General features: G+C 61.6%; 3 protein-coding genes across 4 annotated transcripts; all 3 read right to left on the bottom strand.

Annotated features, from left to right (window-relative positions):
* Nucleotides 1–7,031: 7,031 nt before the first annotated feature.
* On the bottom strand, nt 7,032–22,024 carry LOC116523232 (actin cytoskeleton-regulatory complex protein pan-1-like). 2 transcript variants are annotated; one of them, XM_032238321.1, is made up of 12 exons: nt 18,613–20,941; nt 17,593–17,674; nt 17,232–17,381; nt 16,259–16,376; nt 14,907–15,051; nt 11,402–11,455; nt 10,740–10,864; nt 10,096–10,287; nt 9,489–9,692; nt 8,936–8,984; nt 8,361–8,516; nt 7,032–8,228 (listed from the first exon to the last, which is right to left on the bottom strand). In XM_032238321.1, the coding sequence occupies exons 1-12, from the start codon at nt 20,885–20,887 to the stop codon at nt 8,125–8,127; spliced, it is 3,654 nt and encodes a 1,217-aa protein (XP_032094212.1). In that variant the 5' UTR covers nt 20,888–20,941; the 3' UTR covers nt 7,032–8,124. The 2 variants fall into 2 exon arrangements, 1 of the variants encoding a protein (XP_032094212.1); XR_004257057.1 differs by lacking the exons at nt 7,032–8,228; nt 8,361–8,516; nt 8,936–8,984; ... (4 more) ...; nt 14,907–15,051; nt 16,259–16,376 and having other exon boundaries at nt 17,290–17,381; nt 17,593–17,677; nt 18,613–22,024.
* Nucleotides 22,025–25,015: 2,991 nt separating this feature from the next.
* On the bottom strand, nt 25,016–26,825 carry ZBTB9 (zinc finger and BTB domain containing 9). Its single transcript, XM_032238322.1, has one exon. It carries the CDS (start codon nt 26,670–26,672, stop codon nt 25,170–25,172), a length of 1,503 nt encoding a protein of 500 aa, XP_032094213.1. The 5' UTR covers nt 26,673–26,825; the 3' UTR covers nt 25,016–25,169.
* Nucleotides 26,826–28,499: 1,674 nt separating this feature from the next.
* Nucleotides 28,500–57,617, bottom strand: SYNGAP1 (synaptic Ras GTPase activating protein 1). The gene is made up of 18 exons (XM_032238320.1): nt 57,478–57,617; nt 56,876–56,981; nt 51,322–51,419; nt 50,437–50,561; nt 49,593–49,746; nt 49,412–49,510; nt 40,553–41,107; nt 40,296–40,440; nt 39,574–39,718; nt 39,173–39,409; nt 38,124–38,325; nt 37,821–38,002; nt 37,548–37,589; nt 36,426–37,317; nt 31,452–31,625; nt 31,124–31,335; nt 30,735–30,822; nt 28,500–29,097 (listed from the first exon to the last, which is right to left on the bottom strand). Exons 1-18 carry the CDS (start codon nt 57,493–57,495, stop codon nt 28,942–28,944), a joined length of 3,630 nt encoding a protein of 1,209 aa, XP_032094211.1. The 5' UTR covers nt 57,496–57,617; the 3' UTR covers nt 28,500–28,941.
* Between the last annotated feature and the right edge of the window lie 9,664 nt (nt 57,618–67,281).

Genomic DNA, 67,281 nt, shown 5'->3' with positions numbered 1-67,281 from the left:
GCCACACCCCCACCCCTTCCCTGGGCTCTCGGCTGATGTAGCACCTGAAATCCTTCTGGGCACAGTTCTACAAGGGGGACTCCTCCCTCTGGGCCCAGCCAGGTCTCAGTAATACATGCCAGGTCTGCCCTCTCGTCTAAAATTAAGTCCCGGACGAGAGGAGCTTTATGTACAACAGACCTGGCATTTAGCGACAACAGCCTGAGACCAGGGTCCTGACTGCTTACGCCATCTGGTCTCGGAGTGGGACTCCTAGGGCCGGAAGGAGGGATCTCTGTAATGTAGCGAGCCCTCCTTCCCCGGTAATGGCCTGCCCTAAAGTCCCCGCCATATCTGCCTCTCCCTGTTACGACCGTAATACCCCGACCCTCTCCCGTGTCTCTAGTCCCCTCAACCACCCCCGTGGCCCCCGCATCTCCCGGCAGGTCCTCCGAATCATGCGTACTCATATACTCTTCCAAGCAGTCCCCACATGAAAGTTAAAAAACACAAAATTTTACAACAATATGGTTATAAAAGTGGGCCATTCATTCATCTCACACATATCTCATACATATCCCATACAAAGAAAGAAGAGAAAGATGAAAGAAAAGGGAGAAATTAAAAATTGCGCAATTGATTGTAGATGTAAAAAATGTGCAAGTTCAGGTAAAGTCTGTGGATGGGTTCGTATAAAGTCCAGTCCGGTGGATTCGCAGAGATATAAAGAGGGGGAAAGATTTTGTCTTCCCTCTTCTTGCGTAATAGATGGTAAAAGTGGTGTAAGTAGTCTTGGGATAGGAGCACCAAAGGGGCTAAGACGGAGTCTCTTAACAGCAACGGGCGGCAATGATCGTACCAACCAGGACTAGATCGTAGGTCCGGTGTCCAGTGTCCAGTAGCCGTAAGTAAGGAATCATATGGTGAAGTCCCGTATAAGTGAGAGCAAACCGAGGGCCAGGGAGAAAAAGAGAGGCCGTGCTGTAGAAAAGGCCTAGGGGGTAGGTTAAGGGGTTGTGGTAGTGGCTGTAAGGCCGACTGCCAGGTCTTATACCGCCCCATATTAGGCCAACTACCCCACTATAAGTCAGTCAACAGAGTCTAAGGAGATACCAGGAAACAGGGCCAAAGATGTCAAAAACGCCAAAGCATCCAGTAATAAATCCACCAGAGTAGAGAGGGAGGGGGGGGGCGCCTAGGGAGACTACAGCAGCCGGGAGAAAACCAGCTGCCTTGCCTCACCCAGCCTCGTTCGAATCACCCACCTCCTTTGATAACAGTAATCCTCCGGAGACAATAAACACCAGGGTCCTCTCAATCAGCAGAGGAAATAGGGCCAGAGCTGGGACCATAAAAGATCGTAAAAACGCTGGTCCGAAGCTGTTTGTAGATGCTGTTCAGAAGATTCTGCTCTGGATTCTACGGGTCAAAAGTTTGTTTCTCCATGCATTTTTTTTCTAATAAATATAATAAAATAAAATAAATACATCTTTTAAAATACATATTTATTCTAAAAGTTAAAAAGAATATATCATAATACCTTAAAATCCTGGCCATGTGAAGAGTGGAGGAATAGGTGTTCATAGAGCCCTGAGGAGGAATCCAGGTGATTCTCACTTAATGCTTAAATCTTTTCCCAATTCCGTCTCTCTAGACTTCATTAGGGAGAAATGTCTCTTGTTGAGATGTGATGGGCCAGAAGCAAAAGGGAGTAAATGAGGAATCCACGACTGCTTTTCTCTCACACAACCTTTTGGAACTAGCTGGAGGTTTCATCTGTGTCCAAGGGAAGTCCAGAGACTACCTGCCTAATGGTTATGCTGACTTCCATTTTCATAGAACGTTAATCCTTACGTATTCTCTTTGGCATTCCTTGTTTTTCCACTTAGTCCCTACCTGAGTCCAAATGTGTGGAAAGTTGTCGTCCTGGATTTGTCAAGAGGGCTCGGGAAGGAGAGCCAGTTTGCTGCTACGACTGTGTTCCTTGTCCGGAGGGAACCATCTCCACTCAGGAAGGTGGGTAACACCGGGGGGAAAGGTGCTGGTTTCATCCAGAGCATTTTGACCAATGCGCCTATTAAAAGAGACATCTGGGTTGCCGTTCTTGTTCTTTATTTTCAATTGCTTCCATTGTGGGAAGAATGAGAAAAAGATCTTGAAGAACGAGGTAGGAAGAGATGGGGGGACATGATGGATTGGGAAAGGTTTCTTCCGTCAGATGAAATCTCTCTTCTACTTATCGGTTGGGGAGCATCTTTCCATGTTTACCTTTCTTAGGAACATCTGAATTCTTTGAAACTTGAGGGGTGGTTCCAGGTCAATGGATTTTGCTCAGCCTAAGCAATGTTACATTACAGGCCAAAGGACACATCAGCCAATCAGTTAATCTTTATTGCGATCACAGAGCCACAAAACGAGAAAAATCTAACACGGAGGGAGAGCAGTCGGGTTCAAGAGACCGGACGAAGCCGAATGGAAGGCTCCCCATAAAATCCACCGAGAGTTTATCCGCGTGAGAGGAGGGGGTGAAAGCTAAGTTTTCCATTTTATGGGTAAAATCTCCCTCTTTCCTCACCATGAATGCTCTAAGTCTCGATGCTATGAATTAGGAGGTAAAGCACAAAGATTGTTTACAGGCCAGCTCAACAGGCTTAGCACAACCACCATCACGGATTACTTGGTAGGATTCCTGCTGGTTCTTCCTACTTCTTGTTTCCTCTCCTGTTTCCCTCTCAGTGTCAGTTGTCATCCAAAGAAAGTTTTTCTTGAAATGTGAAAGGGGAGACTATAAAACAAACAGTACTAAAAAAAAATATTACTTTCTTTTTTTTCTCAGATACTGAAAAATGCACCAGGTGCCCAGATGATCAATATCCGACTGAGAACAAAGTCCAATGTATCCCCAAAAGGATAACCTTCCTGTCCTATGAAGAACATCTGGGCATCATCCTGGTCTCCTTTGCCCTACTCTTGTTCCTGACCACAGGCCTTGTTTTAATCATATTCATTAAATACCTAGAAACTCCCCTTGTCAAAGCCAACAACCGGGACCTCTCCTACATCCTCCTGGTCTCCCTCCTGCTTTGCTTCTTGTCCCCTTTTCTCTTCCTTGGACGACCAAGGAAAACCACCTGCCTTCTCCGACAAACGGTCTTCAGCATCGTCTTCTCAGTAGCAGTGTGTTCTGTGTTGGCCAAAACGATCACAGTGGTGCTGGCATTCCTGGCCACAAAACCGGGGAACAGGGTTAGAAGATGGTTGGGGAAGAGCTTGGCCAACTCCATCATCCTTTCTGGTTCTGCTAGCCAAGTTTTCATCTGTGCATTGTGGTTGGGAATTTCTCCCCCATTCCCTGACTCTGACCTCCACTCCCAGCCTGGAGAGATCATCCTGCAATGCAACGAAGGCTTAGTTGTTATGTTCTACGTCACCCTCAGCTACATGTGTTTCCTAGCTGCCATCTGCTTCACGGTGGCTTTCCTGGCCAGGAACCTGCCTGGGGCCTTCAATGAAGCCAAGATGATCACCTTCAGCATGCTGGTCTTCTGCAGCATCTGGGTCTCCTTCCTGCCCACCTACCTGAGCACCAAAGGGAAATACATGGTGGCCGTGCAGGTCTTCTCCATCTTGGCCTCCAGTGCTGCTCTGCTGGTCTGCATCTTCTTCCCCAAGTGCTACATTATCCTTCTAAGGCCAGACCTGAACACCAAGGAACAGCTAATGATCAAAGTAGAGAACTGATAGAGAATTGTTTCTTAGGCTCATAATGTTTCGTTTTTCATTGCAGCTACTATTCAACTTGTATGCTTCCTTTGCATCATTGACAATTGAGATGATTTGAAACCAAAGGAAATAAACATACGAACAGTGTAAGACTCATGAAATTAAATTTCAACACAATAATCAAGCACTAAAATAAGTAAATTAATATGTCTAAAGGTTGAATCATGGCAACTGGACCAAACTTTGTCAATCTCAGAGCTTCTGTTGCTCATCCAAGGAACTTCATCAGTCAGAGCAAAAAGTGATCAATGAAAATTATGGAGTTCTAGATGCTCTCTGAGCTTGGTTGATTTCTTGCAGATATTTCATTTCCAAGCTATGTAACATCAACAACCTTGAGCTACAAATTCTCTCTTCTATTGATAACTAGAGCCGAGGTGGCGCAGTGGTTAGGGTGCAGGCCACTTCAGCTGACTGTTATCTGCAGTTCAGCGGTTCAAATCTCACCGGCTCAAGGTTGACCCAGCCTTCCATCCTTCCGAGGTGGGTGAAATGAGAACCCAGACTGTGGGGGCGATATGCTGACTCTGTAAACCCCTTAGAGAGGGCTGAAAGCCCTATGAAGCGGTATATGTCTAACTGCTATTGCTATTGCTATAAATAAGATTGTCATACAGTCAGTGAAGGACAAGATAAGAAATACTATAGTTATCTAAATATATATATATATAAACAAAATACCACTCATGCATCATCACAAAATCTCCAGAATTGTAAAGCCTACAAACTTGAAATTTGGCACGTATGTTCTTCTTGGTGTCTAGATGCTCGCTAAGAAATGATTTTTCCAATTGACCATCAGATCTTTAGTATTTCTTATATTATTATTATTATTATTAACATGCTCTGATGCTAAGGAGCTAGACATTCTACTCCCCCTCCCCACCTGAAAAACGCTCTGATGCTGAGGAGTTAGGCTGAGGGAGAGAAGGGGGAGAGGAGAGGCCTCTGTGGGGCAAGCCTGAGGGGGAGGAGAGGAGCCCATTCACATAATTTTGCAGTTGAGCATGGCAGGGGTGAAATGTCATTGGTTCGTGCCGGTTTGCCCGAACTGGTAGTAAAAAATGCTATTGGTTTGCAGAACCAGTAGAAAAAAATACTTTAAAAAGTTTTTTAAAAAAAGATCCAACAATTGTACATCGCACAGCCAAAAACGGGGGGTCCATTTTTGCTCCCAGGAGGCTTCCCTGAGGCCTGCTAGGGAGTGGGGGTGCTGAGAAAGAAAGAAGGAAAGAGAGAGAAACAGAGACAGAGAGAGAAAGAAGGAAAGAAAGAGAGAGAGAAGGGAGAAAGAAAGAAAGAAAGAAAAAGAAAGGGAGGGAAGGAAGGAGTGAAAAGGGAGAGGAAGGAAGGATTACAAACCTGGCAGTTTCAGAGGATAATCCTGGCCTGGAAGGGATCTGGAGGTCATCTAGTCCAACCCTGCTCCAGCAGGACATGGTTAAAGTGAGTTTCTGTCTTTTGATCCCCCCAGTCACAAGACTACATAAGACCCCCACCAAGCCACACCCACTAAGCCACGCCCACAAAACCGGTAGTAAAAAAATTAGATTTCACCCCTTGAGCCATGGGTGTCCAGCTAGTATTGACTAGTATTATGGCAGGAGGGCACCCCCACCACACCCCCCCCCGAGGCTTCCCTATCCAGAGTGACCCTCTGCAGGGAGGGTCCTTCTTCTCCAAAAGATTCCCCAGAGGAGAGGGGAGGCTGGGGGTGGGGAACGAATCTCTGGCCCTATCAGTTGTTCCTGGTTTCTTTTAAAGGGGAAAAAAATACGACCTGTGTCTCTGGAGGTCTCCTGTCTGAGCATGGGGTTGGACTAGATGACCTCCAAGGTCCCTTCCAACTCTGTTACTGGTTGTCCCAAAGGGGCTTTTTCCAAAAGGCAACTGGACTTTCTGCTTCTTCCTTGAAAACGTTTCACTTCTCACCCAAGAAGCTTCTTCACTCTGACTGGAGGGTGGAGATTAGAAGAATTTATGGTTGAAGTCTGATCTCTGCTGGTTGATAGAGGAGTGTGTGTGTGTGTGTGTGTGTGTGTGTAGTGTCACAACCCCTGGTATGCCCAAATATGGGAGGAGTCCTACTGCTTCCTTTCTCTGTCTATCAGCTCGTCACAAGAGACCATCACGACAGAAACCCAATATTTTTACTGTTGCCTTTGTTACATTTGTGTTGTATTTGTACTGATAAATAAATTTATTAATATATATATGTATGTATGTATGTATGTATGTATATATGTATGTACAGGGCGGGGCATAACCTTTTCCTAGGGGGGTCACAGCAACACTTGTAATAACAACACAAATAATTCATACACCATTCGAAAGCCCATCAAAAACTGAGTTTATTGACACGATTTAATAGTCAGTATGACCACCATTAGCCCTTCGAACAGCATTCAAACGAGGTGGATAAGAACACAACAAATCTTCAAACAGTTCCGTTCGATTTTCCAGATTTTTCAACACAGTTTCCAAATTCATTCTCAAAGTTTCAACCGAATATCGATTTTGACCTTGCTCCTGAATCATCAGAGCTTCCACTTCATCCTTAATTATGGCCCCAATGTTCTCTGCCGGATTGAGATCTGGCGAATTGAGATCTGGCTCCAGCATCGCGAGCCTCTCGAAAGGCAATGCATTTTATTCTGTCAATGATCCTTTGTTCTTCCGAATCGAATTTTCCAGCCATTCTTAAAGCAAATTTAACATTTAATAGCTCATTCAATTCAGTTTTTTATGGGCTTTAAAATGAGGTGTCGCGGAAGTTGTAAACTGCTGTCGATCTTGCTGTGACCCCCTAGGAAAAGGTTATGCCCCGCCCTGTATGTATGTATACATACATACATATATAAATTTATATATATATAAATTTCCTTGATTCTCTGAGATCTGATGTCACGTGATAGGGGGGGGAAGTGCCCTCGGGGTCCCATTTTTCCCCTTTCAGTTCTGAGCCCCCTCCCCCTGCCTGTGGGAGAGCAGTTACTGGCCAATTGCTGCCCCTCCAGTCCCTCTCTTCTCTACCCCCCGGGGGCAAGGAAAGAAGCAAATGGATGGAAACTAATGGAGAGAAGCAACCGGGAACTGAATTTCCTGACAGTGAGATCAACCAACCATCTCGCCCCGGGGAACGGTTGTCTGGGGCCAGTGGTTTCTACGGTTCTGTGCCTTTTTGTGAGTTTTAGATTGTAGATTCAGCCAATCTCCCCCCCCCCCTACTTCCTCTCCCCCCTCCTAGAAGAAACCAGGAGCCCAGAGCATCTCTTCCAGCTAACAGTTTTTATTTTATTTTATTAAATTGTTTTATTAAAAGGCAGAAGTCTTCTTGAGCGACCAAGCAACCCCCTGTTCTCGGGCCCCCTGAGGCCAACCCGGATCTTCCCCTGCAACAGCGTCGTCCTTGGAAACGTCCGGCAGAGCCTGGCAGAGTTGAAGCCCCCTAGAGGAGGTCATTTCCCACCCGTAGAGGTGACTTCATGAGGGACAGGCAGATTGTGCCGCCTTCACAGTCCTTCGTCTTCGCGGCCGGCATGCAGAGCGGGTCCCTTCCCAAACCTTTCCCTTCCCAAACAAACCGCCTGGCATCAAAAACCACAAACCGGATGGAGCGAATTCCCCACCTGCCCTTCCGCGCTCAGGTGGGCCTACCGCCAGCGTCCAGGTGGCCCTCGCTCCCGGCCGTCCACACAGCCTTCCCTCCCACTCAGAGCTGGCACAGACACCCTCGCTCGGCAGGCAAGACGACCCTGGGCCGAAGAGGAGGAGGAGGCCACTTGCAGGGTTGAAACTGCTGTCCACGTCCGTCTCTTCCAAGACAGCGACATTCATGGAGGAGGAGGAGGAGGTGAAGTCCCAGGACGCTCCCAGTCAGGCGTGAGCGGACGCAGTTCAGAGCTGACCTTCCAGGCAAGGAGGCTGCCAACCCACCACCCAGACTGGCCAGAGCAGCCCAGTTCCCACTGGGGCTTCCCACGGCCTGTCACTGGCCTCGGCCCCTGTGCCCTCCCCGGAGATCCTCTCCCACAAACACACACTTTCTCTCTCCGGGACCCAGTGACGGCTGGGCACTTTCTGGAGCAGCCTCGGCTTCCACAGCCTTCCCCCTCGGCTTCAGAGGCTGTCCCATCCCTGGGCACCACGGCCGTCCGGCAGCGGATGGAGTACGGTGGGGGGGAGGGATGTGCTGGGGAGGCCCGTCTCCACCGACCAGGCACTGCCGTCCAAGGAACAGAGCGGAAATTGTCTTCCGTTTGACACGTTGAGGAATAAAAAGTGAAGCGGAGGAGGAGCTGTCCTGAGAACGGGGCCTTCTGTACACGGAAAGGAGGAGCGGGAGGGGAGCCCGGCTGGTGGCTACGGCTGCGGCAGCTGCTGGCGCCCCTCCGTCTCTGCCCGCCAGCGCTCCAGCGTCTGGATCCTCTTCTCCAGGGCCTCCACCTGCCTGTGCACGGCTCCCACTGCGGAAGGAGGCAACGGGGGAGAGTCAGGCGGGGCTGTGGGGAGTAGAGGGGGAGGGGCCCGGGGAAAGGGGCTGGCCAAACAGACCCACCGGTTGGAGGGGGGGTCACAGAAGGGGCCGCCCCACTTACAGTTGCCTAGGATGGATATCCGCAGGTCCTCCAGCGAGCGCTGCAGGGACTCGAGCGTCACCGGAGACGGCTGCGCTGGGGCATCGGGCAGGGCTGAGGGAGAGGTGCCGGCAGGGGGTGCCCTCCAGCCCCCTTCGGCCAGCCTCCGACGTTTACCTGCAAAGAACGGACACCTCCTAAAGCCTCCGGGGGCACCTGCAGGCCAGGCAGGAGGAGCTGTTGCTCCTTTGGGGCAGAGAGGGCCACCTTGGGGGGAGGACGGAACATTTGCCCCGGGGGCTCCAGGATGGTGCTCATTCCCCCACACAGGGGAAAATGGAGGGGTCACCAGTGGTCCCCACCCTCCCAGGAAGGAGCAGCAGGGGCCTCTGGCTGGCCTGGGGGTGGGGGGGGAAGGCCTTGAGCTGCTGCACCCCGAAGCTGCAGCTGGCCTGGGCACCCTGCCCCCCCGGCACTGACCAGGCCAGCAGGTAGGGGGTGCTCTTCCACGCGAGGGGTTGGGAGGACGGAGAGGCACAGGTAGGGAGTGGAGATTCCTGTGTCCTCCAGAGGGGCCCAGGCATGGAAGAACTTACCAAGCAGTCCGTGGGAGGAGGCCTCTCTGGTCCCAAAATAGGGCTCCCCCTGGTGGGAACAGAAGGCAGAAATGGTTGCCAAGAAGAGAGGGCACCTCAGAAGCCATCAGCTCTCAACCCCCACCCCCCACCCCCTACCTTTCCCTGTCCCCTGCAGGGGAACCGGCAGCCCCACTCCAGCGCCCGGCTTCAGCCTCTCTCCGGCCTGTGAGTTTCTGCAGGCCAGCCGGGCACGCGAGCCCCCGCCCTGCAGCCTCCAGGCCCCCCTCCCCCGATGGCTTCCCTCCAGAGGCTAGAGGCATCCAGGAGGAGCCCCAAGTGGGTTTCCCAAGAGGGCTTTTTGCACCACAGCCCAAGTGGGAAAGGTGTTTTCTGGGTCTGGAAATGGCCACAGAGGCAGGAGGGGAGGAGAAGAGGGGCAGGGGCCCCCCTCCCGGTGGAAGAAGCAGCCCCAAAACCTTCCTGGCACCGTTTTGCGGTGCTCTTGCTCAGAAAGGTCCCAGCAGGAGGCCGACTTGGCCCCCTAAGCCCCCCCCCCCCCACACGCACTCACCAGGGTGCCAGGGCCCGGGGCTGACTTTGGGCAGGGCGGTGGGGGCTGCTGCTGACGTGGAGGGGGCTCTGGGCTCAGGCCTGGTGCTGCTGCCACCATCGGCCCCGAGGATGCACTGTGGCTCTGGGCCCCTGGCAAGGCGTGAGGGGGAAGAGGGGCCACGGTGGGCGCGGAGTAAGAGAGGGGGGAGCCCGGATCCAGACCCTGCCAGGAGGGAGAACAGACCATTCAGACCCCACCACAAACCCCACCAAGGGCCCCTTTCTGCAAGGGGCCCCGGCCCCAACCGAAGGAGGGGGGCACATCCCAAATCTTCAGGGCCAGCCACGGGGAATGCATGGACAGCAGCAACTGGCAGACTGGCACCCAATGAGGTATCTCGGGCATCGCTGTGGGGGGCCGTGGGGTCATCAGATGGAGACCGGCCAAGGCCAGCGATCCTGCTGCCCACAGGGGCCAAGGGGGGGGGCAGCAGAAAAGTGGAACAGAAACACCCTGGATATGTAGAGCTTTGCCAACTGAAATCCTCAAACTCCCCATCCCCCCCCCAGGTGGGCAAGGGGAACGAAGCACAGCGCCCCCCCACCCCCCCACCCGAAAGGCCTACCTGGACTCCTCCTCCTCCCTGCAGAGGCGATTCCCCCAGGAGGCCCCCGCTGGTCTCCAGAGTTCCCAGGGGGGCAGGGAAGAGGTGCGGGGGCAGGAAGTGGCCGGGGGCCAGAGGGGGACTCGGGAAGGTGCCCGAAGAGGCCCTCGGGGCGCTTTGGGGCTGAGGCATCCAAGGGGGAGAGGCGGCCATCTAGAAAACAAGAGGGGCCATCAGGCTACACGACACGGGTGCGAAGGGCGCCCACTCGTGGCGGAAGGGGCGGCACACCCAAGAAAACGGCTGGGGGCTTCTCCGGACCAGAACCCACCGCACGCAGCCCCTCCCCCCAGCTCAGGGCTTTTCCCACCCAGAAACGAGAGGGGTTTCCTTCGTGCCGGTGGGAGAGAAAAAATGGAGTCCTCCCACTCAGGATCGGCACGGCTGCCAAGGTATTCTGCAGGAGGGGCTCCTCCCACCCCCACCCCGTGTATTTGCTATGCCCGCCTTGCAGAGTCACAGAGTGAACTTCTAAGCACGGTGAGATCCACACCCTGAGTCACCCACCGGGGCTGATGTGGTAAGAGCGGCGGTGGTGGTGCAGTGGTTAGAGTGAAGGGTCTGGCTGTGGAGAAGGGCAAGGGGGACAGGGGGGGGGAACCAACCGTCAGAGCCGCTTCCTCGTCGTGAGTCTGAGCAGGCGGGTCCATCGGAGAGGCCGCCGGGGGGTCCAGCGAAGTGGGGGAGCTCTGGATGGTCCAAATGGACATGGGGTTCAGCTGACCGACAACTGCAAAAGGCAGAACCCAGGAAAAGCTCAACCGGCTGCCGGCTGCACCTCAACGCCACTTGCCCCCCCACCCCAAGCCCCCACTCGGTAATGGTGAAATTCCCCTTGGCAGTGAAACGAACGGGTTCACACAACACCCTAAATCCTGCGTTAAGCAAGGAGAGAAAAACTGGGGCCCTGCACAAAAAGGAAGGCTGGCTTGGGCCCCCACCCCCCCGTGCAGAGAAAATGGGCACCCCCAAATTGCCCATCCAAAGAGGGAAGGCAGGCAGGGGTTGTGCCCACGCAGGAAGAGACCCCGGGCACCGCCACAGAGCCAGTTGGCCGACTAAGGCTGCTTCCCCCCCCCCTCCCCCTTTGGCCAGGCCGACCAGTAGAAGCCAAATCCTTTGCTGCAGCGGTTGTGGGGATAACGTCTCCCTCGCTTCAGCGTTTCCCCGCCTGAGTGGGCTGAAGTATTGAGGTCCTTGAGGGTCAGGGAAAGGCCGAGATGGGAAGGCTGCCTTGGGTTAAACGAAAGTGAAAGGAAGGATATACCTGGGGGGTCCTGCGTGGGGCTCAGAGGCACTTCTGGGGCGGCCAGCTGACTGCCTGTCAATGAAAACACACAACCCAGTTCAATCCCTTCCGTGATTCTGCCAAAGGGCGAAAGGCGCCTGAATGAAAAACGGGCCACGTGAAGAGCCTTCCGCCGTCTTTGCAAAAGAAAAGAGTCCGGTTTGCTCAACAACCTGGCTGAAAGGGGCTTTGTAGTCCCTGCAACTCACCCTCGAGGGGCAGGTATTCGAGCCGGGAGGGAGGAGGAGGGGGGGGGTAACCTCCGTGCAGAGCCCTTAATGATAAGCAAAGCCAAATTAAACAGTAACACAGTAACAGAGTTGGAAGGGAGCTTGGAGGTCATCTAGTCCAACCCCCCTGTTCAAGGAAGAGACCCTACACCCATTTCTGTCCAGCCTCCCCTTGAGAGCGTCAAGAAGCTCCCACAAACTCCAGAGGCAACTTCTGTTCCGCTTTCTTTCTTTCTGTCAGGAAATTCCTCCTTATTTCCGGGTTGAATCTCTCCTTGGTCAGTTTCCATCCGTTATTCCCTCTCTGGCCTTCGGGGGCTTTGGGAAACAGCTTGACCCCCCCCCTCCATTCCTCCTCTCTAGGGCAACCCCTCAAATATTGGAAGATTCGAACCTGCCTCCCCTGATCCAGGAGATCTGCCAGCCCGGAGAAAGAAGCCCATTCCGAGAGTGGACAAAGGGGGTTGGGGGGGGGGGAATCTCCCCCTCGGGCGCCGATTGTCCCTGCGAGGAGGACACAGGGGGAGTCCCGGTCGGTCACTTCACCAGCCAGACGTCCACAGACCAGGAGAGCTCGCTCCCAAAGCTGTAATCTGGCAGCCGAGTTGGCAGCCCTGCGGCGGCTTTTGTCAGGGAAGGGCCGCCACGTTGAGTCGGGAGGGGGAAATTAAAGAGCGGGAACACAGAAAAAGACTCTCCTCCAAACTCACTCACACCACAACCACAAGAAGGAAAAAATGGCAGAAATCCTTCCTTGGAGAAGTTGGTGTTGTAATATAGTTGCAGAGCCACGCTGAATCACACAGGAGAAAACAAACTCCTAAAACTCCATAACATCCTGATAGTGCATAACATAACATTCTGATATGTGCCCTACCAATGACGTCCAGGATTTGACCATATATAGGCTGAGCAGTGGATTAGAAATTGTACTTTTACAGGCTGTTTTTAAGCACATGCTATTGCTCCTCCTGCCTTTGTCCTGTCTCAATAAAAGGGGCTCTCAGACCCCCAATCTGGGTCGCTGCATCCCGAGAAGGATTGTGTCCTGTCTTTTCTCCACATTGGCCTCATGGACGAACCACGGGAACGTTACAAGTTGGGGAAGGAGGCGAAAAAGCCCCCAGTGATGAAGTGGCCCCCACCCTGACCAAAAGACACACACGCACGAACACACACACGAACACAACCCAGACTTTTCCAACCCCAGTGGGACAAAGTGAAGACAGTTTGAAACGGATCTGCAGAACAGATCAGGAAACCAGGTGCGAAAGAGGAGTTAAGGCTCCTTCTTCTTCCCGATTCCCTGCTGGACCCCACAGAGCAGCCGTTCTCGGCCTCCCCAACGACCCTTCAATGCAGAGCCCCTCGTCTTCTGGTGACCCCCAACCATAAAATTGGTGCCTCAGTTCCTAAGACCATCGAAAACACGTGTTTCCCGATGGTCTTAGGCGGCCCCTGTGAAAGGGTCTAGTCAACTCCCCCCCCAAAGGGCTCCCGACCCACAGGTTGAGAACCGCTTCCACGGGGCGGATGGACGCCATCCGAAATGGGCTGGTTTTCTTTAAAACGCCCCTGTGAGTCACGGAGCAGAGTCTGCGGCCGGCTGGAGGGGAGAAGGACAACTCACAGCTGGCAGAACCGCAACTGCCCGAGAAACGCAGATGGAGCCAGGAGGAGCCTGGGGGAGGCAGCGTCCCAGAGGCCCCCAGCAGCCATTCAAAGGGGAAACCGCCCATCTATGGCCCTGAACCGGCCCAACCTGTCAATCAACCATCCTTGAAGGGGCAAAATCTCTGAAGGCCTTTGAAAGGCAGCTGCTGCCGGGAGGATCAAACCGCAAAGGACAACCGACGAGTCCTCCAGAGAAAAGTTTCGTTAGGTAAGGCAAGCGGTGAATATAAAGCACCCGAAAGCAGCCGGGCTAAGGGACGGACGCACCTCCCGCACCAGGACAAGAAAACTCCCCTCAAAGGCGGCCTCCTCTTCCCACCAACTTTCAGGGAGCGGTCAGCGAAACAGCCGAGCAGCTGCATGCAAGAGACCCTGCCCGACCTTGGTGGGAGGAAGCCCACCTCTCACAAAACCCGTCCCTGAACATCCTTTCGACAGGAGACATTTTTTTAGACATTTTTTTTTTAGACATTTTATTAGGATTTATAGGCCGTCCTTTTCCCTGAGGGGACCCAGGGCGGCTTACAATCACAGGGAAGGGGGGTGCAATACCAGAGACGAACAATATGTGACAAAATAAAATAATAAAACACAACTTGCATTCAACAGTCAACACTCGGGTGGGGCAAATTAGAGACTTATCCCCAGGCCTGTTGGGAGAGCCAGGTCTTGAGGGCTGTGCGGAAGGCCTGGATGGTGGTGAGGGTGCGTATTTCGACGGGGAGGTCGTTCCACAGGGTCGGAGCTGCAACAGAAAAGGCTCTCCTCCGTGTAGTCACCAGTCGACATTGACTGGCGGATGGGATTCGGAGGAGGCCCAGTCTGTGCGATCTGATCGGTCGGAGGGAGGTAATCGGCAGAAGGCGGTCTCTCAAGTACTCAGATCCACTACCATGGAGTGCTTTAAAGGTGGTCATCAGTACCCTGAAGCGCACCCGGAGATCGACAGGTAGCCAGTGCAGCTCGCGGAGGATGGGTGTAACGTGGGCGAACCGCGGTGCGCCCACTATCACTCGCGCGGCTGCATTCTGGACTAACTGCAGTCGCCGGATGCACTTTAAGGACAACCCCATGTAGAGAGAAATCCTGCTCAAGCAGTGCCCAGAGTTGATGTCATGCCTGCCCCAACTTGGGCTCTTAGGAAAGGGAGACCCTCGACTCCCATTTGTGCGAGATACACTTTTAAGCTAAAAGGCTAGAACTAAAAAGCTGCACCTGAAGGTTCCCCAGTTAACTTTCCCTCACTTACTCCCTTCCTCTTCCCTGTTATCTCCCTACCGTCCAGTTGCATGCAAAGGAATTGTTGCATCGGGGGGGGGGGGGGACCGTTGCATTCCGGCCTCTTGGGTCCCAGGAAGGCACAATGGGCAGTTTCAGTTCCCGCTTCCCCAGCAGCTCCCTACCCCACCCCCCACCCCAAAAGTCTATGTCAGGCTGGCGTCTGGCGCAGAGGGGCTGGAGCTCAGGAGGACAGTTCCGACACTCGATTTGGGGCGCAGCAGCGGGTTCCCCCAGTTCACAAGAGAGGCCCAGGCGCAGGGGTATCCCCGTCTCCTGTGGCTCCTTGGCAGAGTACTTACTGAGAGGCAACCCCGGCTGGGCCGGTGCCCCAGGCGAGGCCTGGCCGTCTGCGGTGGCTTGTTTGTGGGCCCGGGTGGTCCTCTTCTCCCTCAGCGCCTTCTCTATCTTGAAGAGCTTCACCATAATTAGGCAGCAATAGACGTCCTGGGGAAGCAGCAAAGGCCGCGCTTTAGAGCAGGGCGTGAATCTCTCCCGCAACGGCCCCCAAAGTTATTGCCACGGAATCAGCTGAGGAGCAACGGGGGGGGGGATGGGGGGGGAGGGAGGGCCTCTGCCCTCCCCTTCTGTGTCCGAGAGGCCGGGAGGGGGGGCCAGCAGAGGCGGGGGCTGCGTCCGCTGGGTCAGATGGAAGACAGCAAGGGAAGGAACCGGCCAGCGGGCCCCCTCAGAGGACCCCTGAAGGACTGTGCGACAGCGAAGCGAACTTTGCCTCACTTTGCAACCTTTCCTGGCACAGTTGTTAAGTGAATCATTGTAGTTAGGCTAGCAACACGGTCATTAAGTGAATCTGGATTCCTCACTGACTTTGCTTGTCAGAATGTCGCAAAAGGGGATCAGATGACCCCGTCATAACTATGAGTCAGTTGCCAAGCGTCTGAATTCTAATCAAGGGACCGAGGGGATGCGGCAACGGTCGTAACTCTGGGAAATGGTCATGTCGCTTTTTTTCAGTGCTGTTGTAACTTCGAACAGTTACTAAATGAACGGTTGTAAGTCTGGAGCTGTGCCGATGTGGGAGGCGCGGTGACCAGATGGACGCAAGGTTGGGTGGGCAGCTCGTAAAGGGTAAGACCCTCCCCCCTCCCCCCCCAAAAAAGATCTAATTTTGATTTGATGACGTTTCGGAGAAACGTGAAGCCCAGACATCTGACTCGGCAAAGTATACTTACCCTATTTTTTCAGACTATGAGATGCACCCTGATTTTGAAGAGGTAAAGTTTTTTTTTAAAGGTTTGCACCCTGCAGGCCTCCAAAACCTTCTGCACACCTTGTTTTTTGCACACACAAAAAGGAGGGGGGGGGCATGAAGAGCTTTGGGAGGCTCATAGAGTATTCCTGGGGGCTGAGGGGTGGGGGCAAAAACAGCCCCCTTTTTGCTCTTTTTTGCCCTCTCCATCCCCCAGAAGCAATTTGCAGGCCTCCCAATCCCTCTGCATATCCGTTTTTGCAAAGGGGGCGTGTGCTGTATTTACTGTATAAGATGCACCCAGATTTTCACCCTCTTTTTTAAGGGAAAAAGGCGTGTTATAGTCTGAAAAATACGGTACTCCCCAGGTGGGGAGACCTGGCTGGCCTCCAGCCCTGGGAAAAGGGGCACCTGGGCGAGGAGGAGGAGGGCAAGACCACCTACCCAGTGGTTGGTCGACTGGTAGACGTCCCCTTCCACCTTCTTGGCGTAGGAGACCACCTTCTCCACCTGGCGACCCTCCAGGAGGGCCAAGTCAGAAGCAGGGAAGATGGCATGGACCCTGCAGGGGGAAAGGCGGACGGCCGTCAGCAGGACTGGCAAAACGTTGGCCCAAGAGCCTGGGGGGATTCCCAGCCACCCAGGCCATGGTCGTCGCCCCACCCCCCACCCCCACCCTCCCCAAAGGTGCTTTTCCAGGAGGCAGCTGGACTTTCCTTTTTGAAGGCGTTTCTCTTCTCATTCGAGAAGCTTCTTCAGCTCTGACCGGAGGGTGGAGAACGGAAGGATTTATACCCCTTGCAGGCAGCCGGTCACTGGCATCCTTTCAGGGAGTCCTTGAGGCTACTTGGGGGTGACTCTGAGGACACAAACCTCCCAGTGGCCTCAAGGACTCCCTGAAAGGATGCAAATGACCGGCTGTCTGCAAGGGGTATAAATCCTTCCGTTCTCCACCGTTCGGTCAGAGTTGAAGAAGCTTCTCGAATGAGAAGAGAAACGCCTTCAAAAAGAAGAAAAAACAAGGAAAGTCCAGTTGCCTCCTGAAAAAGCACCTCTGGGATGGGCAGCTAATGCAGTCAAATAAGTACACTATTTTTTCTTTTTAAAAAAGACGGTTTTTATCGCTCCCTAGATGAGGATGCAAACGGGGTTTGAGAAGCTTTGGCTTTAGGAGAGCCAGGAGAAAGGAGACTTTATTCACAGCCCCAAAACTCCAAGAGAGGAAGAGGCGGGAGCAGAATAAAACACAGATTACATTTCTCCCCACAAAACATCCGAAAACAAGGAACATCAAAGCCATTTTTTCCCTCCTTTCTTTCCCATTTCCTCGCTGCCTCGTCCAAGCCCGGCACAGGGCAGCCCCCCCCCTCCAACACCCCCCCCCAAGAAGCCCCCCCCCCCCCCGAGGGTCACTCACAGCCTCTGCACCACGTAATCGCGCAGGTCCTGGTCGGTGTTCTCGTACCAGTCCTTCCTCTGCTGGAAGTGGGAGTGTGGGATGGCTTTGAGCGCAGAGTACTGGAAACTCCCAGCCCGAACCGTGGGGGCGGCTTCTCCGGTGGGGGGGCTGGAAAAAGGACCACAAAGGCACCCTGCGGCCTCTCATTTGCCCCCCAGAGCCGGAAGCTAAACCACAAGCGGCTGCAGTGGTGACTTCGGAGTTGGGCGTGGAAGGGGGGGGGGGATGAAGTAGGGGGAGGGGTTGAGGGAAACGGAGGTGAAGGGGTCCCCCCAGGAGTCCTCATTCAGCCCCTCCCCCTCTCGCAGGGGTCTCTTACTTTGGCACCTCAGGTGTTGCTGCTGGAGGGGAAGCGGTCGGCTGCCTGGATCCTCCAATCTCAGCGTCCCCTGGATCGGCGGCTGCTTAGAGAGAAGGTCCCCCCCCTCCGTTAGCTGAGAGAGAAGGCCATCGGGGCGGCATATAAAGACAAGGGCTGCCCCCAAGCTGGGGTCTGGAGCTGGCCAGCCCACCCTTTGGCCCCCATTGGCTGCTGGACTTCAAAGAAGAGAGGGCTCCTGCCTGGAGCAGAGGGTTGGACTGGAAGACCTCCAAGGGCCCTCCCAGCCCTGCGATGCTCTGCGCTCTTCACCTCCCTTCATGGACGAACGGGAGGAAGGCTACTCAAATGCCCATTAGAGCAAGGAGGGAGGGTGCTTTGCCTCCTCTACACCCCCCCACCCCCCGCCATCTTTCTCATTGGTCTGGACACCCCCCCCCCACACACACATTTTAGGGCTGCCCTCCCCCCTTTCCACCTGCTGCCCCTCAACTGCATCTCACTCAGGCAGCGACTGAGGGCAGGGCCGCGAAGCAGCAGGGGGGGCAGAGGAGCTCCCATAAGCAATGGAGGGGGGACCACAGGGGCCCCTGGATGGGGAGAGCCCCCCCAGAAGGCCCCGCTTTCTATGAAGACCAGCAGCCAGTGGAGGGAAGCGAAGGAAGCTGTGGGGTGCCCCATCCTTCCCGAAGAGGAGGGGGTCCCACTGGAGCCAGAACAGGGGGAATCCATGTGGCCTGATCCTGGCGGGGAAGCCCCAAAGGGGGCCCCGTGGATCCAACTGCAGATGGGGCTGGTTCTCCGCAAAGGCTGGCCTCGCCCGGGATGGAGGCAGCCGCACCGGGCTGTCTCCGTCTCTTCTCTCTCTCTGCCCGAGACGTTCCCATCTCTTTGGCCAAGGCTCACTAAGAGGCCAGGCAGGGGCACCCCACCCCCCCCTCCCCACTGGCAGAGGCTCCCCATGGCATCTCTCAGAGGATGCCCTCCCCCCCTCCCCCCGGGGCCCCTGCCCTGCCCTACCTGTCTCGCAGGCGGAGCTCCTGGTCCAGCCGGCCTCCCGTCTCTCCATCCTGGGGGCCGCCTTGGCCGGGGCCGCCTCGGGGCTGCGCGCCCACCAGGCCTCCACCTTCCTCTGCAGGGCCAGGCAGTAGGCCTTGAGGTCCTCCTGCATGAGGTGGGCCTCCTTGAAGGGGATCTTCCAGAGCGCCTCCTGCATGGCCACCACCTTCCCCTGCAGCGCCACGGCCATCTCGGGCGGCGTCTCCTGCAGGCTCTCGCGCACGGCGTGCACCTTCTTCTGCAGGGCCGTCACGATGCCCGGCAGCGCGTAGAGGATGCGGGGCAGGCCGCTGAGGTTGTCCTCCAGGATCTCGTCCAGCGCGTGCTCCAGGTCGGCCAGCTTCTCCTGCACGGCGCCCTCCTCCTTGCGCGGCGTCTTCCAGAGGGCGCGCTGCATGTCGCCCACCTTCTTCCAGAGGGGGCTCCAGAGCACGTTCCACAGGTAGTAGGAGAGCACGCTGATCTTCTTCTTGGCGATCTCGCGCAGCGCCCCGCGCAGCTCCTCCGCCTTGGCGCCCAGCGCCTCCCGCAGCGCCGACCCGGCCAGCGCCTCCCGCAGCGCCTCCGCCTCGCCCAGCAGCGCGTCGGGCTCGGCCAGCGGCTCCAGCCAGAAGTCGGTGGCCGCCTTGCGCAGCGCCTTGGCCCGGGCGCGCAGCAGCAGCACCTCCCGCACGGGCAGAGCGTGCAGGGCCGCCCGCAGCGCCGCCAGCGCCTCCCGCAGCGCCTCCCGGTCGGCCAGCGGGGCGGCGGCGGCGGCTTCGCGCAGCTCCCGCAGCTCCTCGGCCAGCGCCGCCACCTTCTCCTCGCGGTCCAGGTCGGCGGCCATCAGGAAGGCCTCCGTCTTCAGCGCCCAGACCTTCTCCAGCAGCGCCGCCGCCGCCTCCTCCCAGCCGCCGCTCCGCAGGCCGCTCAGCTGCTCCCGCCAGGCGCCCGGCCGCGCCCGCCAGAAGGCCTCCTGCAGCGGCCCCAGCACGCCCGCCAGCTCCACCGGCTCCTCCGCCCCGGGGCTCTCCGGCAGCGCCTGGCGCAGCGCCCGCGGCTGCTTCAGCAGGGCGAAGACCTCGTCGAAGGGCGCGCTCTGCAGGGCGTCGCGCATCTCCTCCAGCGAGCCCCACCGCGGGGAGGGCGGCGGCGGCGACCCCTCCGAGCCCTCGGGCTGCAGGGCGCGCAGCAGCAGCAGCCCCGCCGCCTCCGCCTCCTCCTCCTCCTCCTCCTGGTCGTCCCCCGGCGGCTGCTCCTGCAGGGCGGCGCTCAGGGCCTGCGCCTCCCGCCGGGCCGCCTCGGCCTCCTCCAGCGGGGCTGCCCAGAGCGCCTTCTCCAGCCAGGCCACCCACCAGCTGTCCGTCTTCTCCAGCAGCGCCAGCGCCTTCTCCAGCGCCGGCCGCAGCTCCTCCAGCGGCGCCTCGGCCAGGCAGTCGCGCAGCGCCGCCGCCTTCTCCCGCAGCGCCCGCGGCCGCCCGGCCCCGCGCAGCAGCCCCCGCGCCTCCCCGCGCAGCGCCCCGGCGCGCTCGGCCCAGCCGCCCTCCTGCTCCAGCAGCGCGTCCCGCAGGCCCAGCAGCTGCCGCACCCGCGCCCGGCCCTCCCCGCGCACCGCCTGCTCCAGCCCGCGCAGCGCCTCGCCCAGCCGCTCGCCCACCAGCTGCTCCAGCGCCAGCTGCAGGTCCCCGCTCCGCGCGATCATCGCCCCGACGCCGCCCGGCTCCCACAGCGCCTCCGCCAGCGCCTCCCGCTGCGCCGCCGCCTTGGCCTGCGAGGCCGCCTCGGCCGCCGACACCACCCGCGCGCCGCCTCCCTCCTCCGGCCGGCCCAGGCCCGCCGTCTGCGTCGGGGCCGCCGCCGCCGGTTGCTGCTGCTGGTGCTGCTGCGCCGGGGGCGGCTCCCCCTTCTTGGCGATGGCGAAGGCGGAGGCCAGGGCCCTCTCGCGCAGCGCCCGCATCTCCCGCAGCAGCGCCATCTCCAGCCGCAGGAAGGTCTGCAGCCGCTCCTGCTGCGGCTCCGAGAGCGGCCCGACCCGCGCCAGCAGCGCCTCCCGGCCGCGCCGCGCCTCGCTCAGCTGCTCCAGGCAGCCCTCCAGGCTCATCCGCGGCAGCTTCACCTCCCGCCGCCAGCGCGCCCGCACCGGCCCCGAGACCCGCTCGGCCAGCAGCGCCTCGGCCTCCGCCAGCAGGCAGGCCATCCACTCCGGGGAGAAGGCCGGCGCGCCCACCGCCACCGGCCCCGCCGAGCCCGGCTCCATCGCCGCCGCCCCGCCGCGCGCGTCCTCCCGCTCCGACGGCGCTTCCGGCCCCGGGAAAGAGGAGGAGGGGAGGGAGGGGCGGGACAGGCGCCCCCTCCCTTCGCCCCTCCCGCCGCTGCTCGGGGGCTTCCGCGGCCGCTCTGCCGGCGGGGGCTTCGGGTGCAGCTGCGGGAGGCCAGGAGGCGCGCAGGGCAGCCCAGGGGACGGGGGGGAGCGGGAGGAAGGCTCCGCCGCTTGCCTTCCCTGCGCTGCTGCTGCTGCTGCCGGCGGAGGAGGAGGAGGGGCGCGGCCGACGAAAGGCGCCCTGGAGGCCCCCGGGACGGCGCGCACGCCGAGCCGGATGCAACGCGCGGCCGGAGGGCGCCGAGCGTTGTCCGCCTTGCAAACGCCACCGATGGGCGGGAGCCGCCGGCAGAAGGCGGGAGAGGCCCGGCCGCTGCTCGGGAAACGCGGCTCCCGGGTGGCCGGAAGTGACTCTTCCGCTCGCCCTGCGCCGCCCCCGCCCCGCCTCCTGCGTCCGCGGCGGCCCCCGATGCTCCGGCCCGCCGCTCAGCCATGGAAGCGGGACCGCAAAGGGAGGGGGGGGACGCTGGGAGGAAAACACGGACGCCCCGCATTGTCTCCCCGGGGCCGAGTCTGGAACTGCCCCTCCCCCGCAAGGGGCTCCCCAATAGAAGGGAAGCGAGCAGGGGGGGCCGCCTTGCGTCTCTGCAGAGGAGGGAGGGGGCGCAGCCAGAAAACCGCCTCCCGGACGCCGAGGCTTCTTCCTCCCCCCCCCCCCCAGGACCAACGAAGGGGGCGCCGGTCCCTGCCATCGCTTGGGGGGGGGGTGTCCATGCCAGGGATCCAGGATGGGAGAGCTCCCCCCGCCCCTCCCAGATTCCTCCCCAGGAGGGTCCTCTGCAAGGGGGAGGGGGCGCAGCTCTGCCCTCCTCCCAGGGGGGGTTGCTGAGTATGGAGACCGTTTCGGTCCCATTTGGGTCTGGGGGATTATAAAATCATTTCATTGGAGTTAAAACTTAGGGGTGTTGCTGCCTCTGTGTGGGGATTCTGTCTTTCACTGCATAAATGTTTTTAAGAGCTGATCTCGGGTGCCTGAAAGCACTTTAGGAAACGTTTATTCCGCTGCCATGAAGGTTTTTCTTCCTATGTGTCCCCCCTCCCCCCCCCTTTGCCATCTTCTTCGAGACCCTCCCCACCAATCCCTCCCCCTCAGTCCCTGTCACAAAGACTGGTGTGCATTGGTTTATTGTGGAATTAAACTGGTTCCCTTTTGGAAGGTCTCCAGTGAATGGGGGAGGGGGAGCCCAGCAGGGAGAGGGACCCCATGGGGGGGGCGTTTCTTTGCTGCTTCTGAACTGCACAACCCACAAAGCCTCACAAGAGGGAGGCCGACGTCCTCCTAGAAGCTTTTGGGGCAAAAGTTGAAAATGAGAAGGCAGAGCCTCTGTCGCCCATCTGCATTCCAGCCCCGGATGGGGGAGGAGGGCAGGGGGGAAGGAAGGGGGGAGGGGGATTAACAGAGTTGGAAGGGCCCTTGTAGGTCATCTAGTCCAGTGGTCCCCAACCTTTTTATCGCCGCGGACCAGTCAGCCTTTGATAATTTTACCGTGGCCCGCTGAGCGCGCGCAGGGGCACACAGGGCTCTCTTCCCTGGAGCCTTTGCGCACGGCCCAGGAGCCTTTGCGCTGCAGCCTCGTCCTTCGCCTCCCCCCCCCCCCGGAGAAAGCCGGTCCGGAGAAAGCCAGTCCCCGCGCCTCTCACTCCCACACGCGCCACCTCCGAGCGTCACAGCCCCACCAGCCCCGCATAGAGCGAGCGAGCAGCTCAAGGTCACCTCCGGACAGCGGCAGTGGCCCCTTCCAGAAAAACCTGCAGCAAAGGCGCCAGTTAACCACCACCTGCTTACCAGGGTTGGCTGCCTCGGGCGCTTGGGCAAAAGTGGCCCCGAGGAGGCGGACGCGCACAGCTGACGCGCGTCTTTCCGAGCTCCACAAAAAACCCCAACGGCCCCCTTTCGGTGCGGGCTGGAAGCCAGGCGGGAAGTTCCCGTTCTCTTACCTGGGCTGTGACGACTATTGGGGAAGTGTGCAGTGCCTCAGAAGTAAAGCTGCCGCCGCTGACGCCATTCCTTGGAAGCGACGGAGCGGCTGAGGCAGGAAGGCGCACGGCGGTGGCAGCTGTTCAGCCAGCCGCCTCGCAGGAGAAGAGCCGCTCTTGGGTTTCGCAGGGGGCGGCAGTGGCGGCGGTACCAGCAGCGCCCGGGGATTCCACCAGCGCGCGCGTGGACCTTTTGGCAGCTGTTCATGTCCCCCGGCTGCTGCGCGGCCCGGTGCCAGGTACTCCACGGCCCGGCACCGGTCCGCGGACCGGGGGTTGGGGACCACTGATTCTAGTCCATCTTCCCAAGCAGCAGACCCCCACAAGCATCTGCTTCTGCCTAGGATCGAACTCACAACCTCCTGATTGTGAGCAGAGGGTGCCCAGTCAAGGGCTGACCCGGCTGCAGAAACCACCCTCCCTCCCAGTCTGTGGCAGGGGACACGGGGGGGGGGGGAGGCAGCCGGTGCTGTGGGGGCCCCAGGGGGCCCAGAGGTGAGTCCACATTGTGCGGCAGCCGGACACAATCGTCCACTTCCTCATCAAATAATAAAAAGGACGATGAAATTTGTGGATTCACAAGAACCGCCCAGATTATGAAACTGGTCCCTGCTGAGAAAAGCAGCAGCTCTACGGTGCCCCCCAAATCTGCCCCCCCCCCCCAAGAGAGTCACGGTCACTGCAGTTCAGCAGCCCCCTCCCCCCCCCCCTGGCACACACGCGCACCCACGCACGGACAGAGTTTCATTTAATGCCTGCTGGATTCACAGATCAGGAAAGCCCGTAGGGGGCTCAGCTCCCTCTGGACGCAGCCCTCGAGTGGTTCCCCCACTGAGCACCCAGTGACACCCCAGCCCCCCCTCCCCTCCTGGGCACAGCTGAGAGTCCCCCCCCCCACCGCAGACCCCCCTTTGCCAGGCCCTGAAAAGCCCCGATGCGCTAAGCAGCCTCCTGGCTCCTCCCAAGGGAAACCCCCCCCCCGTCCCCCGAATGAAACCGCTCACCCATGGTGGTTTCAGCATTTGTCCTTCATTGGGGAGGGTGGTGGGTCGGGGGGGGGGGGGGGAGACATAACAGGGTCTGAATTAAAGCCAAAATCCCTTCAGTGCCGCAGAAGATTTCCCTCCACATCTCTGGAAGACGAAGGGGGTGCAACGAAAGCCCAAATTGTGGGGCTCCCCACCGTCTTCTGAGCCAGCCCAGGCCCTTCCCCCACCCCCTCAGGGAAGAAGGCCCCACCGGAGCCCCTCGGCCAGGGCATCCTCCGTGGGCATCTCTCCCAGCCCAGGCCCCACCGCAGGGCCTCCAAGGGGAGCCTCTTCTGGGGGTGGCCCAGGAGCAGCGAGGGGGGGGGGCAGCAGAGGCTCCCGGGAGACTTCCTGTGGGGGGGGGGGGCTTCCCCTCCCTGAGAATTCGCTGTGTCCTTTGGGCTCCTCTGAGGGGAGCATTTGGGGGAGGGCTCGCTCATCTCCCTGCAGAGCGGAGCAGAAGAGGCACCTCCAGCCCAGCTCCCACGTGGCTCACAAAACCCCAGTGCCGGAAGGGCCCCTTGAGGCCAGCCAGTCCACTCCAGGAAGTCCAAGCCAAAGATTTCCAGCTCTTCTTCAACCGTCCTCATATTTGTCTCCGTCGTTTCTGGCCTCCAGGCTGAGGTCTCCCACCCAGCCCTCCTCCCCCCACCCCCTTCATCCCATGCCTTCGTGGAAAGACCGGAGGGCCCCTTCCAGGCACCCGTTCGCTCCCTGCTTTCCCAGTGGGTGGGGGGGGGAGGAAGGGCTTTTTGCTCACTGCGCAGCAGCCCCTCCAGGGGGCCCCCCACCCTCCTTCCAACCCCCACCAAGAGGGCCTGCCCTGCAGAGGAGGCTGCTCAGGACCCTCGGCCCCTTGACCGCTGCTGCAGAAGCCCAGAGCGGTCAGCGCCTGGAATGGCAACAGCAGCCTTCCCATCCAAGCAATTCCCGGCCCACAATCCCCACGTCTCTGCGGGTGGCCTTGGCAGAGGAGACCTGCTTCTGGCATCCGTATCTCTTCAGGAGGGGAGGGGGCCACGTATTTCCGTGCTCCGATGATGAGCAGCTCGCCCTGCTCTGAGCCCCCCCACCCCCCCTTGGGTGGAGTTCGGGGGGGAGGCGCAGGCCCAGCCCCACTTCCGCTTCCGGCAGCCCCCCCCTCCCTCCCTGCCCTACTTGTAGGTCCAGCAGGCGGTGGCCCAGCCCTGCCCCTTGCAGAGCTCCTTGTGCTTCAGGAAGCAGCTCTGGACGCGGAACTTGCGGCCGCAGTCCTGGCAGGCGTGCAGGTTCCCGTCGTGGGTCTTCATGTGCTCCGTCAGGTGGTGCTTCAGCTTGAACTTCTTGGTGCAGACGGAGCAGCCGAAGGGACGCAGGCTGAAGGTCAGCATGATGTGCCGGTCGCGCTTGGGCTTCACGGCGAAGCGCTTCCCGCACAGGCAGCCAAACTTCTTCCCGTCGGGCGCGGACATCAGCTTGACGGGGGCGTGCACCGCCTGGCCGTGCGCGGCGTGGGCCAGGATCTCATTGCCGTGCAGGTCCAGGGGCTTCCACGAGCTCTCGGGGAAAGCCGCCACGGAGTCTGCGGAAAGGGCCTGGGGTTTCCCGGCCGAGCAGCCGGGAGCTGCGGACGCCCCGCCGGGCAGGGGGAGGTAGCCGAGCTGCCCGCCAGCCTGGATCTCCGTCTGGCCGAGGCCCGGCACCTCGGAGGCAGCGGCCGGGGGCCGGCCCAGGGGTTTCAGGAAGTTGGTCTCGGAGAGGCAGGAGGCCGGGCTGCTCCCCAGCCCGGAGGAAGCAGCCTCCTCCGGGTCGAAGTGCTCCTGCTTGATGTAGAAGACTTTGGGGGCCTCGTGGGGCGAAGCAAAGGCCGGGCCCGGCTCACTGGAGGACCCTTTGCCAGGACAGCCCCTGCCACGGCGGCGGCCCCCCCTCTCCTCCTCCTCCTCCTCCTCGTTCAAGACCACCTTCACCGGACGGTCAGCCGAGCCGCTGCAGATCTGGGCCTGCCGGTCCTCCTCCTCCTCCTCCTCTTCCTCCTCCTCCTCTTCCTCCTGGGATACCCGGATCTTCACCACCTCTTCCTCCTCCTCCTCCTCCTCCTCCTCGTCCAGGGAGAGCGGGTGGTGGGGGCGGCTGGACCCTCCTCCTCCTCCGTCCTCACGGGGGCCCGGGCGCTGCTGCTGGTGGTGGTGGCGGCCTCCTGCTCCTCCTCCGCTGCTGCTGCTGGGGCTCTCGGTGGCGGAGGGGCGGGCAGCCCAGCCGGGGCGGGCGTAGGCGAGGGGCCCCCCGGCGGCCTCCAGCTCCTTGAGGATGCCCGAGCACTGGTCCACCACCTGCCACATCTGGAGGCCGCTGGCGGCCAGCAGGTGCCCCGGGAGGGCGTCGAGCAGGAGGCGCAGGCGGCCCGAGTAGATGAGCTGCAGGAGGTTCTCGAAGGCCTCGGGCTCGATGGCCCCCGGCAGCACCAGCCGGCCGGCGTCGCGCAGCAGGAGCTTGTCGTGGAAGTAGGGCGAGGCGGCGGCCAGGACGCCCTTGTGGGCGCGGAAGACGCGGCCCTGCACCTGCACCGACAGGTCGCAGAACTTCCCCTCCAGCCGGTGCCGGTTCAGCGACTCCAGCAGCCCCGCCGCGTAGTGCGGGAACTCGATCTGCACGCTGCGCGCCCCCTCCGCCTCCATGGCCGACCCCGCAGAGGACTCGCGGGCGGCGCTCTGCACATGCTCAGGCGGGCACCCACCCGCTGGAGCGCCCTCTGCGCATGCGCGCGGCAGGAAGACCCGCCAGCCCCTGCCCCGGGCACGCTGGGGATCCCCCTGGGAGGGACCGGCAGCGGCCCCGCCCCCAAGCCCCGCCTCGCCCAATTAGGAGGCGGAAAGAGGCTTCTGGCCGACCTCCCGCTCCTTTCCAGGCCAATCGGAGAGCCTCCGGGGAAAGGGGCGGAGGTTCGGATGGTTTTGTTGCCCGCCCCGTGGCGTCATCGGGGAACAGGAGCGGGAGGCGGGATGATTAGTTGACCCGGATGTAGATATGCTTGCCGATTGGCCCCCTAGGCGGCGTTGTTTTTTTTCCTCCAGTCGGTCGCTGAGGCGGGCCTTCCCCTGATTGGCTGAGCGCGGCGGAGTGGGCGTGGCGCTCAGGGCTCCCAGCCACGTGGTCGTGCCGCGGCTTCGTCCGGCGGTGACCCGGCTCCGCTCCCGGCTGCGTCTCCCCCGATGGCGCCCCTCTCGGTGCGGCGGCAGGAGGGCGGCAGCGGGAGAAGCGGCCGGGACCCCCCCCCCCGACCCTCCCTCTTTGCCCGGAGGAGAGAAGCCACGTGGCGTAAAAGACCAACTGCTTTTATTAAACATTTTTCTTCCGTTGTCACCAAACACTCCAGGAAAGGAAATGGGAAAGAAAAATAAATCTGACATAAAATAACCCCGAGAGCTGGAGAGAAAAGGAGGGAGGGGGGAGGGGGGGCGGGAGGGGGAGGGAGCCGAGCGGCCTCGAACCCCCCTTCCGCGGAGAGACGGGGGCGGGGTCTCTGTACAGGGGGGGAGGGGAGGGGAGGGGGCGAGGACGCGCACTCGTCTATGTACAGTACAAATCCCGCGTAATTACAGCCGGGAAGGGGGGGGGGAGAGGGGGGGGAGGCAGTCCGTGGGGTGGGGGGGGGATTCACATATGTACAAACTTGGAGTCGTCGTCGTAAGAGTAATAATAATTCATCATATTCATCATAATACGTATAAATATCTACGGTGCTCACCTGAGCCCCTGTCGTTGTCCGGGGAGGGGGAGGGCGGGGGGGAGGGGAGAAAAGAAAGGAGGGGGCGGGGGGGAGTCCTACCAAAGAAAAAAGGGGGGAGGGGCATGGCTGTGGGAGGAGGGGGAGGAGGGGGGGGACACGGAGGGGGCGACGGAGGGGGGGGAGATAAAGGGAGGGGGGAGGGGGATGCAGCGGGAGAGCGAGAAAGAAACACCACGACGAAGCAGCGGCGCGCGCCAAACACTTTCCACCCAGCGGCAGCCCCGGGACGAGCACGACGGACGGACGGACAGACGGACGCGAGCGAGCACCACACGAGTCGAGTCGGGAGCCGGTCCCCTCCCTTCGCTTCCTCCGGCGGGGGGGCCGCGAGCCCCGCCCCGCCCCGCCCTGAGCAGCACCCTGCAGCTGGGCAGTTCCCAAAAATGGCTTCTTTTTGCGAGTTTGATGAGCCCCCTCCGGGGAGACGGGGGGGGAGGGAGGGGGGAAAGGGAGGAGAAGGAAGGAGACTCCCCCCCCGCCCTACCTTGGCCCCCCACCCCAAGAAGAGAAGAGACCCCCAGGGAGCCCTGCGGGGGGGGGGGATGCTGTACAGAGAGGCAAAGCCCTTTGTCAGAGAAGGGGGCAGATTCCTTGGGGGGGGCGGAAGGGGGCAGACCTTGCGGTGCTCTTGAGGGGGGAGGCCCCCTGCGCCCCTGCCCCGCCCTCATGGGCCCCGGGGAGGCGTGGGAGGGACCCCCAACCGTCCCAGCGGCCGGCTGAGGTGAGGGCTCGAAGGGGGGAACTGGGACCAGCCTGCCCTCCCCCAAGCCATGCGTCCTCCCCCAGCAGCGCAGAGGTTGGGGGGCGGGGGAGGCAGAGGGGAGGGCGAGGGACCCCCTTCCGCCGCTGCCTTCAGAAAAGTCCCTGCTGCCAGGCGGGAGGGGGGGGAGAAAGTCGGGGGGGGAGGGATGCCACTCCTGAGAAGTACGGGGGAGAGGAGGGGAGGGGGAGGCACCGTCCACGGCTCTGTCCAAGAACGGGCGGTCACGAGGGGTAGGTAAGATTGTCGTCTCTGTCCTGCTTATAAAACACCCTGAATGCCTCCGGACCCTTCCCCGGCCCCCGGCGTGAGATTCCAGACTAGCCCCCCGCCCCACCCACCGCCCCACGGCTGCCCGCCGGCTGGTGGGGGGCCGGGACGAGGCAGGGGGCAGTCGCTAGTGCTCAGACGCGGTGCTGCGAAACTCTCCATTTTCCGTGATCTGGAGTCGCGGGAGCGGAGGCGGTTGCCCGGGTAGGATCCCGTTCCAGGGCGGACCCATAACGCCGCTCAGACGCGGGTTTGCTGCACCCACGGCGGAAAGCTGCCTCTCCTGCAAGAGAGCGAGAAGGCGAGAGCACCCCCTTATTTATTACGGTTAGGGGGCCCGGGAACGCTCAAGGCACCCGACTCCCCACCCTCCCCCCACCCTCCCGCCTACAGCTTCTCCCCTGCCCCAGCTCTCCCCCCCAGCTCCAGCCCTCTTGTCCGCACAGGAGGGTCCCGCCTCCTCCTCCGGGACCCCCGCCTCAACTCACGGGGCCCTCCCCCAAGGAAAAGAGCTGCTCTCCTCTTTCCTTCCCCCAGCGGGGCCCCTCCCAGAACCTCACCAGACCCCCCCCACAGGCTCTCAGCTCTCCCAGCAGCTGAAATTATGGCCCCTATGGCACCCCAAGATTCAGGGGCGACCAAGCAGCAAATGATCTGCCATTGGGGGGAGGGTCGGATGGGGCTTCCCTTCTGGAGGCTGAAGGACCCCAGCGTCCTGTGCAGGGGGAGGGACTCAACCAGGTCAGGGGAATAGAGTTTGGAGGGGGGGCCAGCAGGCTCCCCCGAGTCCTCCAAGGGAGACGTCCCCCCTCCTCGCTCCCCAGTTCACCAGGGGGTCACCAGGCAGCCTCCCCACCTGCCTCTGGCACTAACCTCTCCGGGTCCACGGGCTGCCGGCCCCTTTCCAAGGGAGGGGGGGTCCTCCTGCGCCCCCTCCCCCATCGGGCCCCCCACCCACCCACGCACAGATAGGTGAGTGCCCAGATGGCCCCATGTGCCTGTGCTCCCCCCCCAGTCCCAGTCCCCACATGGCATGCTGTTGGCAGACAAGACGAGAGATGGAAGGAAGGGTGGCCGTGATGGGGGGCAGCGGTGGGGGGGTGACATGCTGGGCACAGCAACAGAGGACCCCTTACTCAGCGCAACCTCTGAACGCCCCCCAGCAGCAGGGGATGTGGGGCCACGGGGGGGCGGAAAGGGGGCCCATCCCAGCCGAGGGAATATGGGGGGCTGGAGAAGCAGTGCCTGCAAGACCCACCTGGTCTGCCCCACATGGATGGCGGGGTCCCCTGGTCCCTCAAGTGACAAAACCGGGGCCACACAGAGTTACCTGGTAAACAGCTAGGATGAAAGGGAGAAAACACAGGGGGTCAGGGGGGGGGCGGGGCGGCCGCAGCGCCACAGAGAAGGCAGGAAATCAGGGGGCCGCTGTGGGGCGACTTGCCGGACCCATGGAGACACACGGTCCACCCACGGGTGCCAGGCGCGCTTCTCAGAGAGGGGCCCAGAGCCTCTGGGTCTGGGAAGCCCCACCCTCCGCTCAGCCACAGGGGCCTTGGTGGCTTTCTGGCCAGGGCGTTGAGGGGAACGAGGGGAGCTGCTCTGCCCCCTTCCACCTGGGCTGCCCCCGGGACCTCCTGCAACCCGCTTTGCTGCTGTCTCCAGGCATCCCCTCCACCTCCTCCCTCCAACCCACCCAGCTGCCCCACAGCCCTCCCCGGAGGGCAGGGCTGGGCACGGAGAGGGCAAGGAGCTCCAATCCCACTGCTAGGGGCCCCTGTTCCTGACGCTGCCAACCCCACGGGCCGAGGACGAGCAGTCACATCCAGAGGAGTAAGCGGGAGGAGGGGGAGACGAGGATGGGGGAGGGCGGATGGTGGATGGAGACATGGGAAAGGACAATGACATTGTAATTTCCACCTGAGCGTCGAGCAGCCGCTTCCGCGTTTCGGAGGTGTCGAGGGCGGCCGAGTGATCCCTGCGCAGCTCCTCCTCCACTAGCATCAACCTGCAGGGACAAGCTTCACTGGAGTCAATCCGGGCCCCCCCACCCGGCAGGCAGGCGGCGGGAGCCGGGGCTGCCAGCAGCTGCGGGAACGGGGGCTCCCAAAAGCAGCAGGGCCCCAGAGACCGCAGCTGGGGCCCCGCCGGTAAGGAGCGGCCCTTCCCACATGCCCCACCGGCCGTAGGAGCCGCATACAGTCCCCCCTGTTGCCAGTGCCTCCCCCCTGCCCGTAGGATGAGGAAGGCAAGGGGGACCCCTCCCTGAGGTTCCCGGGCCCCCATGGCGGCCCTGCCCTGCAGCTCACCTGCCGATGATGCTCTTGATCTGCGAGTCCTTCTCCACCTGCTGCTGCCGGAGGCGCTTCTCGCTCTGCTCCAGGCGCTGCTGGTACTGGTGCAGGATCTTGCCAGTTTGCTCCTCCTGGCTCATCAGGCGCCTCTCGTACTCCTCCAGCTTCCGGTTGGACATGTGCAGGCGTTCCTTCAGCGAGTGGATCTCCTCCTCGTACTCCTTCACCTGCAATGGGGGGGGGGAGAGGAGCCTCAGGCTGGGCACCCCTGCGGTATCCAGGCCTATGGCAGGGCCGTTGCCTCTCCCAGGTCCACGGGGGCGCCCCACAGAGGGAGGCTCACGCGGTCCAGCCGGCTCTCGTCCATGGACTTGGAGTACTCCTTCAGCTTGAACTCTTCCCGTTCGATGTGGGAGCTCTCGATGTCTGCCGAGAGGTGGGGCATGTTGGAGACCCAGGCCACAGTCCGCTCCGAGGCCGGCAGGATGGGATTCAGCGTCGAGGGCGTGTGCGAGGTCTGGCGGATCAGAGGAGGGATGAGGTCAGCCCACGTGGGAGTCGGTGCACACTCGCCCTGAGTCTTCCAAATGGCAGTGCCCCCCCCCCAAAAAAAACCATCGGCCTTGCAAGGGGGGGCACAACAGGAAGTGCGGGGTGGGCACCAAGAAGCCATGTACCACCACCACCACCACCACCACGCCCCCGAACTCCTGGGCCACCAATGATCAGTTTGGGAGATCGGACACCCTTTTTGGGTCCCTAGCCCAACACAGGGACCAGGGAGAAGTGGTGGGGCCTACGGTGGCGTACCCAGGGCCCCCCGTTCCTTGGTTTTCCAGCTCCCTCCCTTCCCCCCAGTCAACTATTTACTTTCCCTTCTTCCAATTCTCAGGAACTGCAACCGAAATGTTCAGTACCCCAAGAGGATTACCGTATTTTTTGGAGTATAAGACGCACCAAGGTTTTAAGAGGCAACTAAAAAAAAGGTTTTGCACTCTGCAACCTCCCCAAAACAGCCTGTTTTTCACGAAACCGGGCCCACTTTTTTTTTTCCAAAAAAAGGGCATGAATAGCCCTTAGGCTTGTAGAGTGTTGGGGGGGGGCAAAAACAAGCAAAAAACGGGTCTGTTTTTTGTCAAAAAAAAGTGCATTAAGAAGTTTATAGAGTGCTCCTGGGGGCTGGGGGGAGGCAAATTTGAGTTTAAAAGTGGCCCATTTTTTGCTCATTTCTGCCCTCCCCAGCCCCCAGGAGTTCTCCAAAAGCCTCCTACAAGCAATGCACGGCCATTCTGGTGAAGGGGTGGGGTCTCGGGAGGCAAAAAATGCTGTATTCAATGTATAAGATGCACCCAGATTTTCAGCCTCTGCTCAGGGAAATCTCCAAGCAAACCACTCCAGATGTCTCCCTAAAAAGCTGATTGGTATCTTTCGTGTGTGTGTGTGTGTGTGTGTGTGTACACACATGCACACTTCATTTTGGAGACAGTAAAACCTCTTGCCCTTTCCACATTCCAAGATGCCATCCTTTGTGATGCCAGAGAATCTCAAAAGTTGAGAAAACTCTCTCCTCCTCCTTTCCTCCAGAGTCTCTCCCATGTCAGGGATTTATTTGATTGATTGGTATCATTTCTGTGGGCACCCATCTCATTCCGGACAACATCCTAGAGGCTTTCGGGTCCCTGCCTGAAAATGCCCAGGGAGGGGCGGGGGGGTACACTCTGCTGCTTAGCCTGAACTCAGATGAAAGGGCCCCAAGGGGCCCCTCTTCACCAACCCTTCACTGCCAATCGGAGAGAGAGCAACAGCCACGCATCCTTGGGGGGGGGGACTTTTTGGAGGGCCAGGGTTCCTGGTTGGCCTCCTGCAGGTCAGTTTGTGTCTCCTTGTTGAGCAAGAACTGTAAGAGTCTCCCTGGACATCCTCCTCCTCGGTCTAAGAAAGCCAGGCTCGGAGTGGTCATCCGGCTGGATCCCTTATTATTCCCACCATCGCTCGCATCCGGGCCCCTCGGCTCCTGGGCAGGACAGGGGTGGCAGCAGTAAGCCCCCAGACTTACATGCTGCTTCACGGTGGTTTTACAGCAGAGCCGGCATCTTGCCTGCAACCCTCAAGAGTCCTCATTTTACCCACCTCCAGAGGACGGAAGGGAGAGTCAACCTTGAGCTGGGCAGGATCGAACGGATGGCTGTGGGGACACAGTTTCCCTGCCACCCTGCACTCTAACGGCTGCGCCACCGGGGCTTAGATTGCCCAAGCAGGAGTGTGATGGGCACAGTTTCTCTACACGCTCCCTCCCTGTCTGGTGGGGGGGGCTCAGGAGAAGGGGGGGGTGATGAATGGCTAAGTTGCTAAGTCAGTCCGGGGTCAGCTGCTAACATCCAGCCACAACCGCACCGGTTCCTTTTGGGTCCGGCTCTCAGTACTTGAAGCTGAATTGGGGGCAGTTGGGGGACGATCCCTGCAGCCGCCACCCTCAGGGTGACGGTTGAAGATTCCCCAAGAAACGGTCAGTCCTCTCCCGTGGGTGTAGCCCCCGTTTGTCCTTCGCTGACCCCTAACTCAAGGGGGAAAGACAGCAAGTCCTGCCCACCCACCCCCAGCTCCCCCAGGCTCCCTGCACTGCCCCAGGCCTTCACCTGGGGTGGCCTCCAGCTGCTGCCAGCATTTCGCTTGGGAGCAGGGCAGGAGCAGCCCCCCAGGCAGCTGGAGCTTCACACTAATTAGGGACGACTCCGTCCGTCCGTCCTTTCCATCTTCCGGATGCAAACCCGTCCCCAAAAAGGGACATTTGGGCATATGTCACACGCTCTTCCTCCTCAAGGAGGTCTGTGATGTCACGCTGGCTGCCAGAGAGGGCTCAGAGGCCGGCCAGGAAGGCGCAAAGGATGGACATGGGGGAGGACAGGAAGAAAACCGGAGAAGATCCCCTACTCCTGGCAAAGGGGGAGAAGGAAACTCAAGAAACGGCCACGTGGCTTCACCAGGCGGACCAAGGAGGGCTGCTTTGACCGACTCCAGATTACCCAACTAGAATCGGAGGTGGCTGCCCAAGTCCGAGCCGTTCCCATTTGCCGGTTTTGCTGCCAACCAATGTTCCCCTACACCGGACTATCGCCCTCCGGGACAGTCCAGGCTCTTCCTGGCCAGCAGGGGGATCCCCTCAGGCGGAGCCTAGCAGGAAGAGCAGGCCCGGGCCCTCCACTCCCAGCCTCGGCTTCTCCCGCACAAGGAAGCCTGCCGGCCACTCTGCAAATCCAAAGGGCTGGGCTGGTGCCAGGCAGCGGGTGGGTACCGCGCCCTCTTTGAGCCGAGGTGGTGCAGTGGTTAGAGTGCAGCACTGCAGGCCATTTCAGCTGACTGTTAGCTGCAGTTCGGCGGTTCAAATCTCACCGGCTCAAGGTTGACTCAGCCTTCCATCCTTCCGAGGTGGGTGAAATGAGGACCCAGACTGTGGGGACAATATGCTGACTCTGTAAACCGCTTAGAGAGGGCTGAAAGCCCTATGAAGCGGTATATAAGTCTAACTGCTATTGCTATTCATTCTGGAAGGAGTGGGCTGCAGCCATGCCTGGGCTCACAATGGCCCCAGGGGACAAAGGGGGTCCCAACCCCCCACGGGTGGCTCCTTCCTGGGCCGTCCACGGACTCCTTCCATTCGGCAGGGCCGACACTCACGGCCATGGTGATCGCCTGCAGCAAAATCTGTCCCGTGTCTCCCCTACATCGACACTGCGGCTTTCTCAGAGACTGCGCCTCTCCTCCTCCTCCGTCCACACCGAGGGAAAGGCTGCTATCCCACATCACCCCGGGTGGGCGGGGGGAAGGGGCAGCGAGAGGCTTTGCAGGATCCAATCTCTCAATCATGGGGGACAAACATTTAATCTTCCAAGCTCTGGGACTCTCTCCAGAATACGTGCCCTGAGGTGCTCTGCGTGTGGTGCTCAGAGGGGTCCTGGTCTCATGGAGGTTTTGGTGGTTGGTGAGGGTGTTGATGTCTGGCTATTGTCACTGACTGCGCTTTCCTTGCACCGCTGCATCCTCAGTTCCCAAGTATCTGATAAGCTGAGCATAACCGTCTTACTACACTTCAGCAAGAAGAACCAAACGCACAGCTGCAGATTAGGTGAAACTTAGCTCAATAGTAGAAACTATTTGTTGTGAGGACTTCATCTCTGGAGCCTTTTAAGAAGAGACCGGACATGTCTGGAATGGCCTAGGGTCTCCTGCTTGAGGTTGGGCTCGAAGACCACCAAAGTCCCAACTCTGTTACTATGTCAAATCAGAACACCTCTTGACTGACGAGGGGCCCCCAGGCTCCAATTATTTCTCAAGCTGTTTTTGTCTCTGCTTAGCCAACAATCCTAGTAGCTGCAAAATTGAAGGCAATCCCTCCTACATTGCAGGGCGAGGCTACCAATGAGAGCAGAGAGAAGAGGGGCGCCTTCTCCCCCCCCCCCAGGAAGCCCTCCCGGTTTTGAGGAACGAGAACAGAAGACTTTCCAAGCTGAGCTGGTTCAGGTTGCGGTAAGACAAACCACACAACCGCCACTTGCCAGAATGGGGACCTTGGGAAAAGGCCCAGGGGTGGCGTCTTCCTTCTTCTCTTTAGGAAGGAGACCCAAGTCACAAAGGGGTGGGAAATCAATGGGTCCCCTTCTTCTGTATCTTTCAAAGCTGATCCGAGGAAGCCCCGAGCCCACGCTTGGCAGGGAAGCAGGGTCACCCATTCAGGGTGTCCTTTGTGGGTCCGTGGGGCAGTGCCGGCTATGGTGCCTGGGAGTTGGGTCCCAGCCAGCAGTCTCACTTCCCTGCCCAAGGAGCGGGGGCTGTGGGGGGGCTCTGGCTTCCCTGGAGGTCCTCTGGGGGGAAGAGCTGCCCTCCTTGGGAACTAAGGGGTCTGCCCCTGGCCCCCTGATGGATGGGGAGTCCTTTGGGCAAATGAGGCAGTTTTCTCCGAAAGGGACCCCTCCTCTCCTCTCCCCTCCCCCCGTAGACTGCAAAGCAGATCTAAGAGAAGAAGAGCGGATGTTGGCACCACGTTGGGAACCAACTTTGGACGGCCTGGAATTCATTTTTTTAAACCTTCCATGCTGAGTCGTCAGGAAAAGCAGCAAAAGGGGCCAAATTGTAGCTTCCTCGGCTGATCACAAAATGCGTTTTGAAACTTTCCCTGAACCTCCGTGCTCAGAAACGAGGGCCCGGCATTAACGGTTCCCTTCCTGCCGATGGGCCCCTCAGGCAGGGGCCCATCGAAGGAGCCACAAGCCCAGGGCGGCACTTGGGCTCCAGCCGCGCGGCAGCTGCCTGGGTCACTCACCTGCTTGGTGATGGATGGCTTGAGGGCGGAAGGCGCCTCCTTGGTGCCCGGCTGCTGGCGGGTGTGGGTGGGGGCGTAGGTGGGCTCGGGCTGCAGCAGATTCCCACTGGAGGGCCGAGGCTTCTGAGCCGCAGAGACCGTCAGCTGCTGGGACTTGCCCCGCTGCAGGGGGGGCTGCGGCTGAGGGGCGGGGGCCGAGCGCTGGGGCTGGGGGCCGATGGTGATCTGGGGCGGGGAGAGCATGTTCTGCAGGTTCTCCTGCAGGGACAGCTGGCGCTTGGTGAACTCCGAGCCCTGGCGCGTGAACTCGTCGCTGTAGCTGTGGCTGTGGATGATATGCTTGCTGGCCGACAGGTCCTCGCTCTTGCTGTAGCCATGGAAGGGAGCGAAGGTATCGGCGGGGTTGCCCTCCGCCGGCCGGTGCGGATGGGACACGTGGTGTGGGCCGCCGGCCGGCCCGTCAGAGGCCATGTGGAAGAGGGGGTTCTGGAAGGAGAGGGGGATGCGGAGCTGCTGCGCAGAGGAGGGGCCGCCCCCGTCGGTGGTGACGCCCATCTGGCTCAGCCGCAGGCCGGCCGCGATGCTGGAGCCGCTGCCCTGGGAGAGCCGGCTGGGCCGCAGACCCAGGCCGGCGGTGATGGAGGCCTGGCTGCTGTTGAGCAGGTCGCCTACACTGTGCAGGTTGGAGACGCTGTTCATGCGGCTGTCCTGCAGGTCCAGCATGGAGACACTCTTGTTGACGCTCAGCACCTTCTGGTCGGGCTCGGTGATGTCCGAGCTGCTGGTGCAGTATGCGGGGGAGGAGCGGGCCAGGGGCGGCCGCGGCACGAAGAACATGTCTTTTGACCCCTTCTCCTTGGTCGGGGAGGGCAAGCGCGTCATGTCGATGGAGCTGCAGAGGAAGGCAGCGTGGAGAACTGATCAGGGCAGGAGGGGGCGGAGTCTGCCAAGGGGTGGAGTGGCTCCCCACCTCTTCCGCCAGCACGTGCAGGAGGCCAGTCAAGGCACAAGGGACAGTGGGGCCAGGCTGGCAAAGGGGCCCTGCCCATTTGGTAGGACGGAAGGAAGGGAACTTCTACGCAGGACCCCAGCCTCCCATGGGCCACACCTCACAGCCCTTACCTGTTCATGGCTCGCATCATGTAGGGCTGCATGTCAACTGAGCTGTGGGGAGAAATCCAGAGTAAGCCCAAGGGGGAAGCTCTTCACACCCCAAATCTCCCGTAGGGATCTTAGGGAAGCCGTCCTCTGGTCCTCTGTGGGCTCTTGGCCTTAGTCACGAGGAAACCCCGCAGAGGCCCAGACCGGAGCCCATTTCCGGGTGGGACTCACAACTGGACGTCCACCTGCTTCCTGTCTTCCCATGTCCCCCACCCCGCCCATCCCAGGCCTGACCTGTTGAGGTCGCGCATCATGTACGAGGACTGCACTTCGGCCGAGGGCCCGCGGAGGATCACCGGCTTGGCCTGCAGCCGCTCGCCCTGGTGGCTGGGCTGCCGCTGGATGTGGGGGTTCCTGAGAGCGAGGCTGATTTCGTTCAGCAGACGGGGCAGTGGGCCCAGCTTCATCAGGGCTTCCTAGGTGGGGAGGAAGGCGCCGCAGATGGGCGCTCAACACCAATGCCAGCAAGCAGATGGTGGCAGCCCCTCCGCCTCCACCCCATATCCCAGCACCGCCCCACCCCCTCCCGGCAGGCACCTTGCTGAGCTGGGGCAGGACCTCCCAGAGCAGAGCGTGCAGCGTGGAGAGCTCCCGGCCGAGGTCGATGTAGCCCTCGAAGCTGGTGCTGTTGGTGAGGGTGTCCAGGTTGGAGATCTCGTAGAGGAACTGCTGCATGCTGGCCCACTCCAGCTCCAGGAACTCGTTCATGAAGGCCATGTACTCCTCCTTGCTGCCGAACCTGCGCCGGAACCACATCTTTCGTTACTCGAGTTGGGGGCCCTCCGTTTGCCAGCCCGGCCCTCCTCCCGTGAGTGCCCAGCACGCCCTGAGACCCAAAGCACAGCAGCAGACGCGCACCCACCCACCCATCGCTTTGGGCAATGCCAGCCTGTCACTCTCTCCAGCCCCCTCAGCGGGGGGGGGAGGGGGGAGGCCAGGATTTGCCCCCAAGTAGTCAGCCAGCAGCACACCAAGAAAGAAGGGCCAGGGGTATTTTTGAAAGAAATGCACGTTTGGGGTGCTTGCATGGACTCAACCCCTCCCATTCCAACCCCTCCACCTTGAGGGATGCAGGCAGAGGCCACCCTGAGTGATGGAGGCCATCTGAGGCCATCCATTCCACCTCGGCTCCCACCATCCATCTGGGCCTTCGCTTCCTCTGCCCGACTCCATTTGCCCACACCTTCAGCTGGAGTCCACCTCCCTGCAACCTTCATTCATGCCCATCCCCAGGACAGAGATGGGACCGGCCTTGCCCCTGCCCACATCCCCTTTGTGGACCCCCCCTCTGAGTGCCTTCCCTGCCTCCATCGGTTCCCTCCCTCGCACTGGACTTTCAGAGGGACCTGGCTGCCTTCTGGGCCTTGAGGGGCCCCAGCCCTGTGGCCCTGGCCCAGGCGCTTGGCTGGAGCCAGAGACAGACGGAGCCCGGCCTCACTACAGGATGGGACTCTCCTCCAGGGCTCTGCACGGGGCGGGTGGTGGAAAACTCACTCCCACCGCCTTGGATGCATCTGGCCCGGCTGACTTGCGCCCCCCCCCCCCGACACCCCCTGCCTCCTGGCCTCCTCCTCCTCCGCACTCACTTGGAGAAGTTGGCCAGGTTCTGGATGACCTTGGCGATGAGCGTGAGGGTGCGGGAGGTCTGCTCGTCCGGGTACTCTTGCAGGAGGCCGAAGAGGCTGGGGGACATGACGGCCGGACACAGGAAGCGCAGGAAGAGGGAGGCGCTGATGAGGCGGTCGGCAATGTCTTCCCGGCCCCTCTCGGCACAGCGCAGCCGCCACGATGCAAAAACCTCCTTCAGCTCCCGGGGGAACACGCTGGGGCGGGAAGGGGGCAGGGGAGAACAGGATCACTGCCTGCCCCCACTGCAGGGCTGCCCCACACCCCAGGTTGCACATCCAAAAATGACCACCCCCTCCATTTCCCTCCCCACACCCCAGGGAAAAGCGGGGTGGGGATAAGGCACCAGCCCTGCACTGACCAGTGGGAGTTGACCACTTTGCAGAGGGCCAGTTCGCAGCACATGCGGAGGTTGGCCTGATGGTCCGCCAAGGTGGAGGCCGAGCACTTCATGGGGTCCACCTCGCAGTTCTCCTCAGACTCGTACAAAGCTCGGATGAACTCACCTGGGGGGGGGGGGAGACAAACAGAGGATGGGACCAGCAGCTCCCCACTCAAGCCCCCACCAGCTGAGCCCCACACAAAGCAGCCAGTGGGTAGAGAGGAGCTCCCCTCCGTGTTCAGGGGAGCTGCAAGGCCTCCCTCTCTGGACTTTCCCCAGAGCAGGGGTCGGCAACCTTAAACACTCAAAGATCCACAAAGGCCCTAATCGGAAGCCCCCCACCCCTTTCAATTCTTGAGCCTACTGGAAGTCCGGTCCCCCACCATACAGTCTCACCCTAGTGCGGCGTCCATTTTCCTCTACCTAACTGAAAGCCCTATCAATTGTGGAGCCGACCGGCAACAGGGAGCCACAGCAGAGGGATGAAAGAGCCACGTGCGGCTCCAGAGCCCTGCCCCAAGGAAGCCAAGCAGGCAATGGGGAAGAGCTTGTTGGCTCTCTTCCAGATGCCAGGAGTGGAGGCACGAAAAAGAACAAAATCTAATCCCAACTCCTCTGGTTACACCTCCCTCTCCACTAAGGGTTGTGAAAAGCTGAGTCCTCCCCCCCTCCAAGTGCCCTCCCTCCTCCAGTGCCCCTACCAATGGCATCCTTGAGGTATTTTTGTCCAATCAGCTTGAGATACTCTTCTATGGCTTTGGTGGCCAGCGTGTTCTCCCGGAAAATGAGGTGTTCGCGGTCCATGAAGCGGTCCACTTCCGTCATGGCCATGTCGGACAGGAAGTCCTGCCGGGAAGGGGCGGAAGAGAAGCTGCAGGAGCCGTGCTGCCCACGGTGCTCCCGGACCCCTTCCTGATGGGGCCCTGCTCGCCTCCCCCACCCAGCTCCCAGAGCGTACCTTGGCCTTGCCGGTGCTCTGGAGGATGTGCACCAGGGCGCAGGCCACCTCCTCCTTGCTCTTGACGCTCAGGACAGGCTCCAGCACGGCGCACAGCATGCGGTAGTTGTTGGTGACGTACTCAGCGAACTCCTTGTAGAGCTCCATGGGCAGGATGCTCATGGCCTGGAAGCGGCTCTTGACCCGGATGGCCGGGCAACCGGCCTTGCTCTTGCTGGCACTGGGCTGGCTGAGCGGGTACCACTGCTCAGCAAAATGGCGCCCGGTGACGCTGGCAATGGGGATGCTGACCATGCCCACGTAGTTGCTCTTGTCCTTCTTGCGCTTCTTGTCCGTATCCTTGTAGAGATGCAGCCGGATGGTGCGCACAGCCGGCAGGTTGTTGAACTCGAAGTGCTCCCCCCAGAAGACGTTGTCCGTGCGTATCTTGCTGGTAGTGCGTGCGTAGAGCATGTCGTCCAGGCACAGCTCGCAGTAGTAGCGTTTTTTGGGGGGCAGGTCCCGTGCCTCAATGATCCAGAGCTTCAGCACATTGTCCACCCGCCGGCTGTTGTCCTGTGCAAAGAGGAGGAAGAGGGTGAGAGCCTGGAGGAGGTCCTGGGCTGGTGCTCCGAAACAGGGGTCTCCACTTGAAGACTTGTGGACTTCAACTCCCAGAACTCCCCAGCCGGAACAACACATACACTGAGCAGCACAACTGGCTGGGGAATTTTGGGAGTTGAAGTCCACAAGTCTTAAAGCGGCCAAGGTTGGAGATCCCTACTCCAGTCAGATAACACAGGGAGGCAGGAGGGCTCCCCTTCCCTCCGGAGCACCTCTCTCTCTCTCTTCCCATGCCCACAGGATGTTTGATGCCCACAAGATATCCAGGCGTCTCCAGCCCAGCATAGCCCCCCCCCCCCACTCCAGCTTTCTCAGCTCACCCAAGCCAAGATCACCTCCCAATCTGGCCTCGCCCTGCTGGGCACACCTAGCCACCCCCTCCCCCCTCCCAGTGCAAGACTGGAGCCCTCTGCCCAAAGAGATGAGCCCTCTGTGGTGCCCTAGGAAGCATCTTCCCAGAAAGCACCTATCATTTCCCCAGCTGTTGTAGCTCCATTAATTGTTATTCCTCTGCTTTGAGTTTGTAATTGATTTATTGCTACGTGGGAGGGACCCTATATCCTCTCTCTCATAAGCAGCAGGGAGAATATCCACCATGAGGTGGGCTTAAAATAGTACAGAGGAGGAACACGGCAGGAGGCTGGAAGGAAGGAGCAGCTGCAGCCCAAGAGCCAGAAAAATCTCCGGGCAGGGAGACTCTGGTTGCTGCCTGGAACTCGGCAGCAATGGAGTCCCTTAACCGGATTGCGCCTCTACGGCCGCTCCAAGGCAGTGGATCCCGGAGGGCTCCTTGGTTCACTGAGGAACTCCGGGAGATGAAGCGCCGGAAGAGACGCCTAGAGCACAATTGGAGGTCCAGTAAATCCGAATCGAGCCGAGCACTTTTAACAACCTGCATCAGAGAATACATTCGAGCAATCAGGACGTCTAAGAGATCACATATTGCCTCTCTGATTGCGTCCGCTGAGTCACGCCCAGCCGCCCTGTTTAGGATAACCCGTTCCCTCCTAAATAGGAGGGACACGGGCGATCCGCTGCAGGGCAGAGCTGAGGATTACGTCCAATTCCTCGCGGACAAGGTTGCTCGGCTCCGGGCGGACCTGGACTCCAATCCTGCAGAACCAGCCGAGGCACTAAGGGATAATCTGGTAAGCCATCGCTGGATTGATTTTCAAGCTGTTACCCCTGAGGACGTGGACAAGGCGATGAGAGCTGTTGGCACCTCCACATGTGTGCTGGACCCGTGCCCCTCCTGGCTGGTTGTAAACAGCAGAGAGGTGACACGAGGCTGGATCCAGGTGGTTGTTACTGCCTCCCTTCGGGAGGGGGTCTTTCCCCCCGCTTTAAAGGCGGCGGTGGTGAGACCCCTCCTGAAGAAACCATCCTTGGATCCAGCCATTTTAAACAACTATCGTCCAGTCTCCAACCTCCCCTTTGTGGGGAAGGTTGTTGAGAAGGTGGTGGCCTTTCAGCTCCAGCGATCCTTGGAGGAAGCCAGTTATCTCGATCCATTCCAGTCCGGCTTCAGACCTGGCTACAGCACAGAAACCGCTTTGGTCGCATTGACCGATGATCTCTGGAGAGCCAGGGATGGAGGCCATGCCTCCATCCTGGTGCTCCTTGACCTCTCGGCGGCTTTCGATACTATCGACCATGGTATCCTTCTGCAACGACTGCGGGAGGTGGGGGTGGGAGGCACTTTTTTACAGTGGTTCTCCTCCTACCTCTCGGACAGGTCGCAGTCGGTGTTAGTCGGAGGGCAGAGATCGACCCCTAGGCCCCTAACACATGGGGTGCCGCAGGGTTCGGTCCTGTCCCCCCTTCATTTCAACATCTACATGAAACCACTGGGTGAGATCATTCGACGGCACGGGATAAAATACCATCAATATGCGGACGATACACAGTTGTATCTGTCCGCCCCGTGCCAACTCAATGAAGCGATGGACGTGATGAGCCAGGGTCTTGAGGCTGTTAGAGACTGGATGGGGGTTAACAAGCTTGTGCTCAATCCAGAAAAGACCGAGTGGCTGTTGTGCTTCCCTCCCAAAGATTTGACTAATATTCCACCACTCAGGCTGGGGGGTCAAATTGTACGCCCCTCAGATAGGGCTCGCAACTTGGGAGTCCTCCTGGACCCTCAGCTGACTTTTGAACACCATTTGTCAGCTGTAACCAGGGGGGCATTTGCCCAGGTTCGCCTGGTGCACCAGTTGCGTCCCTACCTGAACCGGGAGGCCCTCACAACAGTCACTCGTGCCCTTGTGACCTCTAGGCTGGAGTACTGCAATGTGCTCTACATGGGGCTGCCCTTGAAGAGTATTCGGCGACTTCAGCTGGTCCAGAATGCAGCCACGCGAGTGATCGTGGGTGCACCTCGATTCACCCACGTAACACCTATCCTCCGCGAGCTGCACTGGCTGCCTGTTGATCTCCGAGTGCGCTTCAAGGTGCTACCCTTCATGGTATTGGATCTGGGTACTTGAGAGACCGCCTACTGCCAATCACCTCCACTAGACCGATAAGATTGCATAGATTAGGTCTCCTCCGAATTCCATCAGCCAGCCAGTGTAGATTGGCAACTACTCGGAGGAGAGCCTTCTCGGTGGCTGCTCCGACCCTCTGGAACGAACTCCCCGTGGAGATCCGGACCCTCACCACCCTCCAGACCTTCCGCGCCGCACTTAAAATCTGGCTATCCCGGCTGGCCTGGGGTTAAAGATTCTAACCCCTACTCGAATTGTATGACTGTTGAGTTCTTAAATGATGTAATGTTTTTTATGTTGTAAATTGTTTGTCCTTCCCCCACCCCTTTTGAACTGTGAGCCGCCCGGAGTCCCCCCAGGGAAAAGGGCGGCATACAAATAAAGTGAACTGAACTGAACTGAACTGAAGAGACCATCTAGCTCGCTCTCTCTTGCCCCACCACTATCAGAGTCGCCTCTGGCAAAAAAATGTCTGCCCTGTTGAGGGCCAACTCCCTGCTATTAGGAATCTTCTCCTGATGTTTGGGGGGGGGGGGAAAACCTCTTCTAAATTAGATGCAGACCTGCCCACTCGTTTTGGGGAAACTCTTCTCCCCCCCCCACTACCACTTTGTCTTCTACTGGCAGCTCTTCAGCTACTCAAAAGTGGCCGTTGTGTCCCCCGTCTTCTCTTCCTCGGGGAAGACACACCAAATGCTTCCAGCCGGGCGTGCTAAAGTTTTCCCGGCCTGTTGCTGGCTGTTCTCGGGACACCACCGGTTTGCCAAGGTAACACACCGTGTCCGGAACTGGACCTCACATTCTGGATGTGGCCACATGAAGGGAGAGGAGCAGTTTCACCTTTCAGTTTTGACGTTTTGACTCCCGTTGTCTACGCAGATTCTCAACCCCGCAGGTCTCGGCTGTCCCACAAGCGTTTTTCCAAGAGGCATCCTTGATTTCTTCCTTCGACTTTTGCTGGTGCAGCCACACGGGCGCCATTGGCTTTGTTTACCACAGCATCAGGCGCTTGGCTGGTGCTCCACTCGTGATCTTCCCACGTTCTGTCTGCAGACACCCCTGCCTGGCACACCAACCTATCTTGCCCTTCTCATCTCCTTGATTTGTCCCTGTTGAAATTCCCCTAGGGAGCTGCTTCCCCTTGTTCCAGCTTGCCAAAATCCTCCTGAATGTTGATATTCCTCCACCGAATGTGTTATTCTGCCCAGGTAAAGTGCCATCTACAACTTTAGAAGCCGCTTGTTTTCTAACAACCCATCCTAACTTATAAGTGTTCTGACCAAGGCTTCCTCTTTTTATTTCAAAGGCTGTGAATTATGTCCATTCACAGCCCGTAGTGAGTCCCAAACAGTTTGTAAAGAGCCCGACTGTAGGCTGCCAAAGCCTTTCAGGATGAGGACCCACCTTTGTCTTCCTTGAAACGCTGACAAAAGACTTCATTGGCAATCAGCCTGGCAAGGCCACAGGGAGCACAGAGTCAAAACGGAGCTTCAGAATTTAAACCGACCAGCATGAACAAAGTTGTTTCCTCTAAAGGCTCATGTGAGTCCCTTCTGGGAAAAGGGCAGCATAGAAATATAATAAATTCAATGTGCCTTTGCTCCTCCTTTATGTCTTGTGGGAGGAGCCAATCATCTCCCAGTCTCACTCCCAAGTCGCCCCTTTTGTCTTAACTGTTCTTGCCTTCTGGAAGCTCTGTGCATGCGCATACTGGGAACAGGCTCCCCCTGTTCCTCTTCCTTGCTGATGTCCGACTCTGGAGGCTCCGAAGGCAGGACATAACTCCCAGACAGCCCTGACCCCTCCCCCCATGCCCCGACGCAGAACCCTCGTCCGAGCCTTCCCCAGACTCCAAGACTGGCCCATGTTCTTCCCCTACCTCCTCACTGTCCGGCTCTGCTGCCAGCTCTGCAGGACGCCGGCGGACCCCAACCATAAGATCACTGACCAGCACAGAGCCCAGAAGAGAGATGGGGACGCAGCACTCAACGTTTCTCTGCTCCCCCAAGCTTGGCCAGAAATCTCAGTGGCTCTTCCTTGGGTGCAAGGGTTCAGCCAGCTCCAGGTCCACCTAATGGTAACATCCAGCCCAGGTTTTCTCATCTTCTCTGCGAGGATCTCATGGAAGCTTCGAAGGCTGAACTCCAAGGGGTCCTTCATCCACACGGACCCTTGCGGAGCGGCCGAGAGAGACTTACTCCGGATGAAAGCAGCGGGCTCCCCGCCAGCCGTGCCTTTCTCTCTGGACATTACGATGTGCTATCAAGTCTCTTGATGCAGGGGGATCCGTCCCCAACCTGGTCAATCAATCAGAGCCCCCATGATAGGTGGAGGTGGAGACTGAGAGGACCCAATTGAAGTGCACCGCGGGGCAAAAGGACGGAAATGGTTTCCTTCATTATTATTATTAATTACTTCCAAGTCGGTTCTTATATCCCAGCCAGGAAAGAGTTCAACGTATCCCCCCAAATTGCAACCTTTCTGGTCTCTGAGGAATACCTGGGGATCATCCTGGCCCCCTTCATCCCCTTCCTCCCTTCTTGGTCTTAGGAATCTTCATTAAACACCCAAGGCCAACAGCAGCTGTCTCTCTCTCTGTCTCTGTCTCTGTCTCTCTGATTTCCTCCTCGCCTCCCTCTGGCTTCCCTTCCCGGCCTCTTTCCTCTCCGTTGGCCAGCCAAAAAGAGCCGCCTCCCTCCTCCATCAAACCATTTTTCTCAATGGCCGCCTCCTCTGTCTTAGCTGAGACACTTCGGGGTGGGGGGTGGGGGGGGGTGTTGGCCTTTCTGGCCACCAAGACCAGGAAATGAAGGTGGTTAGGAAAGAACAGAGTAATGAAGTTGGAAGGGACCTTGGAGGTCTTCTAGTCCAGCCCTCTACTCAGGCAGGAAGCTATGTACCATTTCAGACAAATGGTTCTCCAACTTCTTCTTAAAGACTTCCAGCGTTCGAACACCCAGAACTTCTGGAGGCAACTTCTGTTCCTCTGATTAATTGTTCTATCTTGTCAGGAAGTTTCTCCTCTGTTCTAAGTTGCTCCTCTCCTTGATTAGTTTCCACCCATTGCTTCTTCTCCTGCCTTCGGGTGCTTTGGAGAATAAGTTTCCCCCCCCCACTCTTCTTCTTCGTGGCAGCCCCCCCCCCCACCAGACAGTTCTTCCCATGGGGGCGACCAGGATCAGCAAAACAGAGTCCGCTCCCCTCACTGCTGCTGTCCTTCTACTTCTCTTCCCCCCCCCAAACCCCTTCCGTGAGCCCACAAAGTGGCTGCTGAATAACTCGCTCAGAATGGACCCCCAATGCATCCCCCCCTTCAACCCGACCGCACCAGGCGAGACCGACAGGCTTCCTTCCAGAGGTTCGGTTCCCAGCAGCTGGGGGTTCACCAGAGAAGGTGCCCCCCCCCACCCCGGAAATCCAGGGCTCTGAGGTGGTCCAGGACGGCTTCTGGTCCGCAGGACACCAGGACTGGCACATGAAGGGAGCAGCATTTCTGGCGCCCTGCTCACCCGCAGGGCAGATTTCATACAGGCTGGCAGTGCCCTTTCCCAGGGCAGCCCCAACACCCGGCGTCTCCCGTCTCTGACTGGGCAGAATGCCTGAGTTTTGTGAGCAGAGTCTCTGCTGCTGGCTGAGCTGCATGGCTGGGGTTAGTCACCACGGGAGATGAGACAACGTGCGTTTCCCACACAAGCCGAGATCTGGGGAAAGGAAACCCCCGCCAGTCCCACTTCCACGGTTAGGAAGATAAGAAGCCGAAGAGTTTGGCGGCACCTTGACCAGCAGAGGGCAGCACGGCTTCCTCCAGGAGGCCAGGAAGGCTCCTTCTTCCTCTGAGTGGACGGAAGGATCCCCCTGGAAGTCACCGGTCTTGATCCCAGCAAACTGAATTGACGGAGGTTTTCACCTAGAAAGTCCCCTTCCTTCTCTTCCTGGGAAGCCGCTAGAGGCCCCAAACGGCAATGGCTGAAGCCAGGGCAGAAGACGAGGCAGGAGAACAAGGTGCCCCGGATGGAGGTCGCCAGATGTGACCTCCGGGGGGGAAATCTCTTGGCTCTTTCAGCCACCGCCTGGGAAACGTTTTGCAAAACAGCAGAAAGGGGGCAGATGCATATCCTTCGGCAGCTGCCACACGGATGTTGTCGTTGTCTGCAGTCTTGTCGGGCTGCCCCCCCCTCCTCAAGAGGGGCAAAAGGCCGGCCCCCTCCCCCATGCCCACTGATGCCCACACTCGAAACCCCTGCCTCTGCCGTTTGCAGCACTCCCTTCTTTCCTAGGGCTGCTGGGGGGAATAGTAGCTGGGCCTCCCCCCCAGCCCTCCACGGCTTCACCAGAGTCAATCTCCCAGGCTGCCCAGCCCAGCAATTACCAGAGGACAGAAGGAAGAAACCCCCCACCCCCTCCGGCTAGTTCAGCCACGGCACAGTCGTGGGTGAAATGCTCTAAAGTCTGAAGCCTTTTCTGAGCCTGCAAAGGTAAGGTGTTTTTTTTACTTTCTAAAGCATTTTTTGATACCGGTTCGGGCAAACCAGTCCAAACCGGTCACATTTCACCCCTGGGCCCAGCCCTTCTGCCCACCGGTGCCAGTCACCAAATCCACTGGTTTAAGAAGAGCCACTGGTGGCTTTTCGTGGTCTTTTGAGCATCTGACGACCGGTGGATCCATTTCATTTCCCCCCAAGAAGCTGATCTCCCGCTAAACCCTCGACAGCCCCCGGAAGGGGCTGCTGGATCTGGGCGCCAACTCAGCTGCTCCCGGCCTCTGCCGTATTTCTGCACCGGAGCTCCAGATGTTTCATTCCCAGACTTCCTAATGGGGAGTAACTCGTCCCGGATGACCCCCATCCCAGCAGCAATGAGGACAGAACATCTGGGAATGCAGGGATCTCCCACCCCACTGCTCCCCGCCCCTCCATCCCCAGAGAGACAAGGAGGGCCGGCAGCCTTCCTCAGAGCAAGCGGGGAGGGAGATGGCGAGTCTCTGGGTCCCACCTGGGTCAGCAGAACAGGAGCAGGCCCCTGGAAAGGGAGGGGGCTGAGGGCAGGATGGGAGGGGGACAATAAGAGAGACCCTCCCCTTTAGCCCCTCCCTCAAGAAACCTGCAAGGGACGGGTGGCAACAGGGAGGTTTCCCCCAGAGCTCTGCTGGGCGGGAAGCTTTTCTCCCTGGCTGCCCCTCCCAACGGAGAAATACACAGGGGGCCCCTCCCTTGTGGCCGGCCTCTGCCCATCCTTCCTGCTGCCAGGGGAAAGCGGGTCTTCATCAAACCAGGAAGGGGGGGAGGAGGAGGCTCAGCGCCAAAGGGGCTTGCAAGAGGCACAGCAGCCCTCCCGAGCAGGGCAGGCCAGGGCCAGGGATCGGGGCTGGAGCCCTTCAGGCTGGGAGCCCCAAAGCAGCCCAAGGTGCCGGGGGGGGGGGGGCTTGGACAGCTGGCGAGGACATCTCCTGGCACTGGAAGCTCTACGGCGAAGGCCCACGGCTGACCATGCCAGCATGGCAGCCATCAGCCCTTGCGGGAAGGGGGGAGGGGGCCCCTTTCAGTCGATTTGGGGGTTTTCAGGAGGGGTCGGAGCCCCTGGAGAACAAATTCAAAAACTCCTAGACTGGCCCAACGTGTCAGAGGGGCCGGTTTTATCAGCCCTCCCACTTCAGGGTCCCCAAAGTGGCCCCAGGGGGCCCAGAGAAGGGAAAGGCCAAGGGGGCTCTTCCTGAAGGCCACCCCGGGGGCCGGTGGAGGGGACGGCCAGAGGGCCGGGGGGGGGCTCTTACCTTGTTGGGCTTGACCGCCCTCTGCAGGTTCTCGATCCACTTGTCCCTCTCGGCAGCCGAGCGGCAGGCGAAGCACTTGGTGCCCGAAGACGTCGTCACCTGGGCAGGAAGAGGAGTGAGCTGCGCTCTGCACATGCCCAGGAGCCCCCGGCCCACCCTGCCGAGAGGCCCCAGGCCCCACCTCAAAGCAGAACTCCTGGCCCAGGATGCTGCTGTGCACCGGCTTGATGAGGGAGTCCTCGTCCAGGTTCAGCTCCAGGGCTTCGGCTGCGCTGCTGGGGCTCAGCAGGGACTCGTGCGAATGCGACTCCTTGAAACTCTGCATCAGGCGGGCCCTGCGGGGGGGGGGGGGAGGGGGGGCAGCACAGTCAGTCAGCGGGAAGGTTCTGGCTGGGGGGGGTGGACAGGAGAGGGCCACGGGGAGCCGGGCTTCGGCTGACCCCTCGCTCGGGGGTACCTGGCATCTGCGCCCCAAAGGGGCATCTCTGCAGCGGGGGGAAATCCGGGAGTCGACCTCAGCAAGGGGGGGGGAGAGGGAGTGCGGGCACCGGGCAGAAGAGTCTTGGGGAGCCCCTCTGGACCCTGGGGGGGAGGCTCTGGGGCCCCCAGGGGGCCACGGGGCGGGGGAGAACCTGGGTCTGCCCTTCGCACAGCCAGCCGAGCTCCGGAGCCCCTTCCCAGAGGGAGCCGGCAGAGTCCGTGTGCGGCTGCTCCCCCCTCCTTTCCCCATGGCATTTCTGCTCGGAGCTGCCGCCCCCAGCAGGATATATTTAGCCCAGCAGCGTACGTGGAGGCAGCTCCTGCGTGTCGGGGCTGCCGTCAGCCAGAGGGGGGGAAGGCAGGCAGGCGCTAAAAATACCCAGGGCACCCCGGCCTTGGGGGGCAGGCAGGCTGGGCAGAGGGGGGCCCCCAGGGGAGCCAGAAGGGCCACAGGGCGCCCTGGGCCGCGAGGGAGCGCCCGCTCAGCCCTGGGGGCTCCCTCCCCTCCACCGCCTACAGGGAGGAGCGGGACCGCCTGGGCCCACCTGTCGTGGTCAGCGCTCCGGAAGCGCGGCAGCATCTGGCGGAAACTGCTGGTGCGGTCCAGCTTGGGCTGGCTCTTCGTGCGCTTGATGGAGCTCTTCAGGCGGCGACTCAGGAAACCCTGTTGCTGCAGGCGGAGGGGGGAGAGGCCGGTCAGGCTGCCCTAGCGCACGCACACACATCGGGGGGTTCCCTGGGGCCCCCAGAGACGGCTGCCGGGGGGGCTCTGGGGCCCAGCGGGGAGCGACCACCAGCCCTCCCTCTTCTTCTGCTCAGCTGCGGCAAGAAGGGCCCTTTTCCTCCCCCGAAAAGCTCAGCCTTTTCTCCAGCAGCCCCCCCCCCCCAGGAAAGACTCGGGCTGGATAAGGCCCGGCACGCGGGGATTCCCACGGGGACCCTGGCTGGGGAGCCAAGAGGCCAAGTGGCAAAATCAGCCGGGGCCCACTTGCCACAAAAGCCGCTCGGAAAGGCAGCCCTTTCGGGCACCACCCTCCGTACGTCCCAGCTGAGCTCAAGGAAGCTGGTTTGAAGCCAGCCCATCTTCTCCCGAACCAGCCTCTCTTTCCTGGTGGCCTCCTTTCCCTGCCCTTCACAACTTTGCCTGGGCCAGCAGCCATTCTGGCGTCCCTGGATCCAAGATCTTCCCTCCCCCAACCTCTAGGCCTAACCACTTTTTCCAGGGGGAGGCAGGAGGGCCGCCCCGGCGGGGGGGGGGAGGCAGAGGGGGGAAGCAGCTACTCCTTCTGCCCCCTCCCCTCCCTCAGCCCCACTGGGGGCCGGTTCCTTTCTTCAGCCCTTCCTTTGATGCCTGCCCCCTGCTGAAGGAAAAGGGAGGGGGGCTCAGGGGGAGGACAGGCAAGCCCTGTGGGGGTGGGGGGGTCACTCACCGAGGAACGGAAGGGGGGTGCTGGCGGGGCGTCCATGTTGATGCTGTACTGCTTGCCCCCCGGGACGCTCTTCCTGCGGGAGCGGCTGGCGTGGTACTCTGGGGGGGGGGGGAGAAGGGCAGCGTTCAAGGGGCACCCCCACCCGGAAGGACTTCGGGCAGGGGGGGCAGCAAAGGCCCAAGCGTACGTGTGGGAGAGGGGGCGACAGTTTACCACTGATGGCCAGTGGGCTGCAGGACCCCCACCCCACCCCAGCCCTCCCCAGCTCCTCCCACCTGCCCCCTCCTCACCCACCCCCCCAACAAGAGGCTCCCTGTGTCTTTCCCCCCCTCCTGCCCAGAGAAGCCAGGGCCCTTTCCCCCTCCTCCCCACCCCAGGCCTCCCCCCAGGGCCAGTACAGGGGCCCAGCCACGGTTCAGCCTGCCCTTATGAAGAAGACCTGAAGTGAGGGAAGCCTCAGTGGGCTTAAGGGGGGGGATCCTTCCTTGGGGGGGTCCCCGAATTGGCAACTGGGAATCGCAGGCACAACCCCTCTGTTGTGGGGCAGGCTCTGGAGAAGGGCCCCAAAAGATGGGTGAGGGGACCCCGAGGGAGCCCCCCACCTGCGCAGGCTCTGCCCACCAAAGACCCCTCCCTGCCCCCCTCTGGGGCCTCTCCATCCCATCCTTCCCTCGACTTCATTTGGGCATGTCGTGGAGCAATTCCCCCCCCCCCCCGGCTGCCTATGGGTGCAGTCCCATCATGCCCCGGCCGTAGAAAAGCCCCCCTTGGAATTTGTCCATGGGGGGGATTTCCTACTTGCTCCCTGGGAATGTCACCACCGCTGGAGCCTTTGGGCACTGCCAATAAACGCCCTTGGTGGGGGATTTGTTCAAAGGCCTCCCAGCCCCCCCAAAAGCAGCTCACAAGCAGCCCCCCTCCCCCGACCAGAGGAGCCCAGAGCGGCCGGAGGAGCCGCTGAAGGGGCCCCAAAGGCCCCCGAGGGGACGTGGGTGTCCAGAGGGCCCCCTGGGGCAGCTTCCCAAGAGGCCCAGAGGCTGCTCGGAGGGGGGAGGGGGATGCCATGGGGGGCGTCGAGGGGCAACAATGGGCAACCTACAGAAAGTCTGCAGGTAGCCCCCCCCCCCAAGGAGCCCAACCCCGTTGGAGGCCACTCAGCCAGGGATGGGGAGGGGAAGGAGGGATGGGGGAGATATTCACCCCCATCCTCGTGGCCTTCAACCTTCAGGAGCCCCTGGTGGCCCCCTGCCTGGAAGGAAAGCCCCTTCTGGGGTACAAGAACAGCGCCCCCCTCCAGACCCAGCTGGGGTTCAGGAAGGCCGAGGGGGGCACAGAAGCCCTACGGGCCGAGCTGCCCCCCAATGGGGCTGGCTGGATGCCAAGCCTGGGTCTCCGCCTGCCCCCCTTGCCTGGACCATTGGCACCCCAGGAGTCGCAGCCCCCCCCACCCCAAAACGAGGCCCCTTGAGCAGCACCAGCTGCCCGGATATGCACAGAGCCCCTCCCCCACCCCGTGCGTACTGGCACAACGCAGAGCCACCCACTGGGCTCTGCCACCATCTGTCTTGCCCGCCTGCCTGCTGCTCCGCCACGCCAAGCCTGCGAGCCGCTGCCTCTTCCCCAAGGCCCCAGCAGCCCCCCTCCCTCCCCCCCCTCCCCCCCTCCCTCCCCCCCATGTGGCAGAGGGAGAAGGAGGGGCAGCGAATCCCCCCTCCAGGTGAGAGTCCTCCTCCTCCCCTGCCCCCTCTTGGGCCCTTTGCCCACCAGTCCCTGGGAGGGAGGAAACTGTGGGCCTCCCTTGGGCCACTGTCAGCTGGAGACCAAGGCGGGGAGGAAGGAGGGGAGAGCCTGGATCAGGACTTGCCCCACCTGGGCTTCAGCCCCTGCAGACCCCCTGCACTGCTAAGAGGCTGACCCACGCAACCTCCCCCCCCAGCCCCCAGCCAGAACTACGGCAATGGGGAGCCTCTGTGTAGCCCCCCCCATCCACCTGCAGGAGAGCCCCCCCCCTCCCGCCCTTTGGCCAAGGCAGCAGCTGCACAGAGAGGAAGCCCCCCCCCTCCCTCCTCCTGGCAAGGCCGGCGCCACCTGACTGCCTGACACGACTCGGGCACTAAGACCACCCGGGTTCCCCCACGTGCCAGCACAGCGGCGGACGCAGCTGCGAGCCCTCCGTGCGAGGATGCGGGCGGGACGCGGCTGCGCCTCTTACACACCGGCGGCGCTCGGCCGGACCCTCCCCAGGCCGCAGCTCCCGAGCCCCCCCCGCCCCCCCCGTGCCCAGCAGGGAAGGGCGCCGCCAGCGGACGGAGAGCCCTTCTCAGGCCCTCCGGGTGCCGCCTCCGCTTCTCGGCCGGGAAGGGCCGCGGGGCGAGTGGGACGAGGACCCCGCGCCCTGCCGGGGCTGCTCCGGCGCCCCCGGAAGCGGCGGCGGCGGCCCCCCTCCGGGAAGGCGCCCGGGGCTGGCAGCGGCCAAGAGCGAGGGGGCTCCGCGCGCGCTCCCGACCATCCCGCCCGCGACACCCACGCACTCGCCGAGCGCGCCACGCCGGGCGGCCTCGCGCCGAGACGGACGCGGCTGCAGCAGCAGCGGCAACAGCAGCAGCGCTGCCCACGCGCGCCCGCCCGCCCGCCTCGCCTCCCGCGCCCCTCGGGCTGCTCTCGGCGGGAACGCGCCGCCGGAGCCCCCCCAGGCTGCCGCGGCGCCACCCCCGCCCGCTGCCGGCCCGGAGCCCCGCCGCTCCCGCCCGCCCCGCAGGCCGGCCCCGCTAGCGGACGGAGGGACGGGCGGCCCTTACCTGCCGGGAGCGGGAGGCCCCCCGCCGCCCGCGGCTACGGGGCGCGTCCCATGCCGGGACGGGAGGGCGGGCGGGCGGGGGGCCGGAGCCTAGGGCTCCACGCGGCCCGCAGGGCGGCGGCCCCCGCCCGGCGCTGCAGCCGTCGGAGCTGCGGTCCCCGCGCTGCTGGTTGCGCTCGTGCCTCGCTCGCCGCCCGCCCGCCCCGCGCTCCCCTCCCGGCACGCCAGCCGTTGCTAGGCGACGCGCGGCTGTCATCAGCGCCGGGAGTGCGCGGCGGCGGCGGCGGCGGCGGCGGTGGGCACGGGCGGAGGACACCCCGCGCCCCCCGGCCCGCCGCCTCCAGCCCGCCGGCCCCCGCCAGCCCCCGCCCGGGCCGCTCTACCTTCTTGGGGCGGGGGGCAGGCGGGGCGGCGGGGGCGGCAGCATCTCCTGGGGCAGCAGAGCGCGAGGGCGGCCCGGGGGCTGCCGGGGGCGGGCGGAGGGGCCCGCGGGGGCGGAGCTTTCCGGGGAGGCATCGCGGGGCCGCCCCGGAGGAGGCCCTGCTGCTGCGGGCGGCCGGGCAGGGCGCGGGCAGCGGCTCCGTCCAGGCTGGCGGGCAGGGACGGCGGCTTCCTCCCGGAGCCTGGCTCCACCCCGCCTGGGCGGCGATGGGGCCGGGGCTCCGGCTGAAGGCCGGCCGGGTCAGGCGGGGTCACCGGGCGGGAGGGGGGGAGGAGGGGGCCGCTGCCGCCCTCGCCGGATCCGGCAGGGGGCGCTGCTGGCGCGCGGCCAAGAGGAGGGGGCGTCCCTTCATTCTGCGCAGCCTTTGCCTCCGGCTCTTCTTTGGGGTTTCCATGGAAACCTTTTAAGCCAACTTCTTGGGAAGAGAAAATTCTTTTTTTAAACCCCCGAGTGGGGGGGGTGGGGGGTGGGGGGAGGGGAGGCGGAGGTAATGGCCGGGCCCTGGGGGTGGGGGGGGGAGGCAGGGGGCCAGGAGCAGCAGCAGAAAAGCCCCCCAGCCGCACCCCCCTCCTTGGCAGCGGGAGGGAGGGGGCAGGCAGGGGGTGCCCAAGGCCCAGGAGGGCAGCCTCGGCAGAGCCCCCACCCCACCCGTTGCGCAGGCCTGGGGAGAGGGAGAAGGAGAGAGAGGGAGAGAGAGAGAGGTTGGGGGGGGGCGGAGAGAGAGATGGTCCCTATAGCAACAGTTGTCAAGCTCCTTTCAAGGGCCCTGGCTATTATGGGCTGGGGCTGGGGGGGTGGGCGTTGCAGGGAACAGCTGGGAAGGAGCTGCTGGCGGTGGTGGTGGTGGAGAGGCCCTCCGGAGCGCCTGGGCATCTGCTTGGAAGCTCCTTAACGGGGGGGGGCGCTGTGCTCTGGCCCCCTCCCAAAAGGGCACCCCTGGCACTGCCCTGTCCGGGGTCTGAGCAGAGACGGGCTTCTTGTGGGCCACCATTACGCGCCCCCCCGCTCGCCCCTCCCCCCCTCAGCACATGGGAAGGGGGTCACCAGACCCCAATGGGAGCCGACTGCCAGGCTGTGGGTCCCCCTGCTCAGAGGTGGGGGAGGGAGGACGCAGGACCCCTGCAACGCACCCCTCCCCTCCCCAGACGCTCCCCCAGTCCCACTCTCATTGGGGTCTTGTGGCCCTTTGCTCTCGGGGCCCCCACTGACCCCTTCCTCGGGGCCCCTTTGGGGTCCACCCACCGGAGGCAGGAATCCACGTGGAGCTTGCAATTGTGTCCCACGGTTTCAGAGGGGGGGGGCTGCCCCTTCCTCAGCAGCTGCCCTGGGGACGGATCCCCTCTCACCCCTTGACCCCAGCCCACATGGGGCTGCTGATGGGCAGCCTCACTGCTCAGCCTCCCCGGGGGTCCCACGAGAGCCTCTGGCAAAGTCAGGGTTACGGGGGGGGGGGGTTGCCCTTTGACCCACTCAAGAGCGCCCCCCCCTTACTCCCCTTCTTTGGCTTCCCAGAGCCGCCCCCACCAATGGGCCAAGGCTGGAGGGATGGGCAGCAGCCACCCCCACCCACCCACCCCCAGGCAGTTCGGTCAGCCTGGGATAAAAGGAGCCCCCCCCCCCCAAGAGGCCCCTGGGGCTGGGCTGGCAAGCAGGATCTCCCCCCACACACACACACACACCGACTTCCTGGTCTGGCAACCCTTGGGGTGGTGAAGGTTATGGCTGGACCCTGGACTGTCAATCATTCCTCTCCCTCGGAGGTTACCCAGGGATCACTGAAGGGGGGGGGGGTGAAAGGCAGAAGGAGAAGCTGCGACCTCCCCCCCTCCCCCGTGGTTCCCCAAAGACCCCTGGGGCCTCCCCCAGCCCCCTTCCTCTTGGGGCTGGGAAGGCAGCTGAAACACGGGGGGGCCCCCACGGCCCCCACCCCACAGCCCCCATGGCAATTTCACACCGACCGGCAGCAGCTTCACCCCATGGATGGCAGCTGCCCAGCCCAGGACTCCCCTTCCCCAGGGCTCCAATCGTGCCCCGTCCCCAGCACACGGCCCCATTTGTGAAAAGAGGGTGCAAAGACCACCACCCCCCTCCAAGGCCACAACTTCTGGAGCCTCCAAGACCGTCTCTTTAGTGCTGGGAAAGTCACACACAGAAACACAACACACGAATAAAACGTGCCCATGCTGATTCAACTGACCCCAACCCAGCCCAGATTTGGCCCCTCAACTGTGCAGCTTCCCTCCGACCCCCCCACCCCCCGCAGGACTCTGGCCGGCCCTGGTTCTCCCCCCCCCCGCGGGGGACCTCCTTCCTACCGTGCTCAGCTTGAGGCCGGCCTTCCACAGGGACGCTCACCGTCCGGCGCAGAAGCTTGCTCCGCCCGGAGTCCCTCTGGCGTTCTCGAAGGAGCAGAGGGTGAATCTGGGGGGGGGGAAGAGCAGCCCAGGTCAGAGGGGGAGGAGAGAGTCCCCCCCCCAAGTGCCCTCTCTTCTCTGGCCTCCCCCATTGCACATCCCCCCCCCCAAGCCACGGCAGGCCTGTGAAAGACGGAGTGAATCTCCGGGGAGCTCCAGGGCGGCTGAGCCAGGGCCACCGAAAGAGTCATGTGGGAACTTGGCTGTGAAGTAACCATCCCGAAGCCCGAGGGGCCTTCCCAGGGCAGAGACCCCCCAGCCCAGAAAGAGGCGGAACCCACCCCGGAAACCTAACCACGGGGCACCCTCCCTCTTGCTGGACTCGGGAAGCCAGAAACCGTGGTTTCCCCAGGCGCTTTGCACCCGATGCCCAACCTGTGGGGACCAATGTGGCCCCTCCTGAGAGGACCCCCTTCCGGTCCTTCTGGGCCCCCTCCCCGCCTGCTCCGGGTCCTCCAGGGGGGCTCAACCCCCACCCTCCCCCTTCCCCCCGCCCTGCTCACCTCCTCCTCGTCCAGCATCAGGAGCTGATTGCCGGAGATGATGCAGAATCGGGGGGCGTTCCAGGGACGGTCGTAAGGCGAGTGGACATACTGCGTGCGGGACCCCGGTGCTCCTCGCACATCTGCAGTGGAAGGGCAGAGTCAAGCAGACCCCGGCCAGGCAGGTGCCCCCTCCCAGCCCCCCCCCAGAAGGGCCTGGGGGTACACACTCCCAGAGACCCAGCTCTGCCAGGACCCCCCGCCCCTCCCACAATGGCGGGATGCCACTCGACCGCCTGTGTCTTGGGGAGAGAAGGGGGCCTCATCCACACCTCCCCCCTGATGCCCTCTGCCCACTGGGGTGTGTCTGGGGGGGCACGGTGGTCTGAGCCGCCCCTCCCGGCCGTGAGGGTTCCATTAAGGCCACTGAGGCAGGTCCCCCTCCCACGCCGCCTGGGGGCTCCAGGCAAAGCCAGGCAGATTGGCACAAGCAGAGGAGAGAGTTGGCTCTGTGCCCAGTGTGACTCCCCCCGCATCACCAGGAGGGGCTCTTCAGACCCCCTCGGGGGGCATCCCAGCACACTCCCCCCCCCTCCCACCTGCCTTCCAAGGGCCTCTGGGCCTCCACCCAGCTCTCCTGCCTGCCTGGGTGGGGGCAGCCGGGGAGTTGTGTAAGGCCTCGGCCGGCCCTGTGCTGCCCCCCAGTGGCCAGAAGCTGCTGCCAAGAGCCAGGGAGAGAGAGGGGAGAAGCCTACGGCAAAGGGGGCAGGCAGAGGGTCGTGTAGGGGGCACCCTGGGTGGGCTCCGGAGGCTGGGAAGGGCCCCAGAATCCCCACTAGGGGATCCCAGCCGTGGGCAGGGATTTTTAGATCCCTCAAAGATCTGGCTAACCCCCCCCCTCAGCCCCCCCCAGCCCCCTGGGTTTGGGGCAGGTGAAGGGGCAGGGCTGACAGAGGCTCTGTAGGGGGAGGCCCCCATGGCCATCCGGACCAGCCAGTGGGGAGAAGCTAGTGGCCACCTAGCTGGGAGTCAAGCGGGACTCTTCTCCCGCCCACGACCCCCCCCCGTGCCCCACATCCTGTCCGTCAGGAGAAACCCCACCCCGTGAGGCCCCGTGGCCCCCCTGACCAGTGCAGCACACAGCCAGCCCCCTTTGCTGATGGGGGGGGGCATCGCCTGTACTGTAGGGCCAGAGTAGCAATGGGCCCTGGGGGCAATCGCTGGGGGGAGGGGCGTGTTGGCTGAGGGGGGGGGGCCTTCAGCAGGGCCAGCTGAGAGCTGCTTTAGGTCCCCACCCTGAGAGAGAAGCCGGCTCTACGTTTTTCACCCCGCTGCCTCCCCCAAATGGGGGGCAGGAGATGGGGGCTGCAGAGAGCCGGGCTGGGGAGGCAGCAGGCCCTGCCCTCTGACCCTGAAGCCCCCCCTCCTCTTTCCCCCCCTGCCCAGGACCGGATCCAGGGGGGAGGCCAAGGCAGGATGCTCTCTTCCCTCCCTCCAGACCAGGCAGAGCCCAGGCCCACCGGGCACCCTCTCCCACAGGCCCAGTTAGGGCCTCAGTTCACAAGACCCCTGGCTTCCCTTTCTTAACCCGGGTCAGGGACCCAAGCCCTAACCCTCCATTCCCCTGGCAGCCCCCGAGCTCAGCCAGCCAGGCCCCCCCACCCCAGGCTGCCCCTTGCAAAGACCCTCAAAGGCATCCAGGCCCTGAGTGGCCAGGAGTCTCTCTCTCTCTCTCTCTCTCTCTCTTTCTCTCATCTCTCCCTCCTTCCCTCCCTCCCTCCCTCTCTCTCTTTCTTTCTCTCTCTTTCTTTCTCTCTCTTTCTTTCTTTTTCTCTCTCTTTCTCTCTCTCTGAAGGAAGGTTTCCTGGCCAACTCAAGCACAGCTGAAAAGGATGGGGGGGGGGTCCTGCCAAGACCAGCCTACCCACCCCCCACTTTTCAACACAAGGAATGGGAAGAATCCACCAGTGGGGGGCGCACTCCTTTCCATCACAATTTGCAGCTATTACACGTATTGGTGATTTTGGGGGGGGGGATTTAAATCACTGTTATTATTTATATTACTATTCCTGTTTTGGTTTTCCTATATATACTGTTTTCTCTCCTCCCTGGGGTAAAATGGCCCCCTCTCTCTCTCGCCTGCTGGAAGCTCAGAGGCCCCTCCAGGGAAAGGAGGCACGGCTGACAGAAAGCCTGCACAGCAAGAGCAGCCCACCCCCAATATCCACCTGTGGAACTCCTTGCCACAAGATGCTACAACTCAAATGGCTCGCAAAGCTCAAATCAGCCCCCGGCGCTGGGCCACTGCCGGTGTGGGGGGCATCTGGGGAAACAGGCAGAAACTCCACAGGGGTGGACCTGCGTGGGCAAACTCTGGACCCAAAGTTGCCTTTTGGCAGAGCCCTCCCCCCCCCCCGCCCGGCCCTCTCCTGCGGCTCTGGTCCCCTGGCCACGCAGGGTGCCCACCGGAAGCAGCCCTTCCGGGGAAGGGGGGGACACACAGGGAGGGGGAGTCCACGTGCTCCCCCCCCCCCGCCTGCCTTGGCTGAGCTGGATGGAAGGGGGGGTGAATTAATTCATTAGATTAAAGGCCTGGGCCGCCCACTCCCCCCCAAGGGCTCAGCGGGGCTCCCAATGGGGGCAGGCTCATTAAGAGGGAAACACAACAGGACAGAAAGGGTGGTGGGGGGAATGGAGCGGAAAAGGCTTCAGTCGGTTCCTGAAGGACACAACGAGGGGGGGCACACAGGGCAGGGGGGGCAGGCACCCTCCAGAGGGGAGGAATGAGAGTGGGGCCCTGGGGGGGGGGCAGGAAAAGGCCCCCCCTCCCCAGGCGACCAGTCCTTGGGCCAGAGGGGGATTCGAACCTGGTCCTTGAGCCTGGTGCACGGTGCAGCTTCCCAACTGAACGGTGACTCACATGTACGATGGCAGGGCCCCTCTCAGTGCCCTGGGACGGCTTCTGAGCTCTGGCCCGAACCCAACTGACCGATAGCCGTTTCATTTAGTGACCATTCAGAGTCACAGGGGCACTGAAAAAAAGCGACCGGCTCCTGTTTATGACGGTCGCAGCGGCAAAGTCAGCAGGGAGGCCGCATTCACTTAACAACTGTGTTGCTCCCTTAACAACTGATTTGCTTAACAGCCGGGGCAGGAAAGGTCGTAAAAGGGGGCAAAACTCACAATAACTGTCTCACTTAGCAACAGATATTTGGGGTGTGATTATAAGCCGAGAAGATCTCCTATGGGGCAGAGGGCAAGCAGGCTGGGTCGGGGGGGGGGGGATGTTCACACAGGCAGAGCTTAGAAGCAGAGGCCCAGGTGACACACACACACACACACACACACACACACACAGAGGGGGGGTGGGATGGCCAAAGGCAACTCCAGCTGGATCCTGACAAGGCTGAGGGGCTTAGCAGGGGGTCCCACCCAGAGCCCCCCTGGCATTGGAGAAGAGAGCCTGCAGTTCACCTGCTGGCTGGGGATGAGGGGGGCTTCCCCAACCTCTCTTCCCTTAGAGGGGGACAGTTGAACTGGACTGATGAGGTTCCCTAGTTGGGTCGTAAGAGGCCTGCCAGGGGAGAAACACACGGAGGGCACCAAGGACCCCCACGCCTGCCCCCCCCCACTCTGCCCGTCTTGGCCCCAGGGCCCTAGAGCTTCTCTGCCGGCCCTCAGCAGGGAGAGGAGAGGGGGGTCCACCCTGGGGCTCCCATTCCCTCCTGGTTCCCCTTGATTGACAGCTTTCATTTCCCGGAGGGGTATTTATAGCCCTGTGTCCCTTCTTGGGCGGCTGCTGCTCCTGCAGAGGCTTCGGTGCCTGAACCGGCCAGGAGGCAAGCAAGGCCTCCTCCTGCTCAGGGAAGCCTCTGGGCCGATGATGGGCATTGTAGTCCAACTGGGAGGACTACAACCATCCCCGCTCTCCTCCCCCCCAACCCCACTGCTGATACTGGGTGTCAGCAAGCCCAGCAGGGAGTCTCCCAAAGGGAAGAGCTTCTGGGGGGGGGAAGCAAGGTCCCCCACGCAGAAGCCCCCCCCTCGATCCAATGGCCCCTTTCTCAGGCCCCGGAGGCTGCAGGACCTGGAAGGGGGCCTGGGCTGGCCTGCCGGAGACGCCCTCTGAGGGCGAGTCGTCCCAGGACAGCTGGTAGGACAGCCGCATCACTCACGGGGGGGGGGGGGGGGAAGACCCTCATTCCAGCAGGCACGGGGGGGGGGGAGCAGAAGTCCCTGGCCCCCTCCAGCATCCCATCCCAGCGGTACCCATGGAAAAGCTGCCCACCCAGAAGGCTTGACCAGAGAGTGAATGGGGCAGAGGAGGGGGGGGGCTGTGCCAGCTGCCTGGGACCTCTGGGGGGGGGGAAAGGGGGCCTCGGTCCAATATTTGAGCTCTCTACCTCCCAGCACAGCCGAAGCCTCAGCCCCCCACAGCCTCCCCCTCCCCAACCTCTGCAGGGACCACCTGGGGCCTCAGGAGCCTCAAAGGAACCCGAGCCCCCCTCCCCAAAGTGGAGCTCCATCCATCCGCCCCCCCCCGCAGGCTTCGCCATCTCCCTCCGCTGTTGCCATGCAAATGTGCAGCAAGGCGGCCGCCAGGCAACGGGAGGAAACGCATCTCCTGAAGGGGATCCGGCCGGAAAGAGCCCCGCGGCTACCGACGGAGGAGCCGTGCGGAGCAGCCCCGGCGAGGCTCCAGGCCCGAAGCGGTGCCCGAGCCGGCAGGAGGGCCAGCCGCTCGGCGAAGGGGGCTGCAGAGCCCCAACAGGCGGCGGGGGGGGGGGGATGGGGACGGCCCGCCTCCCTTCCGGCACCGGTGCAGGAGAGAAGCGCCGTCCCCCCCCCCCCGCGCCCCTGCCCCGCTGGACGGCTGCCTGCGCCTCCCGAAGAGCAGCGGCCCGGGCGGCTGTTCCAGCTGAGGACACGGGGAGGATCGCCCCCCCTCCCAGCCCAAACGGGGAGAAGAGGCTCCCGCTGCCTCGGGAATAAAGCCACGGGGGGGGGGGGAGGAGGGGTTCCTGCAGTGCAGCACCAGCGATCGTGGAGAAGGTGCTTCATGCCGGAGCTGCCCCCCCCCCCAGCATCCTTCAGCGGGGTTGCCTGGCAACATCACGCCCCCTCCCTTTCCCGAAGAGAGCTCGCAGGCCTCCGATGGCGAGGAGGAGGGGGGGGGTCCGGAGCCCCCGCCCAGCCCCTTTCCTGCAAAGCCCGGGGGTGGGGGAGGGGGAAGGTGGCCCCCTTTCACGGGGGGGGAGAGGGGGGAGAGGAGAGGAGCCTTTCGGGGCAGGAAGAAACCTGCCGACCCCCATGACGAAGCGCCAGGAACGGAGGTGGGCCACAACTGGACGGCCGTCAACCCCCCCCCCCCGACCTCAGCTGGCCCGACCGGGACGTCTCACCTTCCCCCACAGCCGCCCCTCCGCCCGGGCTGCCCTCCCCCCCCCGGCAACGCCGCTCGCCCTCCAAGCGCGGCACGTGGGAGGGGATGGTCCGCGGGAGAAGCAGCCCCCTCCCAGGGTTGGCACCGGAGGCCCCGGCCCCACACCCGGCCGCCCCTTCCGCCAGCAGCTGTGCCCCCTTCGGCCCGGCAGTCGGGCATCTGGTCGCGGCTGGCGCTGCGGAGCCGCCCCGGGGCCTCCGGGAGCCCGAGGCGAGGCCGCGGCGAGGCGCTGGCCTCGACCCCGGCGAAGGCAGCTGCCAGGGCGGGTACAACGGCCGGGAATGCGCGGTCGCCCTGGCTGCCCCCGCCTCCCCCCTCCTTCCCCCCCCCCACCCGCCGGTACGGTCGGCCGACGGCAGGCCGGAGCGCCCAGATGCCCGGGCGCGGGTTCCAGAGCGCACCATCTCTCCCGGGATCCGGAGGCCGCCATCCGGCCGCAGCTGGCCGAGCGCCACGATGCTTCTCTCCCGCGGCCTCGCCGGCCAGCCGCGAGCGTGGGAAAGGGCGCAGTCCCCAGGCGGCCGGAGGACCCCTTTCCCAGCTGGCTCCCACCTGCCTCGCCAGGCCCGAGCGCGCCGGAATCCCCGGGGCGGAGCGCAGCATCTCTTGCCCCGGCCCGGGTCAAACCTCCAGGAGGAGCCGCCGGCCGCAGCCCTGCGCCGCAGCCCGCCCCGCGCCGGAGCTGTGCAGAGCGGCAGCGGGCGGGCGGGCGGGCAGCGTCGCCCCTCCAACTTCCGGGCGGCAGGCTCTGCCCCGCGGCCGAGGGAGGGGCCTGGCCGCCGTCCCCCCCCCGCCCGCCCGCCCGCCGCACCAGCCAAGACGGTTGTCGCCGCCCCCGCCCGAAAAGCGCAAGCCGCGCGCGCGCCCAGGAAGGTCGCCCTCCCTACCTCGGAAGGGGACATAGGACATGGCGCTGCCTTCATCCGCCGCTCCGTCCCTCGACGCCGACGCCGCCCAAGGACCGGCCCGCGGGGGAGGAAGAGGCGGGGGCGGCCCGGGAAGAGGGAGGGAGGGAGGGCGAGCGCCCCCCGGCACCGGCCCTCCTGCCGTGCGCCGCTCACTAGCTCACCGCCGCCTGCGCCTCTCTGGCGCGGAGGATGCGGCGGGGGAAGAGGCGGCGGTTCGGGTGATGCGCGGGGGCTGCCGACCCTCCCCCGCCCGCCCGCCCGCCCGTTCGCGGGCTCCGGCTTCTGCTCCTCCTCCTCCTCCTCCGTGGGCAGCCGAGACTGCAGCGAAGGCCGGCCGGCCGTCCCGAGCCTCCGCAACACCAGCTGCGCCGCCGCTGGAGCACGGCACGCGGGCGAAGTCGAAGGCGCGCTCCCGACGCCGCCCCTCCTCGGCCAGCCCGAGGCCGCCGGCTTGTCCCGCGGGGGGACACTACCCCCCCCCTCGGGCTCCCCACGGGGCCCGCAAGCGCGAAAGGGAGGACCGCCGCGCCCGGATCCTCCCCGCCATCGCCCTCCTCCTGGCCTTCCAGCTGCCCCGGAGCCCTCGCTGCGCCCGCCCGACGCCGGTCTCCAGCCGCTCTGCCACACCGCCGCTCTCCAGGGCTGAGCCGGCCCCGAGGAAGACGGGACGGGATCCGCTGCTTCTTGCCGCTCCCCGCGGGACCCTTCCCGACAAGCCAGGAGGCGGACGGGGTCTTGGAAAGGGGGCGGCAGCTCTGCTCCCTTCCCGGCTGGTTATATCGGAGATCGGAGGCTCCTGGGGGGGCTTCGACGCTGGGTTGTGGCTCTCCTGGCCCGCTGCTGCCTCCGAGGATGCGAATTCCCCTCCACACACCGAGTAGCCCCTTCCTCCTCCCGCCGAGCGTCCAGGCCTTTAGGCGGTTGGGAGATGGGGGGCTCAAAGGGTTGTGAAACTGGGTGCCCAGCCGGTGGTTGATGCAGGACCCCCTGGGGCCGAACCCCCAACCTTCCCCCTTACTGGCAACCCCCAACCCGCCCCATATGTTTCCTCAGCTGAATCCCCCCTCCTCCTCCTCCTCCTTTTCCTTGCAGCCCCCCACTGGCTGCCCATTAAGGAGGTTGGGCTTTGACCCACAACCTCTGCTTTATCCACCGTCCCCAAGGACCATTCCAGACAAATGGCTGTCCAGTCCCTTCCTTAAAAACTCCAGCATTGAAGCACCCAGCCAGGACTTCTGGAGCAGCCTCTGTCCCCCTGGTGAACTGTTCTCACATTCTGGAAATTTCTCCTCAGTTCCAGGCTGCTTCTCTCCTTGGATCAGTTTCCACCCATTGCTCCTTCTTCTTCTGCCTTCGGGTGCCTTGGAGAAAAAGCTTGAGTCCCTCTTCTTTGGGGCAGCCCCTGAGATACTGGAAGATATTGCCATCATGTCTCCCCTGGTCCTTTCTTTTCATTAAACTAGACATAGCCAGTTCCTGCAACCGTTCTTCATGTGGTTTAGCCTCCAGTCACCTAAAAAGTCCAGGTTGTTTGAGCGCTCAGTGAAAAGGGTCAAGAAGGACAAGAAGGACAAGAAGCAATGGGTGGAAACTAATCAAGGAGAGAAGCAACTTAGAACTAAGGAAATTTTTTATGACAGTTAGAAGAATTCCCCAGTGGAAGGGCTTTCCTCCAGAAACTGCAGATGCTCCAACACTGGAAGTCTTTAAGAAGATGTTGGATAACCATTTGTCTGAAATATTACAGGTTTTCCTGCCTGCGCAGGGGGTTGGACTAGAAGACCTCCAAGGCCCCTTCCGACTCTGTTATTCTATTCTATTCTAAAATCCCAACCTCACCAGTGGTTCCCCTCTGGCACAAAACGGGCCTCCAGGATTACGCAAGGGGGCATTTGGCCAGGCTGCTACAACCTCCACCCATTTCCCGAGATTTAGCATCAATCTCCAAAATTCAGTTGCTAATTTCCCCTCTTCGGGGCCTTTCATGCCCAGACTTCCCCCACCCCCACTAGAAGAGATGGGGGGGGGGCAGCATTCCAGGACTTAGAGCCCCATGTAAAATTCAAATTATTGGCAGGAAAAGCAAAGTTATATCCAGGCAAGCTTTAGAAGAAGTGGGATTTACGGCTTCTGATCTCTCAACTCATCAAGGGTGATCTCTCGATCTCTCCCTGTCTCCCTCTCTCCTCTCTCTCTCTGTGTCTCTTCTCTGTCTCTCCCCCCTCTCCCTCTCTCCTCTGTCTCTCTCCTCTGTCTGTCTCTCTGTCTGTGTGTGTGTGTGTCTCTCCCCCCTCTCACTCTCTGTCTCTCCTCTCTCTCTCTCTCCTGTCTCTGTTTCTCTCCTCTCTCTCTCTGTGTGTGTGTGTGTCTCCCTCTCCCTGTCTCTCCTCTCTCTCCCACTCTCTCTCTCTCTCATCTCTCTCTGTCTGTGTGTGTCTCTCTCTCCCGCTCTCTGTTTCTCCTCTCTCCCCCCTCTCTCTCCCTATCTCTCTATCCCTTTCTCTCCCTCCGTCTCTCTCTGTCTCCCTCTGTCTCTGCTTCCAGCTTGAACCCACTCTGTCTGTGCGTGATGGGTGCAGACTGTAAGTGTGGCTCTTCCAGTTTCCCCTCGTCCTCCTGCTAGGCCAGGGGTCTCCAAACGTGGCTCCTTTAAGACTGGGGAGCTTCCACTGGCTGGGGAATTCGGGGAGTTGAGGTCCACCAGCCTTCAGGTCGCCCAGCCGGGAGACCCCCTGCTCTAGAGTGAGGGATGGTGGGGGCTATTTGCAAGGTGGGCTCCCCCGTTTCAATCAGAATTTCGCTTCCTTTCTGACAATTCAGCCGCTGCTTCTGCCATCTGCAATTGGGGTCAGACAGGGCCGCGTCTTCTGCCGGCTCTTCTGCTGCCACCTTCCCGTGTGCGGCCGGGGCTCCGAAGGAGGGGATGTACCCTGGGCAGGGAGTGGGCAGTTCTCTCTGAGCTTCACTGGTGGAAGGCATCGGGGGGGGGGAATTTCCTCCACAGACCGTCAGGCCACCGATCCTCTTTGCCACCAACTGGGCACCCAACAGCCCACCGTTGACATTCAACAGATGTCGCCACGCCAAGGACTGAAATACATGACCCTCCCGCGCCAAACACCCACCCCGTAGAACCGGGGCCTTTCAACCCCTGGGCCACGGCCCACTGCCAGGCCTTTGGGGGCAAATATTTTATAATCTGAATTTAGCAGGGGAGATTGGTCTGTGACTCTGAATGTGCTGTGGGTCGGTGTCCCATCCCTGGAGGTTTTCAAGAAAAGATTGAACGGTCGTTTGTCTGAAACGATACAGGGGCCATGATGGCGAATGTATGGCACCTGTGCCACGGGTGGAACACAGGCCCCTCTGGGCAGCCATGCCAGCCATCGCCCCAGCTCAGCTCCACCGCCCACCGCTGATTTTGGGGTCTCTGTCGCACATGCGTGTGGTCACATACAGGAGACGCACATGCAT

The sequence above is a fragment of the Thamnophis elegans genome, unplaced genomic scaffold (assembly GCF_009769535.1).
Source record: "Thamnophis elegans isolate rThaEle1 unplaced genomic scaffold, rThaEle1.pri scaffold_114_arrow_ctg1, whole genome shotgun sequence".
Taxonomy (NCBI): domain Eukaryota; kingdom Metazoa; phylum Chordata; class Lepidosauria; order Squamata; family Colubridae; genus Thamnophis; species Thamnophis elegans.
The sequence above is the reverse complement of the archived record's forward strand: the minus strand, read 5'-3'. Positions and strand labels throughout refer to the sequence as shown.

Bases quoted from the DNA above. Each gene is read 5' to 3' on its own strand.
- LOC116523232 (XM_032238321.1), bottom strand. From the start codon at position 20,887: ATGGAGCCGGGCTCGGCGGGGCCGGTGGCGGTGGGCGCGCCGGCCTTC. The intron at 10,288-10,739 runs GTTGGTTCCCCC...CTTGTTTTCTAG, and splicing joins ACGAGGAAGCGGCTCTGACG to ATGGCCGCCTCTCCCCCTTG. The intron at 8,517-8,935 runs GTAAGTTCTTCC...CGTTCTTTGCAG, and splicing joins CTCCTCCCACGGACTGCTTG to GTAAACGTCGGAGGCTGGCC.
- ZBTB9 (XM_032238322.1), bottom strand. From the start codon at position 26,672: ATGGAGGCGGAGGGGGCGCGCAGCGTGCAGATCGAGTTCCCGCACTAC.
- SYNGAP1 (XM_032238320.1), bottom strand. The intron at 37,318-37,547 runs GTAAGGGCTGTG...CTTCCTCTGCAG, and splicing joins ATGATGCGAGCCATGAACAG to CTCCATCGACATGACGCGCT. The intron at 31,336-31,451 runs GTGAGCCTCCCT...CCCCCATTGCAG, and splicing joins ACGAGAGCCGGCTGGACCGC to GTGAAGGAGTACGAGGAGGA.